The 72,089-nt window shown below is 37.6% G+C and overlaps 2 pseudogenes; both read left to right on the forward strand.

The window, feature by feature from the left end:
• Window positions 1-27,773: 27,773 nt before the first annotated feature.
• LOC125834271 (short-chain dehydrogenase/reductase 2b-like) lies at window positions 27,774-53,621 on the forward strand (annotated as a pseudogene).
• Window positions 53,622-55,400: 1,779 nt separating this feature from the next.
• Window positions 55,401-56,851, forward strand: LOC125834272 (short-chain dehydrogenase/reductase 2b-like; annotated as a pseudogene).
• Window positions 56,852-72,089: the final 15,238 nt, after the last annotated feature.

The following is a 72,089-nucleotide window of genomic DNA, read 5'->3' on the forward strand; positions in this document are numbered from 1 at the left end:
CATATAGAAGTAAATACTGGTTGAACGTTGAGCAGGCACCATATTCACATCCAGCTAGTTGGTCCAGACCCGTTACTTAGTTATCAATGTTTCATAAGTCTGCCTCCGATCAAATACAAGATCTATGTAGTAGACAAGTCCTGGATCATCCATGAGGTGTCTCTCAACACATCCGAAAATGCATTGTAGCCCATTCGTCTTGCCAAGCTGTTTTTGATGAAAACATTCAAGGAAATAGGTATTCATATTGTTACTTAGTTATCAATGTTTCATATATCTGACTTCGTTGTTTATTTTACTAACTCGTTATTTTGCAAATCATTAGTACTGTTGAACTTCTAAAAGTACTCATATTGTATCTATAACAAGTTATAGATGTTGTGATATCGAAAAAAACCTCTCTATCTCATGCATGCCCTTTCAAACTGCACTTGTCGGATCACATTGGGCATGTGATGTTATTTGTTCTAGATCTCGTCATATTGTTTCAGTTATGTGATTGTTCTTAAATTATTTACATATTTTATGAAAAAGTATCACATGCATATGGTGACCATTGCAGGTGCATTATATGACTGGGCTGCATCAATATATTAATGGCCTTGCAAACATGTTAAGTGTAAAAGCATGCTCCAGGGATTCGCACTCTGTTTGAACCTTCCCAATTGCTAAATATTACACTAGGGAGATATAACACTTTGCCCCACTCCTAAAAGGTTGGAATCTATGTGAAGATCAATTTTCCTCTATATGCTCGACACAAACTGGACCTAGGATTGCTCAAAAACTTTCTGGACATAGGATTGCTCGAAAGACTGCTGGACCTGGCACTATTAGACATTGGAATTGCAGGTGCTTTAACTCAAAGAGCTTAGTAGTTGAATAAGCAAACAAGACATCTATATTAATATTATTTGATAAAGGATGTTAGTTTTTTTTTTTCCTGTGAAGTATTTGTGTAAATAATGATATGACGACTCATGTACTATGGTGTATATTTATATATATGAAAGCAGATTATGATAGTTCTATATCAATGCAGTTTGATTATTGCCATAAGTAATTATATTTTAATTTCATAAAATAGGAAATTATAGAGAAGTATATATATATAGGGACCACACTTTGTCAAAATAAGCTTTTTAGGACCGGCAGGCTGGTGGTTAAAAATCTTTTAGCACCAATTGATCTTCTATTTAAGAGCCAGTGAATATAGTCCCTAAAAGTGTTTTTAGGACCAGATTTTTGGTGGCCCTGAGATCTCTCTAGGGACCAGAAATACAGTCCCTAATACAATTTCAAAGACCAGTTTAATGCTGGTCGTAAAAACAATTTAAGGACCAACTAGTCCACCTCGTCCTTAATGTCCTTTAGTGACGGAGGCTATAGGGACGAGCTGGCGACCATATTTTCCGGTTCCTATTGGCTATTAGGGACCAAAATCTTACTTTTAAGGACTAGTTTTCCCTTCGCTATAGAGCATTTTTCTTGTAGTGAGAGCTGAGTAAAACAATATTTTCATCATGAATGATAGATATACCAATGCTTGAACTGGGATCGTACCACAAAAATCTGTGAGAATGAACAAATAATGCAATGCTTACCATCACTAGAAATCAAACAAGACTAGGTTGAACTTTATATTCTGTAGGTTGTGTTTTATTGACCTTGTAGTTGTGATTTCTCCCTTTAGAGCTTGTATTGCATCATTATCCTAAAGGTTGTGATTGTGACCTTGGTGGCTCGTCGTAGCCATGTGTTGGTCCTAACTATGCTTAGTCTCGGACTGGAGTGGCATAATTAGGGTAGGGCATCATCCCTTAAGTTGTTTCCCTTTTATTGATTTGAAATCTCTTCCTTGGTTCCTTTTCTTGTTGTTTATTGGTAAACTTGTTATATTCATATTGAGCTTAATTATATTGTTGGGCTCGAGGTCGCATCTAAGGGCCAATTAGATCCCAAGTTAGTACTCTTCCCCTTGGTAGCATGTTTTGGTTGGTTGTATGGCTATTTAACTTGAGTTCGTCATCTAATTTGACAATCCAGTGGCTTGTTTTCCCTGAAACTCTAAAGTCACTGCCTCACTGTGTCATTCAAGTAACCCATAGACCTTCTCCTATAGGTAACAAATGAGCATTAAATTTTTAACATCACCATGATCCCATTCGCAACACGTTATACCCCATATAAATTTTATCTTCTTCTATGTTAGTATGAGGGAGTTCACCTAACAAATTCAATAGCTCTGTTACCCATGTTATTTCTCAATCATTAAGTAGCCTCCATAAACTAAAATTCAACCCTTGTGGTGACCATATTTCTTGTATGCTACACGTAGGGTTAACACATCCTTTTTTTTTCCATGTATTTTTTCTTTCATTGAAATTGGATGAACTCTTTGAAATAGGCAATATATATTATTGGAAAGACTATACTAAAATTATGTCAATGTGGTTTCATTTTGCTTGTTGATTTTTTTGTAGGCTCTTTTTTGCATTTCATATTTTCTTTTCTGTGAATTGTATTTCATGTTCACATTATTTCTTTCTTTGTTGTTGTAGGTTTTGATTCCAAATCTGTCGGTGGTGGTGCTCGTTATTGTTGTTGAAAGTGTCTCCAAAAGTATTTCTTCGAAGGCTCTCTGTTGATTTCTTTTGTAAGGTACGTTTTTTTTGTTTTTCTGAACCTTTTTTCTTTACTGATGTGTTTTTCAAAATATTCCAAGTATTTGTCTCAATTTTTGTGGTCATTTGTTTTCTGGTGTTTTTCAATCTAGTTTTATTGGCCATTTTTTAAGAGGTACTATTGGTTGCGATCTTTTACTGTGTTCCATCGGTTTTTAACAATGGTATGAGCATGTAAAATGTTGAACTATCACGCACTATCAAAATATTGATTTGTTCAATATAGGTCATAAAAAAGTGCACAACTATAAAACAATTTAAATTCGACAAACAAAAAAATATAAAATATTTCACCTTGTTTCTTTAGTCTTGACATACTCGTCTATAAAGATAATCAGATTAGATTGTAGGACTTCTCTACCTTTGTTTATAATTTTATAAATTTGTTGTGAACCTTCGTTGTATATTCAGTTCATAACTATAAACGTAGAAACAATTTGGTCTTTTACTATTGATGTTTAGAATACACATTCAAACGTTATTATTTTGAAATATTTGGTCTTTTACTATTGATATGTTGGATTTTCTTGAATTGCTAGAGTCTTGTCATGTAATTTAGACTATTCCAATTTGTGTACCTTTTAATACCATCTTGTGAGTATTTATGAGTGTTTATTGTTTAAGTGTAGATTAAGTGTTTGTTTCTTGATTTTTTTTGTTGTAATGCGTATATAACTATATCCATCTATTGTGTATGAATCTACAATTCTAAAAGTAAATATCTAATTGTCACTATTTTTTTGTTATACTAATGTATTATTATATCTATTTTACATGCATGGAGATAACGGTGTCTAACAAGCAATGGATGAAACTTATTAAAGATAGACTTGCTATTGCTTACATAGATGAGGTTGAGACTTTCTTGGATTATTCCTTTACAAAATTAGGAGAACCGCAGTTGATACTTTGTCTATGTATTAAATGTGGTAATGCAACTTCTAGAACACGTATTGTAGTTAGGTCACATTTAATAGTACATGGGATAATAGCAAGTTATACTCTTTGGTATTGCCATGGGGAGATTTTAGGTGAAGAACAATCAAATTATGAATATTTACATGGTAATGACATTGAGGAGGATTATGGTGAGGATGAAATAGATGGTTTGCTGAGAGATTTATACCCCGATTTTAATGGAGATAATATGAATAATAGCGGTGATGATTTTCTGGTGGAGGAAACAAATGATGAAGCAAAAAGATTTTATAGGCTATTGAAAGATCTTTGCATAATATGAAAGTGCAAAGTTTATAAGCTTTCTACTTTGGTTAAATTGCTTCACCTTAAAATTATTGGTCATTGGTGTAATGAGTCATTTACGATGCTTTTGAAGTTTTTGAAAGATGATTTATTGTTGGATGGAACACACTTGCCAGATTAATATTATGAGGCAAATAAGGTAATTCAAGATCTTGGGATTTCTTATAAGAAGATTGATGCATGTAAGAATTATTGCATGTTATATTGGAAGGATGATAATTACCTTCAATCTTGCAAAATTTATGGTGCATCTAGATGGAATGACGGTAAACATAGTGGGGAAACAAACTTGAAAAAAGGAAAAAAGATAACATGCAAGATTTTACGTTATTTTCCTCTAAAGCCAAGACTTCTAAGATTATTTATGTGCTCAAAGACATCTCCTATAATGTCATGGCATCATGACAAAAGAGTTGATGATGAAATAATGAGGCATCCAGGTGATTCACTGGCATGGAAAGTTTTTGATGAGCTTCACACATCTTTTACTACTGAGCCTCATAATGTACGACTTGGACTTGCTAGTGATGGTTTGCAACCATTTGAAATGTGGAAAACTCCGTACAACATTTGGATTGTGGTACTTATTCCCTATAATTTGCCACCTTGGCTTTGCATGAAACAAGAGAATTTTATTTTGGCAATGCTTATACCTGGCCCTGAGAGTCCTTGTGATGCAATTGATGTATATCTTCAACCTTTGACAGAGGAGTTGAATGAATTATGGGAAAGTGGAGTCGAGACATTCGATGCATCAACTAGAAAGAATTTTATGTTGCATGCATCTTTGTTGTGGACCATTAATGACTTTCCAACATATGCTAATTTGTCTAGATGGAGTATAAAACGAAAATGGGTTTGCCCATGTTGCAATAAGAACACACACTCTACAAGGCTAAAAATGGCAAAAAACAATGTTATATGGGTCATATGCTATCTTCTTCTTAATCACAAATGGAGAAATGAGAAAGCATCATTTGATAACACTATTGAGCATAGGTTACTGCCATAAATGTTATCGGGTGATGATATACTTGATCAGGTTGTTGATTTAGATGGGTTGCCATTAGCAAAGGATCCAAATTGGAACAAGAAGAGTATATTCTTTGATCTTCCATATTGGAAAACCTTATTGTTGCGATATGATCTTGACATGATGCAAATTGAAAAGAATCTATGTGACAGTTTTTTGGGGACAATCTTAGATGTCAAAGGAAAAATAAAAGTCACCTTGAGTACTCAGTTAGATTTACAAAAAATGAAAATATGAAAAGAATTGCATCCAATACAAAATGGAGATAAATATTTGTCGCCAACAACATCTTACACATTATCTGTTAAAGACAAGCAAAAGTTTTTCAAATTTATGAAGAATTTAAAGGTCCCAGATGGATTTTCCACAAATATTTCCCAATGTGTCAACCTTAAGGATAAAAAACTATCAGGATTAAAAAGTCATGATTGTCATATAATTTTACAACATTTACTCCCTCTTGCCATGTGTGGTATGCTTTGCAAATCCATGTCTGAACCACTTATTGAGTTTTCTATTTTTTTCAAAGTGCTTGGAGAAAAATGTCTTAGCGTAGAGGACTTGGAACAAATAGAAGCTCAAATACCAAAAACATTGTGCAAGTTAGAAAAGGTGTCCGCTCCTGCATTTTTTGATGTCATGGTACAATTGTCTATTCAGTTACGTGATGAAGCTAGGATTGCCGGACCAATTCAATATCGATGGATGTATACAACATAGAGATACCTACACTTTTTGAAGTGGTTTATTAGTAATATGGCACACCCCGAAGGTGTCACGCCCCGAGCCTACACCCTGGGCGGGACCGGCACCTGGAGACCATTGTTGGCCCCAGGCGAACCCTTGGCCTGGCTTTCTTAACTTAGTGGAAACCTAACTCAACAGAATAACTCAACGTCATGCAAAGACATAAACAACTTAACTAATAAAATATGGCCCAAAGGGAAACTCGAGCCTCAAAATAGAATATTTACATATATATATATATACATATACATGGATGAGAGACTCACAACTAACTGACAGACTGACTGACTGTCTGACTGTCTATTGAAGCCTCTAATATACTGAGATGGATGTGGGGACAGACCCCGCAACATCCTAATAGAACAAAACTAAGTACACAAAATAATTGAGTCCTCCGGAATGCAAGGAGGCTCACCACAGACTCTGGAGTGCTCAGCTGGATCAACGACGTGCAGGATGCTGATCCGGGGTACCTGTATCTGCATCATAAGACGATGCAGGCCAACTGGCATCAGTACATGGAATGTACGAATATGTGAGCTGGAAAAGCTGAACCACAACTTAAGCTTGAAAGGAGAACAAGAGATCACTTACCTTGACTCTGAACGACTCATATACATAACTGGACTCAAAGTAGAGCAATAAGACACGAGCCACACATATAAAGCTTGTAAAAGAATGTAAACAACTTAGATCGTTAAGGATAAAATGACAACAAACTCCACTTTTCTTTTATAAACATAATACAAATTTTGTGGGAGGTTCTTTAACCGACAACCACCACTACGAGCCTTAGTGATGATACAACGTTTTACCTCACGTTGCCAAAGGACCATCCTATACCTTGCCATCGATATAGGACCTTACTTTTGCTTAGTGGATCCACTAGCCTAATCTTACATGATCATCTAAATAGAATGATACGTCAAGTCCCATGTTGGCGCATGGTTCTTATGGAGAGTCGAGTTAATATGAACTCGTGTCCCCAATTCGGTGCTCAATACTACTCCCAAAAATACTTTGGCTCATGCTTTTAAAATAACTTCTTTCTTTGATTGAGACGATTACTCAAAACTTAGCCCAAAGGCTCTTTTGGAAAACATGGCTCCTTTCTTACTTAAATGTAAAAACATTTAGAACTTCTTTGGGAAGTACATAGTTCCCTAATAACTTTGGAGAAATGGACTCGACTCTTTACTCCTTGCTTTACTTAGACTCTTTACTTTTGACTTGACTTGAAACTCTTAACTCAACTTGAGACTTGAAACGGCGTTAAGACGTTCAATAACGACTCTTGAAAAGCTTTAAAGACTTGCTTTGGCTTGCTTAACTTCTAAGCTTGGCTCTAACTCCACTTGACTTCTAACTTCACTTGACTTGATCCTAACTTTCTTGAATTTAATTATGGATTCAAGGACTTGATTGATATTTGGAAGGACCTCGTGGTGTTTAGGAATGATTTGGGACAGCCAAACTAAAGAAAATCTTCGAACATAAATTCTGAAAACAGTGGAGTCCGCGTCCTGTCCGCGACGCGGAGAAGATTTTTGTTCACAGAGGGAACAAGTCCGCGACGCGGACGTGCTCCTCGCAAGCTGCCCGACTTTCTCCTTCACGTCTCCAACTCTAAATCCTCTAACCTCAAGGGTTCCAGCCCCAATCACTTAGAAACATAATATCCCTCAACTTTCAATAGAATACCACTCAAAAACACAATCCAATCATGTTCCACAACCCACAATAATTCCAACAACAACAACAAACAACTTTAACAACATAACCAAACCTTTCTTAATGAATAAAAGGGGCTAGGTGTGTGGGGGAAAGGATCACCCAACACTAAAAGCTCACATACCTTGATAGGGATCACCCCCGACGAAAATCCACGATGATCTCCTTGCTTGATCTCCTCTTCTTCTCTTCTTCTTCTCTCAAAACCCTCACTCTCACTTCTTTTTAAAATGGTAAAACTGATCAAAATGATCAGCCTAACACATTTATATAACCAAAATAAAAGGCTAGGGAAAAGACCAAAATGCCCTTAATGATTCCCGGACGATTTCCTTGTCAACTGCCCAACTTTCAAAGGCCCTAACTCGCTCATACGAACTTGGAATTGAGCAAACTCGGCGGCGTTGGAAAGATCGTTCCGAGGGCTATGCAACCATAACTGGAAATACTTCTAACTCGTCATGAGCTAGAAGTTACGACTGATCAAAGTTGGCCAAAAACTCACCTTTTCCATACTTAGCCAAAATTTTCCAGATTTTCAAATCCTTTCCAAAAAATGAAAATTTCCACTTCTAAGCCTCTTCAATTATTTCACATTGCCGGATGTTACAGAAGGTTTGATTGCAAAGGGATATTTAGTAGTTGAATGTATGACTTTATGTTCAAGATATTTGAATACAATAAAGACAAAGTTTAGTTGTCCGGAGAGAAATTATGATGGTTATGTAATTGAATCTGAGGGTGGTTTGACAATATTTGGTGAACCTGGAAAAAGTTTAAAGGGTAGCACACTAGGCAAGCTTGATTCAAATGATATAGAGGACACACAGAGAAATCGTCTGATTAAGAAAGAAGGGTTCCGCCTCTCGCTAATACAATACAGGGATAACCCTGACATGACTCAATTCCCGTCTTCTCTAGTGGGAATTCTGATCCCGAATAACTAAATAGCGTCAGTGAGGATGCCCAGTAGCTTCTCTTTCAGCTTCTTAACCGCGTGGGGCCTTTCCCTCTCTTCCTCTTTTTTGAAGGTAATTGTCCAGTCTTGGAAGTGAGGGTCTTGCAATCATTCCAATCCCTCTACTCTAGTATTAGCAGTTTCCTGAAGCCATTCTGTTATCATTCTAGTTGTTAGTAAAGTGACTGTCGTTTTTGATGTTCGATCGTTTAACTCGCAACCAAGGAATGTTCCTGATCTGCGAATAGAACCGAAGGAGGTTACCGCGACAACAAACCAACATGCATGATTTAGAGAAGGATGATGATCTATTGTGTACGCAGGGATAACTATTGGATAGAGCCGCGTGAGATGCATTCTTCAATTGCGAGCCAAGGGTTTACCAGGTTGGGCGAGTGGTGGTCGTCCAGGCATTTTCCCCTCTTTCATCACCATTGAAAGCGCTTTGTCCCGCCTATCAGAACCGCTTCCACCTCTGGGACTTCGGAGAGCCGCTAAATAATGAGGTTCGACATCTGCTTGAGAAGGAAGAAGAAGGGTTGGATCCGCTCTTAAAGAAGACGTTTCGGGGGAAGAGTTAGAAGTATGAGTTCCGTTTCTAATATAGCATTAGCCGCACTTGGGCGAAGACGAACTAAAAGCAAGAAGTACTGTGATGAAATTTAACCATATTTCGAGTAAATATTTATTTAATATAATAATTTACTTGTACATTGTACATATGTTTAATTAAAAATAACATGTAAAACTTCAATTCTTTGTTAGAGAATTTTCACAAATTTATAGTGAGACCTCTCAACAAAGTTCAGATGTGGAGTGGAATAGAAAATTCATTTGTTGGTTACAAAAAAAAGTGAGCAGAAATTAATCCATTTTCTTAAATCAAGTATGTAAATATTGTTTTCTAAAAAGCTATTTGATATTGTTAGGTTGCAGGAATATGCAAACATGATAATAGTAAGAGAATGACATATTTGCTATCTTTATCACGTGGTCCTATGCTATGTGTTACAAGATTCAAAGGTCATATTTTTAATGGATATGGTTTCATGTGAAAACAGAAAGAGAATGATCAATATTTGAAAACTCAAAATTTTGGAGTGGTTTAGTAGGTGAGACCGGTGAAGAGCAAAACCATATGAATTACTATGGCAAGTTACGCAAGGTTCTTGAATTACAATTTGTTGGAGGAAGAAGAGTGATTTTATTCCGATATATGTGGTTTGATGTGTATGATCAAAATAGGGGAGTTAAAATGGATGAATATGGTTTTGTAAGTGTTAACCGTTTGTGATATTTGAAATTAAATGAGCCATTTGTATTAGCCAACCAAGCATCACAAGTATTTTATGCTATCGATCATTCCAATAAAGGTTGGCATATAATGCAAAAGGTTCAACCTCGTGATTCTTTTGATTATTTGGAAAAAAATGATGATAACTTAGAAGAGGTAGATAACTATACACAAATGAAAAGAAAACAAACTCATTAAGGATTGGAGCTTTTTCATGCTTGCTTTTACTTTATTAATTTTTTATGGTAATGATTCATTATAGTATTTCTATGAAAATTTGTTTGATGCACTTGGTCTTTAATGTTACCTTGATCTTACTATAGTAGTAATGGTCCATGTAAGGAACCTATGTTACATGTACATGTGTCTCTTTTCTGAATGCGTTTTCAATTCACATTTCTTCATATGAAAAACTTCCTAACCTATTTGATCTTTTGTTTGGAAGAGTTTGCTCTTATTATTATGTTTCTGTATTAGGTGGATACGAATCCCTCAAAAACTCTGAAGTATGAAATGTAACAAGCTTTAAATATTCCCAAGCATTAATTCATTCAGCCTGGTGCCTTAGAAAAGGGACTAGATAAAAGTTTGAAATTTATGAGCACTATAAGAGTTAATGTTGAACAAAGGACTCTGATTGCCAAAAATAGAAGTTACTATACAACAACTTCTAAGTTAAATAAGCTAGCAGATAATACTTTCCATGTGCATCCTTGTTTTGATGAAAAGGAAGACAATGCTCCCCTCTATCAAGAAGCTGAAGCAAATCAATACACTTTGACCAGTGATGCAAGGGGTCGGGGACAAAGCTTAAGGATTAATGCTGAAAAAAGGACTTTGATTGGCGAAAATAGAAATACTACAACAACTTCTAGTCAAAATAAGACAGCAAAGAAAACTATACATGTTCCTCTTGATTTTTATCCAATGGAAGACAATGATACCCTCTTTCTAGAAACGGAAGGGACTCGAGATACTCAAAGAAGTGATCATTTGAAAAAAAGAGTTAATCCAGTTAATCTATTTGATCAAGAATTATGCTTAGCTTTCTCTACTTAATCCCCTTTGTATTCTTTTTGTTACCAATGGGAATGAACTTCTTATTTCGGTTGACTTCCATCAAAATTTGCAGGCCCATTTGAATTTGACAAGTCCAAGAAAAGTGATTGAAGTGCCTTGAGTTGCCGAAAGATCAAAGTGACACTACTATTTTCTTTTATTTGTGCAACTTCTTTTTGTTAGTTGAATGAAGTCTTGATTTTTTTACTTGAACTTAAATTTGCAGGTCTGTTTGACTCTAGAAAAGATAAAAAAGGGGTTGGAGTGGCTCAATGTGATAAGGAAAATCAAACTAGTATGTATTTTCTTCTATGTAATATTTTCTTGTTGTTACTTGTAAAGCAGAAAAACAATGATCTATGACTCACTAGGCAATAGATATGTTAGCATATGACTAGCATTTTCAAGAACAAGGACCTTCGAGATAAGATCAATATTAGTAGCACTTATTTGTCTCAGTAACTCTCCCCTCTGGAAGAATTTCAATCGTGCTTCATCAACATCTTTCTTAGATGTTGTCCATTCCCCTTTCTGTATCACATTTTGTTTTTTGGCAACTTAAGGCTTGATCTCTTGTAATAGGCACTAATATTAAGCTTTGATATCTCTATTAGAGTGAGGATTTAATTTTTTTTTTTCAAACTAAGATGATGTGAGTAAAAAGTTCTCTGGTTGGGAACTGTGGATGGGTACTTGTCGAAAACCTGATAAAATGTTATTTTGCATATTTAGTCTTATAGATCTAAGAAAGATCAGACCATTGTATATAGTAATAGTTTCAGAAGTTGACACCTAAAACATAACTACTGGAGTAGTCTCCAGAGTCGATGGTTAAGCACTAAAGATCAAATTTATATCAAAGAGCATAGTTGACTTACTTTAAATTTTGCAAGTCCATGTGAATATGATATGACAACCAAGGCGAGGGGAACAAATATTTGTAAGAATGTTTTGTGATGAGACCTGGAGAAAAGTTAAAAGTTACTTTCTATCAAAATCCAGTCGTTGGGCAAAATCCCACCTCATTTACTAGAAATTTGGATTTTCTAGTTCATGATCATAATATTTGTCCGTTGTGGGTACATCATGGATGGGTGTCGAAGATAATATGCTTGAGCATATGTGGGCAGCTTATAGTTATAATTACAATATTAGTCTCTCATATTTTCTCTGACTTGATAGCGCTGCTACTGTAACAACAATATTTTTCCCTCTTCTTCTTGCGATTGTTTAGAGTTTACTATGGTATTGCCTTTGTTTAGACCTTATTATGGTCTTTAATTTTAAGTTGAATATAACTTTAGTGAAACAATCTCTTCTCTTCATGCTTCAAGTCAAGTGGGCTTGTATAGCTATTTTAACCTCCATTCTCTTTAAATAACTGTACAAAAGTCGTGTGAGTATGCTACATGTATTAAATAGATTATAGGCCAAGATAAAATATAAAGTTTATTATAGTTGAACAGAAGCATTAGTAGAACATAATATATTACATCAAGAGATACTATTATGTCTAAAGAAAATAAGATAAAACTCCATAGGATATGGAAAATGAACAAACAAAATAAAGGAGTGAAAGAAACCATGCAAGTAGATATTTCATTAACACTGATGGCTGTACATATTTATTTTTTATCCTAAAACATCCAGGCTACTACTCTATTTGGTGATTCATATTTTGATGCCTTGTTTTCACTTATTTAAGAGATTTTGTTGATATTTTTCTCTATTTCAAGAAATGTTTGGCAGTGATAACATGAATGATCAAGGAGATAAGGTTTTGCAACATATGAGAAATCTTTGGAACAATTGGAGAGGATCATTGCACAAGAATATGAAATCTAACTCATTGCACGAGGTTCCAAATGAAGTGCCGATAGGAGTAGACAAGAGTTATTGGGAATGGTTGGTCAATGGACATTTTTTATCTGATATGTTTAAGGTATGATTGCATAGCTATTAGTTAATATCATTTTATTTCCAAGTTACATATGATTACTTTTTTGGAATAATTCTTTTGATAAACAAATGATTTCATTTGTGATATCAAGAGGATGCAAAGTAGTTACAAAAATTTAAGATTAAAAATACAATCATTAAACAATCTTGTCATAATTTCAGTGTTGTGTTGTTAATGCAGGAATCAAGTACAAGAAAAACAATCAACAGGTCTAAGTTGTGTATGCCTCATCTTATGGGTAGCAAGCCTATAAGAGAGATTGTTTACGAACTGGTAAATAAATCATGAAACCCTACAAAGAAACCTCCTTTTTGTATAAAACATCTTATAGTACTTACTCTTTTTTATTGTTAAAGGAGGTAAATATGGTAATCCACCAAACATGACAATTATCTTCTTAGGGACTTGTAAAAAGGGAAATGAACTTGTCGAACCTGAAACCAATGGAAAATATGTATGTTTATCGATAAATTCCATTTAGCATTTTCTCTCTTATTTAGTGCATTGAAATATTCTAAACATTCTTGTATTTTAAAAGCTGAAATTCAAGAGTTTGTACCATCAGAACCGTCTCTTACTAATATTGAGGTAGTGGAACTGTGCTTTGGACCTCAATGCAAAATTCATGTAGTTGGGTTTGGTGATGGGATAAGCACTAAGGATTTTAAAGGTGGTAGTACCTCTAAGGCTGTGTTGTTGGAAGAAATGAAAACAACTCTAAAAGAAAAGGAATCACTACAAAAGTGTAGGGATATTCTAGAGAGTAAATATAATCGCCTTGAAAGTATGGTGGTTCGTCAGCATCCATTACCTCCATCACCTCCACTAGGTTAGCAAACTCTCTATTAGCTATTCCATGATGTGTATTGTTCGATGAATTTAGTGATGTCATTTACAAATGCTCATCTTTGATAAGGGCTTTGCTAATGCAGTGGTCTGTCTTTCTATGATAACTTGATCTTAAAGGGTAGACGGTCTTTAGTTGTACTACTTTCCATGAAGAATGAGACTACATGCTTATAGGATTATGCATATCTCCTGTCACGACCCAGGGGTACCCCCTAAATGTAACATGGCACATAGAACCCCGAAGGACTCCATGTAAGCCACTTAGCATATCACAACAAAAGTACGAAAATTTAAAACATTTTCCAATACAATCAAAGTTTCATAAAACGAAGCGGAATTCTTTAACATTGTCACAAACTATCTAAAACATAAGTAGTTTTGGGTCACAACCCATACAAGAGTTTTAACATAAAAGTAAGACATAAAGAAAAAGGGTGATCACGTCCTCAATGCTACGTGGACTCACCAAAACTTCTCTTCTTGCTCTACTAGGAACCTAGCCACGAGGATGGAAGTCAATATCGCCGGATCCTACATTTGATAAGAATGTAGGCAAAAGTATGCGTTAGTACAATTAAGTACTAAATATGATGGCTAGCATAAATCATCAACATAAGCATAATAGAGGCATTAGTCAACATAAGACATATGCCAAAATCATAAGAGACAATAACATGAGTCATAAGCATAAGAGACATCATCATAAGACATAGACTATAAGCATAAGAGATAACAACATAGTCATAGGCATAATTAATGCATCTAGTTTAACATAACTTAAGAGAAACACTTCATAAGTCACCTCAAGGTAAGCTTGTGCAATGCATGGATAAGACCCCATAATCCCACCCATGCTAAGCAAGTCAATTTAGGCCCTCATTCATATTTATCATCTTTTGATCTCATCCTTAGCTTATTTCTCATAGACAACGGAACATTAACCTTAGTCACACATGTATTGGAAGGGCCTTTCAAGCTACAATACAAACTAAGCGTACATCATACAAGTGAACCTCATATCAAAACATACTTACAATACTTCCTTGAAGTAATCTTCTTTCATCATATACATGCTACTTGGATTAGGGACTTGTCCCTCATATTCATGTTAGTCATGAAAGACTACCTCTATACTAATCCACAACACATCATCACTCATGAATGGTTACGATATACCAATTCAAGGCTATCAAGAAAAAGCACCTTACTTATGCTAGACCAACTTATCATGGAAAGCACTCTATCATGCAAGTCCAAGCTGATCAAGGAAGCGTACTATTGCTCAATCCAAGCTATCATGAAATGTTGCGGCCTCATCAGGTCAAGCTAAGATGTAAGCATTCTATTATGCTAGTTCAAGCTACATTGGAAGGGTACGATTTCTCAATCCAAGGCTATCCATGAGTTCTACTATCTCAGCTAACATGCATGGTTTTGTCTTACCAAGTCAAGCTATTCATGAAAGGATATCATATCACTACTTCAAGCTAAACATAGTTCATACATGTTTTGATTCATTTTAGGTGAGCAAACCTTTCAACCTAGATTCATTCTATGTGAGAAAACCTTTCACATCATGTGTTAATGAGAATAACCTTTCAAGCAACACATCATTTATATCAATTAAGATAGTTCAAAAGATATGGAGATTGTTACTAAAAACCCGGAATCAACTAGTGTTAAAGGTATCCGTCTCATGAGATATATTTGGGAACCCAGACTCAACTAGTGTAAAGGGATCCCACTTGGAAGCCGGACTCAACTAGTGTAAAAGCTTACATCTCATATTCAATATTGTTCTCATAGACACTTTACTCTTAAAGTGTTCATAAAACATTTACATAGGTTCTATAAGACATACATAATCTCATCTAATCATACTATAGGTCATGTGGGTAAAGTCCTTCCACAACAACACCACATACAAATCAACATACCTATAAGCTTCACTCTCAAAGCATTAGCATTCCTAGTTCATGATATTATCTTTTACCCTCAATGCAAGCCTTACTCTCAAAACAATACTTCTCATGATCATCATATATGCCTAATTCTCAAGACATTCTAACCACATACTTCATTCTTAAGCAATTTTAATCATATAGCATCATATAGACTCAATCTTTACATTACTAATCATGATTCATCGTATAAGTCCTAATCTAATCAATTCATGTCTACAAGCTTTAATTTTAAGCAATTCATGTCTAGGTGCTGTAATCTCAAGCAAATTCATAAAGTAATTCATCAATCTTAGAAGATCACTTCTAAGCCCTCAATTTCCCCTTTCATGGCATAAAATCAAACTATATCAATTTCACCTTAGAATCTTAGGTTAATCAAGAATACATGTATTATCATACTAAAAACATGCAATTCCATCATAAACAATAATAAACGATCATAAACAATCATAATCCACTCTATTGGATCATAACCCATAACATTAGAAGATACCCTAGATTGACTTGGGAAATTCTTCTTCTAAATTGGGGAAAACATGGGTGCTTCATGGATGAAAGGAATCCATGAATGAATAAGCCATCATACCTTGATTACAAAGCCTAAAAATCTTGAACCAATGGAGTCTTGTCTTGACCTAGATTGACCTTCTAGTTCTTCTAGAGAGGAATTTTGAGAGGGAATTGGGTATTCTTTTGGGGGTTTAGAAATACTGATTTGAAATGACTTAATTAAGGGTCTAAAATCTTTATATAGGTGGTCTAAACTAAGTTAAAATGACACCACTTAATCCTTAATTAATTCCGGAAAGACCCCTTAGTCCCCAACTTAACCGCTTAAAACCAACTCATTGCCTCACCCACGAGACCCCGACCACGGGGCGTGGTTTGACCCACTGCCCGTGCTGGTTGGGTGTGTTTTGGTTCTGAGGGTTGGCCAGGCAAGCTTGGACCCATAGACCCCATCCAGGAGGTGTGGAACCATCCATGAGGCGTGGGTCCTGCCTGTGGACATAGCCTTAGGCAGATTCAAGGAAGAGCTCACCTACGTTGCCCACCTATGGGGCGTGATTCCATCCACGGGGCGTGGATGGCCTCGTGGGTGGCACATGGACTCCTAAATAATGCTAAACATCACACTCAAGGATACAGGGTGTTACAATATCTTCCTCTTGGGACCATTCGTCCTCGAATGACGTTCTAGGAAATTCTTAAGATTACGACTCTAGACTAGCAACCCATTATGCATGCAACACTTCTAAATACACACTACCAAAGATGAATAATCAACTCTAAGCTAAACATGCTCAATACATCACATGGATGGTAGGAACTACATCTAACAACCCAAAATTCATGAAATTCTAGCATTTCTTTTGTTGAAGGAGGAACTACCATCTCCAAGCTAAAAGCATGCTTAATACAATCTCATAGAGCCATTATACAATCTATACACATAACATACATCCAAGAAGGAATCTCTCAACTCCAAGATAAGACATGTTCACCAATTCATCTCATGATGTCTATAGGCAACTCATACTAAATGCACTACAACATGAGGAAATCAAGCATACAAACTCATTTTTCTTTCTAAGAACAAGTATTCATGAACATGCACAACATAAGGAAGTCATGAAAACATCTAGAACACACATGACTTCACATAAGGTATAAACCATGAGGAACTCATCATCTCAATGCTAAAGGAGTAATACAAGGGAAAAGCGATGAGGATATCAGGACATCTCATTGGCCCTTGGCCTCCTAAATAGCACCCTCAACTAAAACCCTCACTAAAAGATCGCTCATTAACACTTTCATGGAAGCAACTTCCTTGCTCTTCTATTTCTTAACTTGCCGGTCTAAGATCTCATAGGGGCTTTACAAAACGGGGACTAAACTTTCCCAAGCCTAAATCATGATCATTAAGAATACTCAACGACCTTACTATCTAGGCACACCATCTCCCCCTTGGGAGTAAGCCTATACGAACTTTCTAAGCGCCATTTCTCTTAATTCTAAGGTCAGAACAAGTCATCACTAAGTTTTCACATCCATCACACGTGATGATTCTAAACCATGGTGAACTATACTACTACCCTTAAGAGGAGTTTATTCACCCAACACATTTAGGCATTACTTAAACACCATTTTCATCAAATCTATCAACATGCTCCAAACTCATCATGACTAAGTCGGGTTCTACCATCAATACACATAGCAATAATGCATCCTATTCATACTAAAGACAACATCAAATTTTATCATATCAAGTCTATCAAGTCATAAAAGACAAGCAACACCGGAATCTAAATAAAGCATGAAGAACATACCGAAATCAACATTTGGAGGACACTCTTGTTTACCTCTAGGTTGAAGAGCTAGAGCCTATTATTCTTTGGAGCATTCCCATCTGAACCACTAGAGACAACTTGATTACCCTTAAGACTTTATCTTTGGACAATTTCTCATAGTATGGCCATTCTCACCACAACTAAAGCAACCCTCACTACCAGCCAAACACCTACCCTCATGTCTCTTTCCACACCTAGCACAAGTAGGCCATAAGGACTCATTATTAATTCCTTGAGTTCTAGGGTTAGAAACCCTATCCTCATTATACTTAGAAGCATTGGAGTAATCTTGTCCTGAAAACCTTTGTCGATTCGTAGAACGACCATGTCCACCGGACCTTGCATGAGAGAAGTCAACATCATCATTTCTAGACCTCTTTTTATCCTTAGCTCTCCCTTTTAGTTTCACCTCCTCAATTTGTTGAGCATGAGTCATAAGACGAGCAATATAAATGTCACCAATAAGCATGACGGTATGACACTCTTTCTCTACTAGATCGGATACTCCCGACACAAACTTACTCATCCTTGACCTAGAGTTGGCCACTAGAGATGGAGCATGCTTAGATAATTGGATGAACCTCAATGCATATTCCTTAACATTCATTTTACCTTGCCTAAGGTTAATGAACTCAAGCACCAAAGCCTCTCTTATCTCTAGAGGGAACAACCTATCTAAAAGGGCACTCTTGAACCTCTGCCACTCTATGGGACCCATTCCTTGCGGCCTAGCCTCTTTCCATTGATTAAACCAAACATGTGCAACCCCTTTGAGTTGGTAAGCGGCCAATTCCGTTTTCTCAGCCGAAGTAACTCCCATAATGTCTAACACCTTATAAATCTCATCTATAAACTCTTGAGGGTCTTCCTCGAGTTTAGAGCCATGAAATTCCGAAGGGTTCATTCTCATAAAATCCCTCATCTTGACGCCGTCGTACCCACATTTGGGTTCACGGGGGCTACCACCTCTCTATTGGCTTGTGCCGTCACGGCTTGAGCCATCACTTGGAAAGCCGTCCTACGCTCCGCATTAGTTATGTTCTCATTCAATGGGTCAATCGGAGCTTGAGGAGGAGCTTGGGGAGAAACCTCTTGATCCACATTGTCTTCCTTATTCCTTCTAGCATTAGCCATTGTAGTAGTCATATCCTGAAAAACCAACGAGCACGAATTAGGAGAAAGACCTAATAGAGTTTAACTTTATGGCACTACTCAGAGAATGAATAAGTGAAGTTTCCTAAACATCTAATAGCCTTTCATTATAAATGTGGTGCACTTCACACTTATGAACAAGACTCTACTAGACGTGGTTTGAGACATCCTAGAACCATTCTAAACTTTTTGCTCTGATACCAAGTTTTTCATGACCCAGGGGTACCCCCTAGATGTAACATGGCACAAAGAACCCCGAAGGACTCCATGTAAGCCACTTAACATATCACAACATAAGATAATAGAAAACTACATAAAATTATAACATTTTCCAATACAATCAAAGTCTCATAAGACAAAGAAAAAGTCTTTAACATTGTCTCAAACCATCTAAAACATGAGTAGTCTTGGGACACAGCCCATACAAGAGTTCTAACATAAAAGAAGGCATAAATAAAAGGGGTGATCAAGTCCTTGATGCTATGAGAACTCACCAAAACTTCTCTTCTTGCTCTACGAGGAACCTAGCCACGAGGATGGAAGTCAATATTGCCGGATTCTACAATTGATAAGAATGTTAGCAAAAATATGTGTTAGTACAATAAAGTACTAAATATGATGACTAGAATAAATCATAAACATAAGTGTAATAGAGGCATTAGTCAATATAAGACATATACACAAATCATAAGAGACAATAACATGAGTCATAAGCATAAAAGACATCATCATAAGACATATGCTATAAGCATAAAAGATAACAACATAGTCATAGGCATAATTAATTCATCTAGTTTAACATAATATAAGAGAAACAGTTTATAAGTCACCTTGAGGCAATCTCGTGCAATGCATAGATAAGACCCCATAATCCCACCCACGCTAAGCTAGTCACTTTAGGCCCTCATTCATATTTATCATCTTTTGATCTCATCCTTAGCTTATTTTTCATAGACAAGGAACATTCACCTTTAGTCACATATATATTGGAAGGGCCTTTTGATTTCACGTATCAGGACACTTCTTCCAATTCTAAGTGCCAACGATCGTTAGTCAGTAATATAACCCAACTAAGTGAGTTGGGGTCGAATTTCACAGGGAGTGGTCCGTGCTTAAAAATCAAGAGTCAAGTATGAATATGTTCAAGTCAATCAGAGGTAAATCCATTTATGAATAGAAGCATAGTTCAAATTTAGGGTGACACAAGTGTCAACTATGGGGGTTTTGGTTTCAACTATCAGCTACACAACAACAAATAACACGAATTAGCAAGTAATAAGACGGGCTCTTGGGATGTGATTGGATTATAGGATAAGGTAGACAAATGGGTGATTGCAATTAATAGTAAATAGCTGTAAATTAGTGAATAAGCTAGACTTTAGTGGGGATAAACTTTCTCTCGAACAATTTATCCCGAATCAAATTGGTTTCTCTCGAACACCAATAAGCAGCAATTAAGAACATCCTACGCTTTAGTCCATTCACTCTCTCGAGCTGAATGTGTGGAAAAGGGTTTAGGATCCACTCTTTCGAGCTGAACCCATGACAACCCAATACCCACAGACCTTCAATTTAGTAATCTTGGTTTTGAAACCTCTCTCTCGCGCAAGCCAAAAACACGAAGGTAGATTTGCATTTACAACTATAACCCTTTAAATTAGACCACAATTTCTGATTGCAATCACTTTTAAACAACATTTAAACTATCAATTAGAAATACCCAACAGCTAAATCAATTCATAATCACATAATCACACCCTAAGAATTGGGGTTTTAGCTAGACATCATAAAAAGATAGAAATCATTACCAAATTGTGTTTCCATCAACCGGTTAAGATTAATTTCGTCTTTACAAAGGTCAAGGTTGAAGAATCTCAAAGACTCACTTCCAATTTCTCAAAAATGGAAATCTTCAAATCTTCAAATCTAAGGAAAGTATTGTCTCAATACACTCTGTTCTAAACTCAAAACTTCAAAACTGATAATGAAAAATTAGATACTATGAAAACTGATGCTAAATTAAGAATTTAAAAATGTATTTATAGTCGCCAAAAATATACTGCGATGAACCATTCGACGCAATAAGTCAGGATCGCCGATCCACTCGGTGATCCGCCCTTTGGTCAATTCCATCGCCTTTTTTCTTTGGCCTTCAACATCTTTAAGTACTGTAACTTTGGGCAATCTAGCACTGCATCGTGAAACCATTCGGTGACTTGCCAACTGCTCCTTTCTATCGCCGACTTGATTTTATCCTCAGGGCTTGGCACACTGGATCTTTAGGCAAGGTCATAGCCATTTGGTGACTCGCCCAATGGGTTAGGCGATCACTAGACCTTCTTTTCTTCATTTTTTCAGCTGCCTTGTTCCTTTTTGCTTATTAGTGTCCATGCTTTGCTCTTCAGTCCAAATACCTGGGAATTAAGGATTTACATCAGTTATTGGCACAAAATAAGCATTTGAGAACACTAAATATGTTAAAATAAAGCTCTAAATGAGTCTAATTCGTGGACTCATCAACTTTCAATCAACAATCCAAACTAAGCATACATCATACAAGTGAACGTCCTATCAAAACATACTTACAATACTTCCTTAAAGTAATCTTGTTTCGTCATATACATGCTACTTGGAGTAGGGACTTGTCCCTCATATTCATGTTAGTCATGGAAGACTACCTCTATACTAGTCCACAACACATCATTACTCATGAATGGTTACAATTTACCAATTCAACGCTATCAAGGAAAAACACCTTACTTATGCTAGACCAAGCTATCATGGAAAAAACTCTATCATGAAAGTCCAAGCTGATCAAGGAAGTGTACTATTGCTCAATCCAAGCTATAATGAAATTTTGTTGCCTCATCAAGTCAATCTATCATGCAAGCATTCTATTATTCTAGTTCAAGCTACATTGGAAGGGTACAATTTCTCAATCCAAAGCTATCCATGAGTTCTATTATATGAAGCTAACAAGCATGGTTTTGTCTTACCAAGTCAAGCTAATCATGAACGGATATCATATCACTACTTCAAGTTAACATAGTTCATACATGTTTTGATTCATTTTAGGTGAGCAAACCGTTCAACCTAGAATCATTTTATATGACAAAATCTTTCACATCATGTTTATAATGTATTCATGAGAATAACCTTTCAAGCAACACAACATTCATATCAATTAATCTAGTTCCTAAGGTATGGAGATTGTTACTAGAAACCCAGACTCAACTAGTTTAGAAGGTGTCCATCTCACTTGGAAGCCGGACTCAACTAGTGAAAAATCTTTCATCTCATATTCAATATCATAATCATACACACTTTATTCTCAAAGTGTTCATAAAACATTTACATAGGTTCTATAAGACATACATAATCTCATCTAATCATAATATAGGTCATGTGGGTAAGGTCCTTCCACAACACCACCACATATAAATCAACATACCTATAAGCTTCTCTCTCAAAGACTTAGCATTCCTAGTTCATCAAATTAGCTTTTACCCTCAAACCCCTAGAAGTCACATTCATACTACAAGCCTTACTCTCGAAGCAATACTTCTCATGATCATCATATATGCCTAATTCTCAAGACATTCTAACCACATGCTTCATTCTTAAGCAATTTTAATCATATATAATTATATAGACTCAATCTTTACGCTACTAAACATGATTCATCATATAAGCCCTAATCTAATCAATTCATGTCTACAAGCTTTACTTTTAAGCAATTCATGTCCAGGTGCTCTAATTTAAAGAAAATTCATAAAGTAATTCATCAATCTTAGAAGATCACATCTAAGCCCTAAATTTCCCCTTTCATGGCATAAAATCAAACAATATCAATTTCACTTTAGAATCTTAGGTTAATTAATAATACATGTATAATCATATTAAAAACATGCAATTCCATCGTATACAATCATGAAAGATCATAAACAATCATAATCCACTCTATTGGATTATAATCCATAACATTAGAAGAAACCCTAGATTGACTTGGGAAATTTTTCTTCTAAATTTGGGAAAACATGGGGGTTTCATGGATGAAAGGAATCCATGAATGAATAAGCCATCATACCTTGATTACAAAGCCTACCAAGCTTGAAACAATGGAGTCTTTTCTTGACCTAGCTTGACCCTCTTCTTCTTTTTTCTAGAGAGAGGAATTTTGCGAGGGAATTGGGTTTTTCTTTTGGGGGTTTAGAAATAATGATTTGGAATGACTTAATTAAGTGTCTAAATTCTTTATATAGGTGCTCTTAACTATGGTAAAATGACACCACTTAATCCTTAATTAATTCCGGAAAGACCCGTTAGTCCCCAACTTAACCGTTTAAAACCAACTCACTGCCTCACCCACAAGACCCCGACCATGGGGCATAGTTTGACCCACAGCCTGTGTTGGTTGGGCGTTGTTTGGTTTTGAGGGTTGGTAAGGAAGGCTTGGATCCACAGACCCAATCCACGAGCGTGAACCTATCCAAGAGGCATGTGTCCTGCCCGTGGACACTGCCTTAGTCTAATGGCTCGATCAATGATCTTAGGCCTGTCTGTCTCAACCCGGACAATTGTAACATTTGCCGACTGAGCAAGGCTTACCATATGATAAATCATCGCATGTGTCAATGGGGGACGTGCGATATGAGTCTGGGAAGGTCTCACAACAAAAGTAGTAGAAACACTAGTACTATCAGGAACAAAAGAATCACTAGCAATAATAAGAGGATAAGGCATAGTAGAAGAAATGCATTCCTTCTCCACAGAAGGAGCGAGTGTGATAGCCTTAGCTTCTAGTGTGGTGGGATCTACCGGGCATCATGTCTTGTGGTGAAAGCTTCCTCCTTGCCACATTACCCTGTAAGCACCCATTCTTAATCCTCTTAATGTCACTGGAAGAAACTAGGGTAGCCCTCACATCTATGGTTGCTCTATCAGGGACTCTTTCCCTCTCACAGAACTGCGTAATATCACAGAACTGCATAATCAGCACCAGAAATGGGAGAGAAGTCTTCTCCTACCTTGCTCTCATCAGAATCTCATGAGATGTAATCGCATCCACATGTATGTGCTCTTTGTCTTTGATTTTGCCTACTAAGAATGACTTGTCATGGTGAAGGAAATACTCATGTTGCTAAGAGATTATGTTACTACTGATGGAGCCAAATATGTATCTCACCACCATATTCAAGTCTTTCTTCTCAATCTAAGCACCATCAGCCATCCAGGAGGGAGAATAATAAAAAATTAAGGGGGCCAACCACCCTTTCAAGAAATCCAAGTCATGTCTCACCTAGAGCGAAATAGATTTGCTTAGAATGTTGGTATCACAGTGTAGTGGTAATAGCTCTGGCATCAATCGTACTTTCTTTCAACGCACATCCACTTCTTCAAGCAGTTTCCAAACTGTACCTTTCCTCCTCTTTGGAAGGACATGAGTATAATCATTGTAGAACTGTTGCACCATAGAAAGAATATTGGATTCCTTGGATTAGTAAACCCCTCAAACTTGTGGATCTGGATAGTGCCCCAGATAGTTAGGAGGTCACTCATGACTTTGTAAGTGGAGAGCCGTCTCTCATAAAGGATAGTTCTCTCTCCATAAACTTTGATACTATTGAGGGATCTTGGAGTGATCACTTAATTCAATGAGTAGGTGCTTCCATATAAGAGGGTTGCATTAATTTGGACCTAATCTTAGTCCTTCTCCTCACCACCCCCTTTTTAGGTTGTACCCTTTCTTGGAAATATGTAGCGTGGTGTATATTTTACGACGAAGAGCCTTCAAAGGCTAGTTAATGGATAGACACGTATGTTTCTTTGGTGGAGGATGAGGAGGATCTCTGTATGATTCAGTATTAAATGTAACAACTTGCTTTCCTTTAGTTCTTGTCATTACCTACAAAGAACACATTTTCAAACATAGGATTTTGAAGGTTAGTTGAAATCAAACACACATTGAATCAACCTTCAAAAACATACTTGTGGCTAGCCTATCAGGAAGGAGGATCACCAAATAGGATCACTGAGCTCGTCGAACTAGACAATTGAAAATATCTCATGATCAAGCACAAAAATGGAGTTAATGCCAACTCGGTGATTTGCCAAGTCAGTTTTGGTGAGATAAGAAAAGTCCATAAAAAATGATAGTGAAAATTGAAAAGACACAAACATCAAAGGCGGTACTCACTCCCATTTAGTGATTCACCAAATGGGTTCGGTGGACTACGACAAGACTAACGAATGATATAGTACCAAGTTAATATATATGCTAAAGAAGACGACTGGGCCTCATGCGGTGAATCCTCTTAACCTACTTGGCAAGCTAAGACAAGCCGCTGAACAAGAAGTGTTCAGACCAGTTCCTAATTTTTACAGCTAACCCATTATATACAACAAATATGAGTTTGTTCTCATCATTACAATCCATCTATATGCTTATCTACCCATGGGTACTCAAACTTCCCCTACATATTGTGAAGTATTCCACGAATTGATGATCTTCCCTTAAGAAAGTATTCACCCTGTCTATCATTGGGAAAAGTAATGCAATTGGTCAGCACTAGGCTAATCAAATTTCACCCACATTAAATTGGACTCAAGCCCAACATAATTATTAGTTCAATTAAAAACTTCAACCAACACAAATAAGACTGACATTCTACAGGCACACACATTAAAATATCTCATGGGTACAGTTCAAATCACACAATATAACTCAACCCAATAAAATCTAACAAAAAATAACACTTAATGGCTTTAAGCCTACACTCTTTATCAAATTTAAAGCTCAAAAATCTCAATAAAAATTGAAAACCAACATAAGTAGGAGCACAAGTCTTGAAAATCAAGGAAATGGGGTTGGGTTGATGGGAAATCCAAGCAAACACACACTAAAGACTCACAATCACACAAAAGAAGCAATGCAAGATGAAGGAGAGAAAAAGACTTCAATATATCACAAGGTTTGATACCAGGCCCATTCGACGAATCGCCAATTCAAGCTTAAGCTAGCTAAACATGCCTGGATGAACACTAAACCTGAAAGATGTGTCGGCGGACCCGATGGAGTCCGCATAATGCACTTCAGCATATTGCAAATGTAGATCTAATCACCAATTATGACAATACGCTTTTCCACCTATTCCGACTCAGAAGGGCGGACATGAATGAGTAAACTCAACACCTTGGATGCATCGTCGTTTAGGTATTGAGATCATCTTTGCCTCTCTTTTCAATATTTAAACTTCTTCTCAAGCTGCACTGATAACGTACATTATTGAAAGTAATAAAAATAAAATTAAGGACGTAGGTTGCCTCCCAAGAAACACTTTATTTAATGTTGTGGCATGACATAATTTTCAATCTCAAGAATCGTTCTTGGGGTTTGGGATGGTGTCACTAGGCAAGGGTTCCCTTTTACCTTGGATTTAGATGAGTGGATATTTGTCACAATTGAGTCTCTAGGTGCTTGATAAATACTGAATGAGAAAACACCTCAAATTCTAAAAGAGGCAAATGCAGAATTCCAGAAGTTGCAGGTGCGACCTACGGACTGTAGGTGGGGTCTGTGGTTGGCCACCTGCAACCCACTCCCCAGATAGCCTAGAAAATTAAGCTAAGGGTCGACCCATGGCCGGACCTATGGCTCGTAGGTCAAACCATGGGCCGTGGATCGTGACCCTCAACAGTCCCTCTCTGAAGCCAATCGACAACTGACTAGGACGAACCTTAGGTCAATCAATGTTCTGTCGGTCAGGTCCGTCAATGGCCCCGACAACTTCTATGTCAGGGATCATTTGGTCTTTTATCTAACCAATTCATTCTCAAATAAATCGATCACACCTAGAAAGAAAAGAACAAGTAGTCGACCGAACCTTCTCCAAGAATGCACCAAGTTTTCATCAGTTCAAGCCCCGAAATCAAAAGATTTCTCCGTGAAATTCATCAGCAAGTATGTGGGATTTAACTATTGGATTCCTTTAACCCATTAGGTCCCTAGTCAGATTCTTGATTCCCTTCATATCGATAGTCCTAGGGTTTCTTCAACTTTAGAGAAATGTTGTGATTTAGTTGTAAGAATATTCCTAATCAGATTTTCATGTTGTTGTCACATCGTTGCTTAGTTCCTTGCATAAAATTCAGAACCCTAGTGGTGTGGATTCGTTTAGTTCATGAATTACATTTTCTAGGTCAGTTTATACATATACATATGCATCATTTTTCAAATGTTTCATTATCAGTACTTAATGTTGCATTTTCAGTTAGCATGTCACAATCTCTAGCTATCCAGTTTATTTCAGTTGTGTTCTATTGTACACATTCTAGTTGGGAGTAGGCTTAATACCGAGTTAGACTAGGGTTAGTCGCCCTTATAGTCCCAGAACTATGTGCCCCCATAGGTTAAGTCCCCTCTGTCGGCATCATATTTAGTGATCACGCTAGTCATGCCTTTATACCCCTGGCAAGGTATATTTGGGTCCTCTCGATGAGGCGTATACATCGGACTCCATGTTTAGCTCAATGGTTTTATATAGGTTATTAGTAGCTCCCATAATCATATTCTAGTGCATTGACCAGGTTACCAGTTATATTTCAGTATTCAGTTTCACCATGTTATGTGCTTGGTCATTTCATTCAGTTCAGTTCATTTTTTAGTATATTTTAGTATCTTTATCATGTTCATATTATATCATTGCTCCATATGTTTTATTCAGTTATGTATGTTAGTTCAACATTATCCTATCTTGCATGCTCAGTACCTTTCAAGTACTGACGCATACTCTGCGCTACATCTTCTCGTGTTGTAGGTTCAGGTCCTCAACATTCAGATCGCGTGTAGATCAGTTCCTGATTCGTATTCAGAAATGTCAGTGGTGAGTCCTCATTCTTCGAGGACGATTGACATGTTTTCTATTCATTCTTTCTTTTTTAATTTCAGTTTTTCTAGAGTTAGCTGGGGGAATGTCCCAGCATCTCTAGTCAGTTAAAGGTTTATTTTAGTCATAGTTAGATTCAGTTTTGAGTTTGACCTTCCAGTTTTGTTAAACTCTCAGTATGTTTATATTCAGACAGTATTGGGTATTCCCTATCATTTCAGTTTAACGCATGTTTTAGCTTCCATGCAGTAATTCTCATTTCAGTTATCTTAGTATGCTATGATATGCCAACTCAAGGTTAACTTAGGGTCACTCGTGATCCTAGGTCTCTTGTTTACGTCAAGAGGGTAGCCTCGAGGCATGACAAACTTGGTATCAGAGCATTAAGTTTAAGAGTCCTAGGATGTCTGAAAAGTGGCTCTAAGTAGAGTCCCTTTCATGAGTGTGATGCACGCCACACCTATGAAGGGTAGGCTACAATTTTTTTAGGAAAAACTTCACTTTCTTGTTATTCCTATAGTGGGTGGGTATGATCTCCTATCTAACTCGACGTTATGTATTTCAGATTATGCCTCATTGTAGAGCTTATGCAAGGAATGCTAATGCCCGTAATGCTGATGCAATTCCTCCTGTCTTAGATCATGAGGTTTCGAATGCAGAGTTTTGGAGTGCTATCCAACTTTTGGCTTAGAGTGTAGCCAACCAGAACAATCAGCAGGTTCCAGTTCCGACAAATGAAAATGGTAGATCAGTGGTAGCTAGGGTCCGTGATTTCATTAGGATGAATCTGCCTGAGGTTCTAGCGTTGCAAGTTGGTGAAGACCCCAGAACTTCATTGATGAGGTCAAGAAAATCTTTGGAGTGATGCAAGTGACTAGAAATGATAGGTAGAGTTGGCATCCTACCAACTCAAGGATGTAGCTCACATTTGGTTCACTCAATGGAAGGAAAACAAGGCTGAGAATGCAACTCCTGTGACTTGGGAGTGTTTTACTAGAGCTTTTCTGGATAGGTTCTTTCCAAGAGAGTTGAGAGAGGCAAAACCTCAGGAGTTCATGAATCTGAGACAACGTTCTATGTTAGTCCAAGAGTACAGACTTAAGTTCACCCAGCTCTCCATGTATGCTCCGCATATGGTTGCCGATCCAAGGGCACAAATGAGTTAGTCCCTATTTGGGGTATCTGAGTTAGTGAAGACAAGTGCAGAAATGCTATGTTGTTGGAAGATATGAACATCTCTAGGCTCATGACTTATGCTCAGTAGGTTGAGGGAGATAAGCTTAGAGAATAAATTAGTACTCTCATCAGAAATCGGATGGTGGAAATCGTTAACAGTTTCAACAGACACCTTCATCAGCTCCAACACCTTCATCAGCTGGTGCTCCATCTCCCAAGCATCGATAGGATTAGAAAGGTAGGGCATAACGCTCTAAGTCCTAGGGGAGTGTTTCAGGTAGCAGGACCTACCCAACTAGTCCACAGTGTGGTAAGAACCATCCAGGCGACTGTCTTACAGGCAAGGACAAATGTTTTGGTTGTGTTCAGACAGGTCATAGGTTGAGAGATTACCCTTCTTCTAAACAAGGACAATGAGGTAGCAATAATAGGGCTTAGTTTATAATTTCAGCAGCACCAGCAGGTTGCCCAACTCGGTAGGGTACTTTTTCTGGTGCAGGTGACAGTTAGCGCTAGAATAGGTTGTATGCTCTCAAGGCTTGCCAAGATCAAGAAGATTCTCCCGATGTGGTCACTGGTACGTTGTGAGTCTTTCATCTAGTTTATGCTTTCTTAGATCCAGGGGCTACTCTTTCCTTTGTAACTACCTATATATAGCAGTGAACTTCGGTGTCAGTCCAGAAACTCTTTCAAAACCCTTCTGAGTCTCTACTCCAGTTAGTGACCCAGTTATAGCTAGACGGGTATACAAAAATCACCCTATCACAGTCTCTCAAAAAGTCACCTCAACAGATCTTGTAGAGTAAGAAATAGTACACTTTGATGTCATTCTAGGTATGGATTGGTTACATTCAGGTTATGCCTCAGTCGATTGTAGGACTAGGATCGTTCATTTCCAGTTTCCAGATGAGCCAATCCTAGAATGGAAGGGTAGTAACTCAGTTCTGGTAGGTTGATTCATTTCTTACCTTAAGGCCAGAAAGATGATCTCTAAAGGGTATCTCTATCACCTAGTTTGGGTTAAGGATTCAAGCTCCGAAACCCCAACTTTTGAGTCAGTTCCAGTAGTAAATGAGTTCCCAAAAGTGTTTCCAGAAGATCTTCCCGAGAATTGATCTCCTTCCAGATACCCAGCCTATTTCTACTCCTCCTTACAGAATGGCTCCAACACATATTAAGGAAATAAAAGAGCAGTTGAAAAGACCTTCTAGATAAGGGCTTCATCAGACCCAATATTTCCCTATGGGGTGCACTAGTGTTATTTATGAAAAAGAAAGATGGTTCTCTCAGGATATGTATTGACTATCTTCAATTGAAAAAATTCACAATCAAGAATAAGTACCCTATCCCCAGGATTGATGACTTGTTCGACTAACTTCTGAGTGCTAGTCATTTTTCAAAGATAGACCTTAGATTCAGTTATTATCACCTCAGAGTCAAAGATAGTGACATTCCAAAAACAACCTTCAGAACTCGGTATGGTCATTATGAATTTGTAGTTATGTCATTTGGACTAACCAATGCTCCTGCAACTTTCATGGATTTAATGAACAGGGTGTTCAAGCAGTACTTGGACTTCTTCATTATCATCTTTATTGATGATACCCTCATCTACTCTAGGAGTGAGGAAGAACATGCGACTCATCTGATGGTTTTTTCTGTTGACTCTCAAAGATCGCCAGTTATTCGCGAAGTTTAGCAAATATGATTTTTGGTTACAACCCTTCACTTTCCTTGGGCATATAGTTTCTAGTGAAGGTATCCGAGTGGATTCTCAGAAAATAGAGGCAGTGAAGCAATGGCCCAGACCCACCTCTCAACATATATCAAAAGTTTCTAGGGTTTAGCCAGTTATTACAGAAGGTTCGTGGAAGGATTTTCGCCCATAACTTCTCCATTGACTAAGTTGACTCAGAAAAAGGTCAAGTTTCAGTGGTCAGATGAGTGTGAGAAGAGCTTCTCATAATTGAAAATCGGGTTGACTACATCTCCTATTTTGACTATACTAGAGGGTTCAGACAGTTATGTGATTTATTGTGATGCATCCAGAGTCGGCCTAGGTTGTGTGTTGATGCAACAAGGTAAGGTTATTGCTTATTCTTCTAGACAACTTAAGGTGCATGAGAAGAACTATCTCACTTATGACCTCGAGCTTACCGTTGTGGTATTTGCCCTAAATATTTGGAGACATTACTTGTATGGTGTTCATGTAGATGTGTTCACATACCATAAGATCCTTCCGTATGTGTTCACCTAGAAAGAGTTGAATCTTCGCAAGAGGAGATGGCTTAAATTCCTCAAGGATTATGATATGAATGTGCTTTACTACCCTGGTAAGGCTAATGTAGTAGTTGATGCTCTTAGAAGGCTATCTATGAGTAGTGTTGTGCATGTTGAGGAAGAAAAGAAGGAATTAGCAAAGGATGTTCACCGGCTTGCTCGCTTAGGAGTTTGCCTTATGAACATATCAGATGATTGTGTGACAGTTCATAATGGGTCAGAATCTTCATTGGTTGCTGAGGTTAAGAAAAAACAAGTCAGTGATCCTATATTGCTTCAATTAAAGGGTGCAGTTCATAAACAGAAAGTTGAGGTTTTCTCCCAAAGGGGAGATGGTGTCCTTAGCTACCAGGGTCGTTTATGTGTTCCTAGGGTGGGTAAGTTGAGACAACAGATCCTTACAGAAGCCCATAACTCCATGTATTCTATTCATCCAAGTGTTACTAAGATGTACCTTGATCTGCGGGAAGTCTTTTGGTGGAATGGCATGAAGAGGGATATAGCAGATTTTGTGGCTAAGTGCCCTATACTCCCATTTGCAGAGTTGTTTTGTCTGTCCATTTGCAGGTAAGTGTAATATTCTTATCTGTTCAGATCTAGAGAAAAATGAACTGATTTTCATTTTTTGGTCTTGACTCTTGATTGCTTAGATTCAGGTGATTCTATCTGTTTGTCGATAGAGTTAATTATACCTTTTGCTAGTGGGAGGTAGCATATACCTTTTGGAATTAGTTGAGGTCTCACCTTTGATTATACTAAGCTGATAGTATTGCTCCTGTAGTTTCTTGTCCTTCGATTACTGTTACTATTGTTGTTTCTTTATATATCTTATTGTTTTGTTGTAGTTTATGTTGTGTTACTAACTGTTGTTTCTTGAACTTTCATTACTTTTTTCTCAAAACTGCTTTGGACTATTTTTCCTTGAGTTGAGGATCTGTCAGAATAAATCTCTCTATTTATGAGGTCGGGTTAAGGTCTGCATACACTCTACCTTCCCTATACCACACTTTATGGAACTACACTGGGTATGTTGTTGTAAAAATACGAAGAGCATGGCATTCTATATACATGAAAACAAAATTAAAAATTTGGTCTTGAATAGTATACACAATGTAATTTTTAAGGGAGGGGGTGGCCTTGTATAGTATACACAATGTTTCTTGTACTTTCATTACTTTTTTCTCAAAACTGCTTTGGACTATTTTTCCTTGAGTCGAGGATCTTTTAGAAATAGCCTCTCTATCTAGAAGGTCGGGTTAAGGTCTGCATATATTCTACTTTCCTTATACCCCGCACTTTATGGAACTACATTGGGTATGTTATTTGTAATACATGAAGAGCAGGGGATTCAACAATACTATGTACTATGTATACATGAAAACAGAATTTAAAATTTGGCCTTGTATACACAATGCAATTTTTCGGGGATGGGGTGGTTTGGAAGAATCCCTTTGCGGCCTCTAGCTTTGCCCCTGACTCGTAGTATGGTGAGAGTTGGGTTTAATAACAGTAGTGTCTAGGTTAGTAGTTGAAGAGACCACACCTAATCAACTTTATACAGGTAATCTGGTCAATTAAAGCTTAGGTAGATGAAAAGAATTCTTCGTTTCGTCTGTGTTGATTTTTCGATTGATGGTTCACAAGGTTTTTATTTCAACTATTGGACAATTAGTCTATACCTAAATCTTTCTTCCTATCGCATCAGTTCATTTCAAATAGTGTTCTTTTTTCTTCTCTCTGTAGGAAAAAGTTAGAAACTTTAGAATTAAGTGATGGGAGATGTTTGCAGGTATGCACTTGTTACATGAGAAAACAAGGGAATTGGCTTCGAGACTGTCAAGCAGCTCGAGAAATCAGGTTTAACCATTGTCTTAACACCTAGAAATGAAAAGAGGAAAATGGAAGCAACATCCTTGCTAAATGAACAAGGACTTTTGAACATTCTGTTTCATCAGCTTGATGTTCAAGATGCTCAGAGCATTGAGTCCTTAGCAAAGTTCATACAAACACAATATGAGAGGCTTGATATCCTGGTAAGAGCATGAACGGATCAATTTCTCGTGCGATCTTGAAGTAAATATAGGGAAGTTGATGACAAGTTTATGCAGGTAAATAATGCTGGAGCTTCTGGAGTTGTAGTTGATGAAGATGTCCTAAGGGCCTTGAATGTAGATCCAAACGACTAGGTAAGATAATTTTCTCAATGCTTAGTTACATCTTGTTTTATTACCGATTTCACATGGCAATGAAGCGATATGTGATTCAATACAGCAACATATGCACTGTAATTCCGTAAATGAGGTCTGGAGAGGGTAAGATGTATGCATACTTTTTTCCTACCTTTGTGGGGGTAGAGAAGTTGTTTTCGATAGACCCTTGGCTAGCTATTGAAAATTTTGGTCCACAATCTTTGAGGGAAGTGATAGTCACCTCCTGTGGTCTCTGGTCTTGCTCTGAACTAGTCTTAGAGGGACTGTTTTATGTTGTAACTCATAAGGAAGAGATACAACAAACCTACTTGAGGGCAGTGGAAAGAGCCATGATTTTCACTAAGGGGAGTCGAAGTATAAAAAAATGAACATATAGAAAAATCAAAGGGATTCAACATATAGTTTATATGCATAATTTTTTTAATCTATCTATCTATCATTCTATACTAGGTAATTTTCGAATAGAGACAAGAGTATTGGATCCGTCATTGCATGAAGGTAATCCCATCCCTAGTCGCTACACCACCCTAGCCTCTCTTTTTTATACCTAGGAAAATACAATTTCTTATTTCGTAGTGATTTCCTTAAAGAGAGAAAAAGAAAAGATTCATGATTGGGAAAGTTAGAGTAGCCAAAGCCATTGGAATTTTTTATTTAATACATTAAAGATATCTGTATTGGTGCCAAAAGTTCATCATGAATGAAAGGACCACTAAGTCGGGATCACCAACTAATATAGTAATATGAACTAATATAATAGGAAAAAACTATCTTTTTCGTATACTTTCCCTAGTTATGTTGCTACTACATGCTTTACACAATCGGAATCATTATATTGGTGTAAATGTGATTTGTCAATGTGATTCAAGTTTATTGTTAGAAACAGTTAGTAGGGAAAGCTGGCAACGTTTTTCAAGTTGCAATGAAGACAACTTATGAGAGTGCCAAATTATGCTTGGACACTAATTACTATGGTGTTAAGAATGTTACTGAAGCTCTTCTTCCATTGCTGCAAAATTCTCCTTCAACAAGAATTGTTAATGTCTCCTCCCTTAGAAGTGAATTAAAGGTAATTAAACCAAACTCCATTTCCTCTATACTGATCTTTACTAACAACTCTCTTAAGCACCTTCGATCTTCCATTAGACAATATAGTCACACTGCTAGCTTATTCAAAATATAGGGATTATAGGTGAAGTCTTTCCATTTGTTTAAGTATTGGGGAGCAAAGTTACCTAGTTAATGCGATGATTTAAGGTAACAGGTTGTTTGGATCCACCGTCATTATATGAAAAAGAAGAAAGAAAATAAGCTAGATTTTCTCTTACTGGTAGCTTGTTATATTTCAAGGGATTGTATGGTAACTTTCAAAGGACAAGATCTTCATAGTTCTCGAGTCATTTTCAGTCCGAAAATTAAATCCTACAAATACTTTCTTGATAACCATGATGTCCGGACCAACTTGTTTGCACCTGGACCAATTCCCCGAGATACCTGTTATCTCCCGCTAACGTACAAGTACCGGGTAACTCTGATATATAAAAATGATTTCTTATTGATTTTGTATCATTCTAATGTACCGAGTACCAAATGAGGATAGGAGAAAGGAGCTAGGAGATGTTGAAAACCTGACAGAAGATAAAATCGACAAAATTGTGTAGAACGTTTTGCATGATCTGAAACAAGATACTCTCGAGGTGAATGGTTGGCAGATGATGCTATAAGCATATTTATGAGTCCTCAATTTGGACTCATTTAGGGCTTTATTTTTAGTGAATTTAGTGTCCTCAAATGCATATTTTGTCTCAATAACTAATGTAAATCCTTAAGTTTCAGTCATTTGAGTTGAGAGACAATGCATGAACGCTATCAAGCAAAAGAGGAGCAAGGCAGCAGAAAGAATGAAGAAATGAAGGCCTAAGGATCGCCTAATGCATTAGGCGAGTCGCCAATTGGCCGTTACATCGCCCAAACTTCCAGTGTGCTAAGCCTTGAAGGAAAAGATCAAGTTGGAGACGAAACGGAGCAGTTGGCGCATCGCCGAACAGTTCCGTGAAGCAACACCATGTCGCCCAATGATTCAAAACACGAAGATGCTGAAGGTAAAAGCTGAAAGGCGATGTACCAGACCAAAGGGAGGATCACCAAGTGCATCGGCGATCCCGACTAACTACGTCGAGTGGTCCTTCGCAGCACAAATTTTTGAAAACTATAAATACCCATTTAATTTTGTAGCTTAGTATTAAGTTGTAACAAATTATTGCTGATTTTTAGAATATTTTCAGTTTGAGTTCTTAGAGTTTTTGGGAGACATTGTTCTTGAGCTTTGAAGGTTTTCATCTCCAAGATATTGGAAGTGGGCATCAAGTAATCTTCATCCTTGACGTGTTTAAAGACATTTTCTATTGTACCAATTTGATGGAAACACTCTTTGGTATTGATTTTTATCTCTTTTTCATGTCTAGCTAAAACCCCAATTCTTGGGGTGCGATTATGTGAATATGGGTTAAATTTACTGTTGGGTATTGCTCATTGTTAGTCTATTTGTTGTTTAAATGTGATTTCGTTTAGTAGTTGTGTTTGAACTTAATGGAATTGTAGTTGCAAGTACGATTTCATCTTAGTGTTTTTGGGTTCCTTGAGAGAGAGGTTTTAAAACCAAAACTACTAAATTGATAGCATGTGGTTATTGGGTCGTCGTGGGTTCAGCTCAAGAGAGTGAATCCTAGACCTTCTCCCACACATTCAGCTCGAGATAGTGAATGGGCTAAGGAGAAGGCTGTGCTTAATTTCTACAACTAGGTGTTTGAGAGAAACCGAGTTGATTCGGGGTAAGTTGTTAGATAGAAAATTTACCCCCACTAAAGTCTAGCTTAGTTACAATTGTTCAACAATGTACTATCAATAGCATTTACCCGGTTATGTATTTTATCCCATATTCCTATCACATCCCAAGAATCCCGTTTCCCTATCTCATATCTTTATATTTTTGTTATTTTTGTGTATTAGTTGAATACAAAGCCCTCATTGATAATTGACATTCGTGTCAGTGTTTGATTTAATATGTTTGTTTTCGTTAATGTTTATAGCTATGATTGATTAGAACATAATTTTACTTTTATATATAATTCTCGATTACTAACCTCTCCCTTGGGACTCGACCCCAACCCATTTGGTTGGGTTATATTACTACACGCGATCGTTGACACTTGAATTGAAAGTTGTGTCTTTGATTACACCAAACATTAAAATGGCGCCGCTTCCGGGGAGTGGTGTTAATTGAGAATTTTTAGTTAAGTGAGATTTTGTTCCTGTTAATTATAGTTCTACTTAATCTTTAGCATTGTATTTTTCTTGTTTGAGCTTTGAAACAGAGGAGGTGAGTATGTTGAGCAGTACTCGTGAGCACAATGAGTTTCCTCCATTAGAAGTAATGATGTTTAGGGATCACATTCTAACCTTCAAACAATTGGAAGGTGAACGGATTCATGAGGCGTGGGCAAGGTTTAAAGAACTGCTAGTTCAATGCCCAACTCATGAAATTCCCGATATAGTCCTCCTGAATTGCTTTTACAGAAGTCTTGGTCCCGGAAACAAGGTATTGGCTGACCAACTCATTTCGGGTGGTATTACACAACAACCATATGTGATAGCAACCCACTTGCTTGATAACATGGTTGAAACAAACCAAGAAGTAGAGAAAGACTTCATGTTTGCCGCACTGATGACTCAGATGGATGAGTTGGCCAAAACGATAGCGGAGATTGAAGTCCAATGCAAAAGGAAGGAAAAATACATCCCTCTTCATGAGAGAAAAAGGGCTAAGGACAATGAGGGTAAACGTGTCGAAGGAATGCTCTCGATCATTCTCCACAGGGTGAATGAGCATGATAGAGTGCTGGAAGAGATGAAGGAAAACATCGAAGTGATGAAACAAATAATTGGTTCTCTCATTCCAAATCGATCCAGCTGCTCGAGAATCTTATGGGTCATGTGATGCCTCAGCTCTACCCACAGCAAAATAAGAGGTTGCCAAGCGATACTGTGGCTAACCCCAAGAGTGGAGTTTAGGTGTTGACTCACGTCGTGCCACGACGTTAACTAAGGCACCATTTGGGAGGCAACCCAAAACCCTTTATTACCTTATTTTTGTTTTAGAAATAATGGTGTGTTGATTTTGCAGGTTAAACTGTGGAGAGTTTGAAAATTGTAGGTTGGCAAGTTACAAGGCCAGTCGGCGCATCGCCGAATAGGTCGGCATGCCCCACTAAACAGCCGTTTGGCTCAAGATATCTTCAAAATAGAGTCTCTAAAACATGGTGAGCCCAATTAATTACTGGTGAGTCACCGACCAGGTTGGCAAATCCGACATAGACCACTGTTTGGACCCCCACATTAACTGGAGGGCTTGTAAAACTTGGCGAGGTAAGTGAACACTCAGCATGTCACCGAGAGAGTCGGTGAGCGCGACTAACGTCGCTGAATGGACGAAGAACTGGACGGTTTATTAAAGGCCAATGGTTTCAAAGTTTCAAAATCTTCATTTTCCCTCGCTTTAAAACTTCCCAAACTCGCACCTAGTTAGTATTTTCAATATTTCTGCACTCTATAAGTATTTTAGTTGATTGGTTGGTGCTTGGATTTGGATTACATTGCAGCCGAGCTTTTCAGTCCTTATTAATCGGTAACTAAGGTTCGTTTTCTAAACCCCGAGTTTAGTTTATTTGAATTTGTACTCATTTGCAATGATCTTATCTTAGTGATGTGTTCTTGGCCTCTCTGATAGGGTTAGAGTGTTTAAATTACTAAATTGAATCATTAATCCTCCCCGTAATGCTTATAGTGTCGATTTCTTGTGCTCTTATATGTTGAATTTGGTAAAATCTTGTGGGGTTATGCTTGCGTGTTGGTTAGATTGGTTGTGTCAAGTTTGAGTAACCCATATTTGTGCTACATAGCGTACATTGCACAATGATAGAGTGGGTGACACCATTCTCAAGGGATGAAATCGTCAAATGGCCAAATTTGGCAAAACCGGGAGAAGTCTGAGTATCTCGGGGTGATGGGTGTTATGGGTCTGAGTTTAATTTAATTAGTGCATGCTTTGATTTTGTTTTCGGGGGTTGCGATGTTGGATTCGAGAAGTTGGGTTGAAAGTAAGCACGTTGGGTCGACCCAGCTCGCCGAACCACTCGGCGGTTTGCGAAATACCCCATTTTGCCTTTAATTTCATGCTAAATGAGTACTTGAATTCCGTAACTTTCGATGAGAAGCATGAGGTTGCCGAAAGCACTTGGTGACTCACCGAAGGTTTTCTTAATTCGCCCCTCTATCTGTACCCCTAAATTCTTGCTGCACTGTAACTTTCAGCGACCTATCCTTTACTCGCCGAATGATATTAACGATTCTCCAAAAGGCCTTTCCCATCGTTGACTTACCATAATATCTGAGCCAATTCCTTCGGCGAGCTCGATTCAAATTACCATGGCGATTCGGCGGCTCACCCAGTAACTCGGCGAGTCTCTCTGCAACTGTTACTCTATGAATGTGCTTAAGTTATTTTTAACTTTCTTTTGACATTTTGCAGATATGGCTAGACCTAAGGTAGCAGGAAGAGACATGCCGCCCCGAAACAAGGCTAAAAGGAATAAACTCAATGAAGGTGCAGTCGTATCCAAGAGCAAAGCTAATAAACTTTCCATAACTGGTGGGGAAGGCAAGGTTAAAGGCAAAGAACATGCGTCACCAGTGGCAAGCTCTGACAATGATGGCATCTATGACGCTTACCTTACCACATCTAAGAGTGAGGGTAAGCATCAGGGTCCTCAAACTTTAGCGTCTGATGATGATGAGCTTGTAGCAACACAGAGGGCGGAGTTACGATCTAAAAAGATGAATGATCCATCTAGGATCAGGAATCCTCAGCCTACAATTCCTACTCCTCCAGTCCCAGAACAAGCAATGGTGGTGGCACCCCAGTACAGGGTCATCTGCCCAAGTCGATGAATAGATTAAAGATTGAGGCGATGAGGATGATCCTTGAAGAAAAGTGTCTATCCACAGATGGGGTTATCGACAGGTACCCAGATATAATGGATTGCTTGAAATATCACAAGTTCCAAATCTTCACCCAACCCCGGGGCCCGTTTATTACAAATTGGGTCCGGGAGTTGTATGCCTTTTATGGAATCCTAATTCCACAAAGAAAGAAGCAAGCAGTTGAATTCAAAATAGTCGATTACATGGTAGTCCGGGGCAAGAAAGTGTTGTGTGACAGCACTACGATAAATGCAGTCTTCGAGTGCACCAATAATATTGCCGACCATCACCAATATAGGATGAAGACTAAGTCATTCGAGGGAATAAAAAATGTAACACCCCGTAAACAAAATAGACAAAAAATGCTGATTTTGAAAAGTTGCAGGTGCAACCCACTGTTGCTATCCACGTATAGTAGGTCAAACCACGGCCCGTGCTGGTGGTCCGTGGTTCACCATTGCAACCCCTCCCCAACCCAGCTAAAAAAATTGGCTAAGACTCGACCTACGGACAGACCCATGGTCTGTGGTCTGTGTAAGTGGATCGAGGCCCCTTTTACCCAACCTCTGATGCAAACGACGGCTGACCAACACGGACCATCGTTCAATCTACGGTCCATAGGTCTGACCGTAGGTGAGGGTCAACAACCAATTAGAGGAAAATTGTTGAGTGGGTTAACTTCAGATTGTCATAACTCTTAGTACAAAATTAATTATGTGTCCCATGACCTATGATATGATAGATAATAGAATCCTCTTTCCAACGCCACCGAGTTTGCTAAAGTCTGACCTTTGAGTAAAAAATTATGCTCATTTTAGTGAGGCTCTGCCGGGCAGACTTGACATACGACTACAATCTACGAGCTGTAGATTGACCTACGGCCCGTAGGTCCTGTCCGTCGATCACTCCGACAGCAGTTAAGTCAGGGGTCTTTTGGTTTTTTCCTATTTCGTTGGACCCCTAAGCTACGTCATGTAGACCCTAAATTATGAGGTTTTAGTCAGTTTAAGCCTAGAAACATAACTTAAACTTACCTAAGTCAAATCATTAATCAAAACATAGAAAATTAGAAGCAAGAGATGAGAAAAAGGTCAAGAACCCTAGTTCAAGAACGCAACAAGTTTTCTTCAGTTTCAGCTCAGAAATCAAAGGATTTCTCCGTTAAATTCGTCGCCAGATATGTGAGATTTCACTAGTGGGTTCCTTTCGCCCATTAGGTCTCTAGAATTCAGTCAGATTCTTGATTCCATGATTATGAACATATCAAGGGTTTCTATAATTTCAACAGATCATCATGAATTCGTTATTTAAATGTTCCAAATTAGATTATCATGTTATTGCTCAGTTTATTGCATGAATTTCAGAACCCTAGCTATGTATTTCTTTAGTTCTTGAATTACACATGCAAGGTCAGATATTTCAGTATTCAGTTATACATGCCTCAATTTATGAATGCATCATTATCAGATTAATTGTTGCACTCTCAGTTTGCATGTTCAGTTCGAGCTATCCAATACCTTACATAAATTCAACCATAATGTGTTAATTACTTAATCCATTGAGAGTAGCATAATACCGAGTTGGACTAGGGTTCAACGTACCCAAATAGTTGCTGAACTACTAGCCACGTAGGTTGTAAGTCCCCTCTATGGGCATCATTTCAGTGATCACGCCCGCATGCCTCTATACCTTTAGCCGGGTATATTGGGTCCTCTCGATGGGGCGTATACATCCGATTCCACATTTAACTCATGTGGTTTTTTTATCGGTTATTAGTAGCTCCCACAGTTTTGTCAGATTCTATTGCATTGACCATTTATCAGTACATCCAGTATTCAGTTTCAACATGTTATAAATTGGTCACTGCATTCAGTTATCTCATTATTCAGTATCTATATCATGTTCAGATTATGTCATTGCTTATTTTCTTTGTTCAGTTATATGTTATTTCAGCTGTATTCTATCCTTCATGCTCAATACCTTTCAAGTACTGACGCATACTGTGCGTTGCATCTTCTCATGATGTTGGTTTGAGTTCTCAGCAACCAGATCACGCTTAGATCGGTTCCCAATCTCCAGTTCAGCAGAAGCAGTGGTAAGTCCTCATTCTCCGAGGACAATAGTCAGGACAATAGTCATGAGTTTCTTTTCAGTATTTTTAGTCCTTTTGTTCCAGTTTTGCTAGACTTAGCTTGGGCCTGTCCTAGCATTTCTAGTCAGTTAAAGGCTATTTTTAGACATAGTTAGATTCAGCTTAGTATTGAGTTAATATCTTCTTTATATTAAACTCATCAGGTTTCATATATCTCAATTATAGTATATGGGTACTCCCCATCTTTTCATTTTATTTATGATTTAGCTTCCGCATCAATTTATTATCTTTAGTATGCTCATGATCATGCCAGCAGGGTTAGCTTGGGATCACTTGTGGTCCTAGGTCCCGTGTCCGCGTCCAGGGGGTAGCCTCAGGGCGTGAAAAACTTTGTATCATAGCCAGGTTTAGGTGTCCTAGGATGTCTGAAAAGCCGCACTAAGTATAGTCCTCTTCATGTGTGTGAAGTGCACCACATATAATGAGTGGGAGGCCACAACGTGTTTTAGGAAATCTTCATTTTCTTGTTACTATTATCGTGCGTAAGGTATGATCTAAATTCCATTCTAAATCGACGTTTACATTTCAGTGATCATGCCTCCTCGTAGAGCTAACGCCAGGAATGCAAATGTGAGGAACGCAAACGCAGCTCCTCCAGTCCCTGATCAAGAAGTTTCGAATGCAAAGTTCAGGAACGCCATTCAAATGTTAGCTCAGAGTGTGGCCAACCAGAACAATCAACGGGATCCAGATCCGCTAAATGCCAATGTTGGGTCAGCTCCAGCCAGGGTGCGAGACTTTGTTAGGATGAATCCGCCAGAGTTCTTAGGATCACAAGTTGAAGAAGATCCCCAAAACATCATTGATGATGTCAAGAAGATTTTGAAGTGATGCAGGTAACTGGGAATGATCGGGTTGAGTTAGCATCTTAACAACTTAAGGATGTGGCTCATATCTGGTATACTCAGTGGAGGGAGAACAGGGGTACAAATGTAGATCCTATTACTTGGGATTATTTCAGTGAAACCTTTCTGGACAGGTTTTTCCCCATAGAGTTGAGAGAAGCAAGGGCCTAGGAATTTATGATCTTAAGGCAGGGTAACATGACAGTCCAAGAGTATAGGCTCAAGTTTAACCAACTCTCCAAGTATGCTCCTCACATGGTTGCTAACTCCAGGGCTTAGATGAATAAGTTTCTTTATGGGGTGTCAGACTTAGTGAAACTAGATTGCAGGAATGTTATGTTGTTGGGAGACATGAACATCTGTAGGCTCATGACTCATGCTCAGTAGGTTGATGGTGATAATCTTAGGGAACAGGCTAAGGAGACTAAGAAAGTAAGAATAGGTAACTACGAGTAATCCTAACAGAAATTGGGTGGTGGAAATCGCTCACAGTTTCAGCAGAAGTCTTCTACTCTAGCCCCTTCATCAGCTAGTGTTCCATCCCCCAGGTTCTGTAACGATCAGAAAGGTAGGGCGTTAGGCTCTAAGTCTCAAGGTAGTGTTTCAAGCATCAAAACTTACCCAACTTGCCCAAAATGTAGTAAGAACCATCCAAGCGAGTGCCTTGCAGGTAAGGAAGGATGTTTTGGGTGTGGTCAATCTGGTCATAGATTGAAGGATTGTTCTTCTAGACAGGGTCAATGAGGAAATAATAGTACAGCTCACTCTACAACTTTAACAGCACCAGCAGGTCACCTGACTCAGCAGGGTAACTCATTTGGTACAAGTGGAAGACAACGCCAAAACAGGCTCTATGCTCTTCAGGCTCGTCAAGATCAAGAAGATTCTCCTGATGTAGTCACTGGTATGTTACGAGTCTTTGATCTTGATGTTTATGTATTGTTAGATCCAGGGGCTACTTTGTCTTTTGTGACTCCTTACATAGCAGTCCAATTCAGTGTTAGCCCAGAAACTCTTTCAGAACCCTTCTCAGTCTTTACTCCAGTCGGTGACCCAGTTATAGCTAGACGGGATACATAAATTTCCCTGTCATAGTCTCTCAGAAAGTCACCTCAACAAATTTGGTAGAGTTAGAAATGGTAGACTTCGATGTCATTCTAGGCATGGATTGGTTACATTCATGTTATGCCTCAGTCGATTGTAGAACTATGATTGTTCGTTTTCAGTTTCCAGACGAACCAATCTTAGAATGGAAGGGTAGTAGCTTATCACCTATGGGTCGATTCATTTCTTAGCTTAAGGCCAGAAAGATGATCTCTAAGGGTTATCTCTATCATCTAGTTTGGGTTAAAGATTCTAGTTCTGAATCTCCAACTCTTGAGTTAGTTCTGTGGTTAATGAGTTTCCAGAAGATCTTCCCGGAGTCTCTCCCGATAGGGAAATCAACTTTGGAATTGATCTCATTCCAGATACCCAGCCTATCTCTATTACTCCTTACATAATGGCTCCAGCTGAACTTAAGGAATTGAAAGAGCAGTTGAAAGACCTTCTAGATAAGGGCTTCATCAGACCTAGTATTTTGCCATGGGGTGCACCAGTGTTGTTCGTAAAAAAGAAAGATAGTTCTCTCAGAATGTGCATTGACTATAGGCAGTTGAACAAGGTCACAATCAAGAATAAGTATCCTATCCCCAGGATTGATGACTAGTTTGACCAACTTCAGAGTGCTAGTCATTTCTCAAAGATAGATCTCAGATCAGATTATCATCAGCTTAAAGTAAGAGATAGTGACATTCCGAAGACAGCCTTCAGAACTCGGTATGGTCATTATGAATTTGTAGACATGTCATTTGGACTAACCAATGCTCCTAAAGTTTTCATGGATTTGATGAACAAAGTGTTCAAGCAGTACTTGGACTTGTTCGATATCGTCTTTATTGATGATATCCTCATTTACACTAGGAATGAGGAAGAACATGCGAGTCATTTGAGAGTTGTTCTGCAAGCTCTCAAAGATCGCCATTTATTTGCAAAATTTAACAAATGCGAGTTTTGGTTACAATCAGTTGCCTTCCTTGGGCATATTATGTCTAGTGAAAGAATTCGAGTAGATTCATAGAAGATAGAAGTAGTGAAACAATGGCCCAGACCTACCTTTGCTACAGATATCAGAAGTTTCTTGGGTCTAGCGGGCTATTACAGATGGTTCGTGGAAGGATTTTCATCCATAGCCTCACCATTGACTAGGTTGACTCAAAAGATGGTCAAGTTTCGATGGTCAGATGATTGTGAGAAAAGCTTCACAGAACTGAAAACTAGGTTAACTACAACTCCTGTCTTGACTCTACCAGAGGCTTCAGATGGTTATGTGATCTATTGTGATGCATTAAGGGTCGGCCTAAGTTGTGTGTTGATGCAGCGAGGTAAGGTTATAGCTTATGCTTCTAGACAGCTTAAGGTGCATGAGAAGAATTATCCGACTCATGACATCGAGCCTGCAGCAGTGGTGTTTGCACTCAAGATTTGGAGACACTACTTGTATGGTGTTCATGTAGATGTGTTCACATACCATAAGAGCCTCCAGTATGTATTCACCCAAAAATAGTTAAATCTTCGCCAGAGAAGGTGGCTTGAGTTCCTCAAATATTATGATATGAGAGTGCATTACCATCCAGGTAAGGCAGATGTCACCTTATGAGCATATCAGATGGTGGTGTAATGGTTCAGAATGGGGCAGAATCTTCTTTGGTAGTGGAAGTTAAGGAAAAGCAAGATAATGATCCGATATTACTTGAACTCAAGGGTGCAGTCCATCAACAGAGAGTTGAGGTATTCTCCCAAGGGGGAAATGGTGTGCCTCGCTATCAGGGTTGATTATGTGCTCTTAATGTGGGCGAGTTGAGACAATATATTCTTGCAGAAGCCCATAATTCCAGATATTCTATTCATCCAGGTGCCACTAAGATGTACCGCGATCTGTGGGAAGTCTATTAGTAGAATGGTATGAAAAGAGATATAGAAGACTTTATGGCAGAGTGCCCCAATTGCCAGCAATTCAAGGTAGAACATCAGTAACCAGGAGGCATGACTCAAGAGATTGACATTCCAACTTGGAAGTGGGAAGTGATCAACATGGACTTCATCACAGGTTTACCTCGTACTCGCAGTCATCATGACTCCATTTGGGTGATTGTTGATAGGGTTACTAAGTCTTCTCGCTTTTTGGCGGTCAGGACTACAGATTCAGCGAAGGATTACGCCAAGCTTTACATTAATGAGATTGTGAGGTTGCATAGGGTTCCTCTGTATATCATCTCAGATAGAGGTCCTCAATTTACCTCTCATTTCTGGAAGTCATTTCAGAATGGTCTTGGTACTCAGGTTAATCTTAACACACCATTTCATCCATAGACGGATGGTCAGGTAGAGAGTACTATTCAGACCTTAGAGGACATGTTGAGAGCTTGTGTGATTGACTTCAATGGTAGTTGGGACGATCACCTTCCTCTTATTGAGTTCGCCTACAACAATAGTTACCATTCTATCATTAAAATGACCCTTTATGAGGCATTGTGTGGGCGTAGATGTAGATCTCCAGTTGATTGGTTTGAAGTAGGTGAAGCAACCTTGATAGGACCAGATTTAGTCTATGATGCTATGGAGAAAGTGCAACTCATTAGAGATAGACTTAAGACTGCCCATAGTCGCCAGAAGTCTTATGCAGATGTAAGGAGAAGGGAACTAGTGTTCCAAGTTGATGATTTGGTTTTTCTGAAAGTGTCACCTATGAAGGGGGTGATGAGATTTGGAAAGAAAGGGAAGTTCAGTCCCAGATATGTAGGCCCTTACCGAATCTTAAAAAGGATTGGTAAAGTGGCTTATGAGTTAGAGTTGCCAGCAAATTTAGCAGCAGTGCATCCAGTCTTTCATATTTAACTTTTGAAGATGTGTGTGGGTGATCTAACATCCGTAGTGCTATTAGAGACTGTGGTTGTAAAAGATAGACTTTCTTATGAGGATGTACCAGTTGAGATTCTTGATCGTCAAGTTAGAAGGTTGAGAAACAAAGAAGTCGCTTCAGTCAAGGTTTGGTGGAGGAGTCAGTCCGTAGAGGGAGCTACTTGGGAAGCAGAAGCGGCCATGAAAATCAAGTATCCTCACCTCTTTCCTTTCGATTCCACTCCATCTTGAGGTAATAGCTCCTCTTCAGTTTTTTAGTCATTCATGCGTAAGTTCAGTCTTAGAATCATGTTCCTTCAGTTTGTACTTGCATTTTCAGCGTATTTGTATGCTCTTGGAACTAAGTTCAGTCAAAAATTCAATTCTCAGTGTTTAGTGGTAGGGATTGCATCCCTTTCCCTCTATTTCAGCTAGTTTAGTCTTCATTCGAGGACGAATGGTCCCAAGGGGGAGATAATGTAGCAGCCCATATACGAAACAAACCAAAATGCAGATTTTGAAAAGTTGTAGGTGCAACCCACGGTTGCCATCCACGGATCGTAGGTCAGACCATGGCCCGTGCTGGTGGTCTGTGGTTCACCACTACAACCCCTCCCCAACCCAGCTCAGACAATCGTCTAAGTCTCGACCCACGGATTGACCCATGGACCGTAGATCAGACCACGATCCGTGATCTGGTCTCTGGATCGAGGCCTCTTTTACCCAGCCTCTGACACAAACGATGACCGACCAGCACGGACCGTAGTTCAATCTACGGTCCGTAGGTCTGACCGTAGGTGAGGGTCAGCAACCAGTTAGAGGAAAATTGTTGAGTGGGTCAACTTCAGATGGTCATAACTCTTAGCACAAAAGGAATTATGTGTCTTATGACCTATGCTATGATAGATAATTGAATCCTCTTTCCAACGCCACCGACTTTGCTAAAATCCGACCTCCGAGTAAAAATGTTATGCTCATTTTAGTGAAGCCCTGTTGGGCAGACTTGACCTATGACTCCAATCTACGGACCATAGATTGACCTACGTCCAGTAGGTCCTATCCATTGATCACTTTGACAGCAGTTAAGTCAGGGTACTTTGGTCTTTTCCTATTTTGTTGGACCACTAAGCTATGTTGTTTATACCTAAATGATGATGTTTTAGTCAGTTTAAGCCTAGAAACATAACTAGAACTTACCTAAGTCAAATCATTAATCAGCACATAGAAAATTAGAAGCAAGAGAGGATAAAAAGGTCAAGAACCCTAGTTCAAGAACCCATCAAGTTTTCTTTAGTTCCAGCCTTGAAATCAAAGGATTTCTCGATGAAATTCGTCACCATGTATCTGGGATTTCACTAGTGGGTTCCTTTCGCCCATTAGGTCCCTAGAATTCAGTCAGATTCTTGATTCCATGATTATGAACAGACCTAGGGTTTCTAGTATTTCAACAGATCATCATGAATTAGTTATTTAAATGTTCCAAATTAGATTATCATTTTATTGCTCAGTTTATTGCATGAATTTCAGAACCCTAGCTATGTAATTCTTTAGTTCTTGAATTACACATGCTAGGTCAGATATTTCAGTATTAAGTTATATATGCCTCAGTTTATCAATGCATCATTATCAGATTAATTGTTGCATTCTCAGTTTGCATGTTTAGTTCAAGCTATCCAGTAACTTACAGAAATTCAGTCATAATATGTTAATTACTTAATCCATTGGGAGTAGCATAATACCGAGTTGGACTAGGGTTCAGCTTACCTAAATAGTCCCAGAACTACTAGCCACGTAGGTTGTAAGTCCCATCTGTGGGCATCATTTTAGTGATCATGCTAGCTGCTTCTATACCTTTGGCCGGGTATATTGGGTCCTCTCGATGGGGCGTATACACTGGACTCCACATTTAGCTCATGTGGTTTTATTATCGATTATTAGTAGCTCCCACAGTTCAGTCAGATTCTATTGCATTGACCATTTATCAGTACATCCAACATTCAGTTTCAGCATGTTATAAATTGGTCACTGCATTCAGTTATCTTAGCATTCAGTAGCTATAACATGTTCATATTATGTCATTGCTTATTTGCTTTGTTCAGTTATATGTTATTTCATTTGTATTATATCCTGTATGCTCAGTACCTTTCAAGTACTGACGCATACTCTGGTCTACATCTTCTCATGATGTAGGTTTAGGTTCTCAGCATCTAGATCACGCTTAGATCGGTTCCCGATCTCCAATTTAGTAGAATCAGTAGTGAGTCCTCATTCTCCGAGGACAATAGTCATGAGTTTCTTTTCAGTATTTTTAGTCCTTTAGTTTCAGTTTTGGTAGACTTAGCTAGGGCCTGTCCCATCATTTCTAGTCAGTTAGAGGCCTTTTTCAGACATAGTTAGATTTAGCTTAGTATTGAGTTAGTATCTTCTTTGTATTAAACTCATCAGTTTTCATATATCTCAGTTATAGTATATGGGTATTCCCAATATTTTCATTTTATTTATGAGTTAGCTTCCGCATCAGCTTATTATCTTTAGTATGCTCATGATCATGCCAACAAGGTTAGCTTGGGATCACTTGTTGTCCTAGGTCCCGTGTCCGCGTCCAGGGGGCAGCCTCAGGGAGTGACAAAAAAATGGCTGGCTCCTATTATCTGTGATGGCACTCCAAAGTGGTTAGAGGTAGGGGTCCCGATAATGAAAATGGACCTGCATGTAGCTGGAAGGTACTGGTTTGACTTTATCAGCAGTACTGTAATGCCATCCCAGAATGAGTCTGTTCTTCGCCACTCTAAGGCGGCTTGTCTTGGCGCAATCATTACATAGGAGCGAATTAATCTGGGGATGATCATTGCTTCAGAGATTCTCATGGGTGCCAAGCAGCGCCAGACCTCTCTTCCCTTCCCGTTATTGATGATCGAGCTGTGCAAATGGGCTCGGGTACCTAGAGATGCCAAGAAAGATGTGGAAGTGATTCCCACATCCTCTACCGATATCCAGAGGATCGAGGTAGAATATTTAAAGGACCAAGCAAAAGAGAAGAAGAAGGGAGCCCCGGTGGACTCCTCCCCAGTTTTAGACACATACCCATCACCTGTAGAGGCATCTTTGCCTACTACGACCCCTAGGCCTTTAGGTACTCCTTGTGTTGTATTTTCTGATGTAACTAGTTCTTCTGTTACTGCACTACCTCCCAGACCTACTGCTATTGCTGTCCCCCTACTCCGATCACTCAGGCGTCATTACTTCGGATGCCACAACTTGCCTATTCTGCGGATATTCGGGCAGCCAGACTTGAGACATCCTTTCTTGGCATGATTCAGGCTGCCTTGACTGAAGCTGTGACACCATTGAGCACTGCCATTGATACCCTTGCGGCAAGGATATCGGTGTGTTAGCGTGGCCAATGGGCCACTGAGGAGGTAACAACTTTAAAAGGTTCCATTGCTGAGCTGAGGAAATATGTGGACTACCTAAAATCCACCGATATGTCTCCGACTACCACCGGACATGAGGATATAATGGAGCAGACAGTTGATCCTGAGTCAGAGGTAGAGACCGATGAGGAGATGCCTGAGGAGACTGAGGGAGCTATATATGAGGACCTGACTGAGACTGAAGCAGTCATGGTAGATGCGGTTGTGCAGGCTTCCCTGGCAAATACACCTTTTGCTGTCTCTAGTGGAGCTGGCACTTCTGAGATGACTGTCGGCACTGATACCCAAATAGATGGAGCGACTGCTTAGACAGGATCCTTTCTTTACCTCCCTTTCTGTCTTTCTTTGTTTTAAATTCTGGATATTATTTTGTTTTCATTCGAGGACAAATGCGTTTATTTGTGGTGGGGTGAGGCTCGCCTTTATGTGCTATTCGTGATTCTAGTCTTGATTATATATTGGGCTTTGAGCTAAAATTGTCTTAGATACTACTTTTTGTGGAAGGTTTGAGCTTGTGGCTCCTTGCTTTTAATTGCAAATGATTTTTTACCCTTCCGAAAAATTGTTGCCACCTCTTGTATGCACTTGAATGTGGCTGCTCTTTGGCTAATTTAAGTCTCGGTTTTGATCAATACCGATGACTTGAATAGTGCTCACAATCGAACGAACATGAATGTGCGGCTATGATGAGACCAAATGAAGTTACATATACAATATGTGAACTTTTTGCATCTTGTTATAATTAGCCAAGTATCAAATTGATTCTCTGATGATGAATATTGCACACTAGCAAAAGTGTGGAGTCTTGTTTGACTTTGGTGTCAATGTCGTGTGGGATGAGCTTACCGTGACCCATGCATGGTGACACCTAGAATTTGCCCCGTTGGTCCGATTGACGAAGTGATGTGATCTCATGATATGATCTTAGGCAAATTTGAAGAGTGTGAGCCAATTTGGCATTATACCTCTTTTGTGGCCCACCCAGTGAGTGTGTGTGAACCTCTTTTGAAAATCCTCTGAGCCTTACCCTTCTTTGGAAAAAACTTGATGAAAACATGAGCTTTCTTCATCCACTAGCTATAATCCTCATGAATTGTGGTTGATTGAATTGCCAACTTAGGCCAAAGCCTAAGTTAGAGGAGTGGTGAAAAAGAGAAGGCAAGTCAAGAAGTGCAAAGAAGTCCCTTATGCTCATGTTTTGAGAAAAATGGAACCCTCCATATAAAAAAGAGATTGAAAAAGAAAAAGTTGTGGAAATACAAAGAAAATGGGGTTCCCAATGACTTATGGAAGATGAATAAGAGGTGACTTTTGAGCTTGAATGAAATTGATAAAAAGAAGGAAAGAAAGTGTTGTTCACATCACATTTCATCAGGATTTTTTGCCTATAAGCCTAAATGATCATACCATTACACTCAACCCCATTACAAGCGTTGAAAAAACCTTTGTGATCTTGAGTGAGCTGGAGCAATTGTCAATTGGAAAATACAGACAAACCTATGGGTGAAAGCATGCATTATGTTCATTTTTTTTAGTGTGAGTGTTGATCTTGATTCCAGAACTTTAAATTATTGAACCATTGTGTGTGAATATGGAATCATTCTTTGTGCGAGGGCATTTGAGTAGTTTTTTTAAGCTTGAACTTGCATTTGAAGTAAGTATTGTGAATTTGAGAATCTTTGATAATGGTGTGTCACAACTTGAGTCTCTGAGTACATAATTGATCCTTGCATGGGTAAGTTGAGTTTTATGTGTACATTCATGATTTAGTCTTTTGTTGCACTATTTGAGATATCTTTTTTGAAATGCTGAACTTGAGTTTAACTTGAGGACAAGCAAAAGTTTAAGTTGGGGGTGTTGATGAGTCCTCAATTTGGACTCATTTAGGGCTTTATTTTAATGAATTTAGTGTCCTCAAATGCATATTTTGTCTCAATAACTGATGTAATCCTTAAGTTTCAGGTATTTGAGTTGAGAGAGAATGTATGGACGCTATTAAGCAAAAAAGGAACAAGGTGGCTGAAAGAACGAAGAAATGAAGGCATGAGGATTGCCTAATACATTAGGCGAGTCGCCAAATGGCTGTAACCTCGCCCAAAGTTCCAGTGTGCTAAGCCCTGAAGGAAAAGATCAAGTTGGCGATGAAAGGGAGCAGTCGGCACGTCGCCGAACAATTCCGTGAAGAAACACCATATCGCCCAATGATTCAAAGTGCGAAGATGCTGAAGGCAAAAGCTAAAAAGCGATGAACAAGACCAAAAGGCGGATCACCGAATAGATCAGCGATCCTGACTAACTACGTTGAGTGGTCTTTCGCAACACAACTTTTTGAAAACTATAAATACCCATTTAATTATGTATCTTAGTATCAAGTTGTAGCGAATTATTGCTGATTTTTAGAATATTTTTGAGGTTGAGTTATTAGAGTTTTTGGGAGACATTGTTCTTGAGCTTTGAATGTTTTCATCTCCAAGAGATTGGAAGTGGGCCTCAAAGAATCTTCATCCTTGACGTGTTTAAAAACATTTTCTATCTTACCCATTTGATGGAAACACTTTTTGGTATCAATTTCTATCTCTTTTTCATGTCTAGCTAAACCCCCAATTCTTGGGTTGTGATTATGTGAATATGGGTTAAATTTACTGCTGGGTATTGCTCATTGTTAGTCTATTTGTTGTTTAAATGTGATTTAGTTAAGTTGTTGTGTTTGAACTTAATAGAATTGTAGTTGCAAATACGATTTCATCTTAGTGTTTTTGGCTTGCTCAAGAGAAAGGTTTTAAAACAAAAACTACTAAATCGATAGCCTGTGGTTATTGGGTCATCGTGGGTTCAGCTCGAGAGAGTGAATCCTAGACCTTCTCCCGCACATTTAGCTCGAGAGAGTGAATGTGCTAAGGCAAAGTTAAGCTTAATTGCTGCAACTCGATGTTCAAGAGAAACCGAGTTGATTCGGGGTAAGTTGTTCGAGAGAAAATTTACCCCCACTAAAGTCTAGCTTAGTTACAAATGTTCAGCAATTTACTATCAGTAGCATTTACCCAGTTGTGTATTTTATCCCATATTCCTATCACATCCCAAGAATCCCATCTCCCTATCTCATATCTTTATACTTTTGCTATTTTGGTGTATTAGTTGAATACAAACCCCCCATTGATAATTGACATTCGTGTCACTTTTTGATTTAATATGTTTGTTTTCGTTAATGCTTATAGCTATGATTGATTAGAATATAATTTTACTTTTCTATTTAATTCTTGATTACTAACCCCTCCGTTGGGACTCGACCCCAACCTATTCGGTTGGGGTATATTACTACACGCGATCGTTGTCACTTGAATTGGAAGTTGTGTCTTTGATTACATCAAACATCATATATAACATATCAAAAGTTTCACTCAATGCTTACACTCGAATTCTCGCAAGAAAGTACCCAAAAATGTGTATCAATTGTGTCCATCCTAGATACGTCAACACATATATAAACTGGCATATAGGAACAATGCCTCTCGAAGAAGGAGCTGAAGGATCTGTCATGCTTGATCTTTTGCCTGATGGAGGACCTACTTGTTGCTACTTTGATCGTACAGTAGTCGACGAGTTTTATACATAACAATAGCTACGCCTCAGTCCCAAACAAGTTGGGGTCAGTCGCGATTTTTTAGATCAAGTCGTTAAATAAGACTATCTCTTTCAGTGTATCTTGGCATTTGGTTGAATTTTTTATCTTGGTTGGTGTTCTATTGGTTGAATTAGTAATTGAAACAATGAGGGAAGCAAAGGATAAAATAATCAAGTAATGTTATGTATTATATCGTAATGTTTTAATGAGTACAACATTTGGATAGATTGTATCGTTCTCCATCGTTACAGACTGTCACACATCAACAATATGAATGATAAATCTACAAGAAAAAGTAGGATACATAATAAAGCTACTATTAAAAGATAGGTAATTAAAGGATAAAATAAGAAGAAAATATTAAGGTAACAATGCGATCACACCATATTGTTCATTACACAAAATGAGGGTTTTTTGTCGTTACCTAACAATGGATTTAAATGATATGATACAGTGAAATTTAAGTAACAATCAAAACAAAAATTATATCTAAACTATCAATACAATACAACATGTACCAACCATTCAAACAAGGTGTTAATGGGAGTATCAAATCCAAATGTGATAAAGTAAGAGTGAACAGACGGGAAATTACCATCATTAATAGCAAATACCTGTAATTCCTAACCTTTAATAAGTGAAAAATGACAACATAGCCAAGAAATGCATTCAAACATCACATTGAGTGTAAATGTTACTCTTATGGCAAACTGAAATTAATAATGATACTATATAAAGGAGTTACCAGTTAGAGGATCACATGGGTTTGCCTACCATAAAAAAGGTAGTTAAAAGTGTTACACAATATTACTCATAAAAAAACACATTTCTTTACCAAAGTTTTACTTATTAAATAGTAGTAGATTGTAGAAAAAAGATTACTTGTAGCACTAGCACTAGCCCTATACTCTCCATTTACACGTAAGTCAATAATTTTTATCTTTGGAATGGGGTTTTGATTTTTGTTCTTGATTTTTTACTTTAATGTTGTTGCTTAACAATGTTTAGATTCAAGTGATTATTTTAATCTGTTTAAGCCTCGGTAGATAGAGTTAGTTGATATCTACGTTAGTGGGAGGTTGCACATATCTGTTCGAATTAGTTGAGGTCTCACCTTTGACCCAAATATAAAACCATGCTTTATTCGATCACTTTTAATGTCTATTATTTCTTGTACCTAGCTCGAATATTATATTATTTTGTTATAGTTTATGTTCTGTTACTCTATGCAATTTTTTTTTATTATCTGTCGTTTCTTGTACTTTGTTACTTCTCTTTTTCCGGAACTACTTTGGATTGTTTTCCTTTGAGCTAAGTGTCTATAAAAAATAACCTCTACCTGTGAGGTAGGGGTAGGTATGCATACACTCTACTCTTCCTAGCCTACATTGCATATGTTGTTATTGTTGTAAAAACACGAAGAGCTTTAGATTTTGTCAAGGGGATTCAAAATTACTATGCACACATAAAATTAGTAATTTTGGTTATGTATACATGGTGCAATTTTTTGGGGAGGGGGTGGTTTGGATAAACTCCTTTGTGTCCCACTAGATCTGCCCCTGAGCCGTAGTATGGTGAGAAAGAGGTTGTTTGGGTTTAATAACATTAGTGTCCAGGTTAGCAGTAGAGAACACCTCAATTAAGGCTTAGGTAGATGGAAAGAATTCGTCATTTCATTCCTATCGCGTTAGTTTGTTTGAAATAGTGTTTTGTTTTCTTCTCCCAATAGGATTCTAAAGGAGAAAAGGTTAGAAACATTGGACTTAAGTGATGGGAGATGCTTGTAAGTATGCAGTGGTTACAGGAGCAAACAAGGGAATTGGCTTCGAAACTGTTAAGCAGCTCACAAATTCAGGTGTAACGGTTGTCTTAACAACCAGGGACGAAAAGAGAGGAACTGAAGCAACATCCCTGCTGAATGAACAAGGATTTTCGAATGTTGTGTTTCATCAGCTTGATGTTCAAGATTCTCAAGGCATTGAGTCCTTAGCAAAGTTCATACAAACACAATATGGGAGGCCTGATATTCTGGTAAGAGCATGAATCTATGTATTGCTCCTCATTCGATCTTGAGGCAAATATTGGATAGTTTCTGAATAAATTTCTGCAAGTAAATAATGCTGGAGCTTCTGGAGTGGTACCTGATGAAGATGTCCAAAGGGCCATTAACATGGATCTTGTAGACTGGGTAAGATAATTTGATCAATGCTTAGGTCTTGTTTTATTATGCGATTCAATCTAATATCTAATAGTGACACTACACTAGATATGTTGTTGTTGATCTCATATCTAATTGATAATTTCCGTCCCCAAGCTTTGAGGTAGGCGATAGTCCCCGTGTCTGGTCTGATTTTTTCTTTGACAGACACTTAAACTCGGCCTCAACCAGCAAGTATGCACTCCCACTTTGAGTATGCACATCTAGACACATCCAAAATTTATGTGGTACGTCAGCATCTAGTGTCCACAAGACATAGTGGGATGCGTTGAAGTGCTTACTTGTAAATTGATGCCAAATTTTTGAGTTTGTTTATATGGCCGACCCTAACTTATTTGAGACTGAGGTGTAATTGTTGTTATTGTAAACAATTACCAGGGAAAACTTTTGATGACATTCGAGTTGTGATGAAAACAATGTATGAGAGTGCCAAATTATGCTTGGACACTAATTACTTTGGTGTAAAGAATGTTACTGAAGTTCTTCTTCCAATGCTGCAATATTCCCCTTCACCAAGGATTGTTAATGTCTCCTCCCGTAGAGGAGATTTAAATGTAAGTAAGACGATCATTCTCGTTGTTTTTGAACATTTCATATTTCTTGTTGATTTTTTGTTTTCACATAGTGAATGCCAAACGAGGAGAGGAGAAAGGAGCTCGGTGGTATTGAAAACCTGACTGAAGATAGAATCGATGAGATTCTGCATAATTTTTTGTATTATCTGAAACAAGACTCTCTCGAGGTGAACGGTTGGCAGATGATGCTACCAACATATAGCGTATCAAAAGTATCACTCAATGCTCACACTCAAATACTTGCAAGAAGGTACCCGAAAATATGCATCAATTGTGTCCATCCTGGATTCGTCAACACGGATATAACCTGGCATACAGGAACAATGCCTGTTGAGGAAGGACCTGAAGGACCTGTCATGCTAGCTCTTTTTCCTAATGGAGGACCTACTGGTTGCTACTTTGATAGTACTGTACTCACCAAGTTCTAGATATAACAATAACTACGCCCTAGTCTCAAACAAGTTTTTGATCAAGTCATGAAATAAGACTATTTTTTTCAGTTTCTCTTGGTATTTGGTTGAATTTCTGAGCTTAGTTGGTGTTCTAGTGGTTGTATTAGATAATTGAAACAAAGGATAAAATTAATCCGTTTACTTGTCCATATCAATGGACTCTTGGTTTAAAATGAAACAGGGGTAACATGGTACGGTAGATATAGAATTATCATATCGAAGTTTTTGATATTATGACATTTGGTATGCATTTTTAAATGTTTCGGTATTCAATAGGCGAGAGTCCCCGTGTGTGGTCTGATTTTGCTCTGAATTAGTTTTAGAGGGATTGTTTTTATGTTGTAAGCCATAAGGACGAGGTAGAACAAACTTACATGAGGGCAATGGCTGAGCCATAATTTTTCTAAAGGGGAGTCAAAATATAAAAAAGATAACATACAGAAAAACCAAAGGGATTGACCTTGGTGTATAAAGAAGCGACCCTTTAGATCCTTGTGACACGTTTTAAAGTTGTGTGTGCCTAGTCCAAAGTGAACCATACAATCTATTACCTCCATAGTCATGATGCTCAATCCAAACATGAGAATAAATACCACTTAAAGATTCAACAACTTTCCCTTCTCGACTTGAGAAGAGAGACCTTCAAAACTTTTCACATCCCAAATAATTGTTGAGCCTCGTCAAAATTCTAACAATGAAAAAGTAATACATTTCCTTATAATCTATGACCATAATGTACAATATGTTTCTTATGTGTTACATTAAACAACATTTTTCTCATGTACCTTTGGGTTTCATTAGAGCTGGCTGTTCCATTTGCAGCAAGTCATGCTTCATCTCAAAATAGCCAAAGTATATGGCTGTACGACTTGGAAATCACAACCCCCTTACTAAAAGCAATTAAAAAGACATTGTTGGAATACTGACCACCAGATTTGCCTAAGGAACATGTATATTCTATATGTTTCTTTGGAGATCACATCAGTTACGTTATGTAAAACAAATAAAGTAATGATACAATATTTTATCGCGGAAAACCCCGGCTCATAAAGGGTAAAAAACCATGACCTACACCTCTATAGGATTTAACTCCACCTTATTAAACTTTGAGCCTGAACAAAAGATTACAAACTAACCTATGTAACCTAAGGAATTATAAACTCTAATTCCTAGACGTCAACAACCAACTAGATCGTCGACCCCACTTCAAGTTATAAATTTAGATTACAACTCTTGCAATCCTAGAAACTAACTCTAATATCTAAACTACAACACAAACCCTCCAAGGTTTATGTTCCCAAGTCTTTAAGTCTCCTCAACTTGAAGACTTTAGTCCTACTCTAGTTTATACTTCACTAGATCTAGAAAGAATTAAAGATCAACTCGATAAAAACTCAATACACGCAAACTTGACTCAAGAACTATAAAACATAAGCCTATAAATCAGTTCTTCAATTCTTGTTTCCTTGTGTTGGCTGCACTTCGTAATCAGAAATCACTCAAATATGAACTCCTTCTATTTGATTGTATTCTTCTTGTAACTCTCTGTTTAAGTGCGCAAGTTTCTTCAAAGAAAATACTGCCCTATTTATAGATAACAAATTCTCAAAGTCTTGTTCTACTCGAACTAGACTTTACCGCATCCTCAAAACCTTGTTAGACTCGGACTCTATTGCACAACTTCTTTGGTGTAGTTTCCTTACTTCACTCGGCTTTGATTTATTTCCTTCTTGAATCTTTATTCACGCCATTCTAATTCCTTCTTTGCTTATGTTTCCTACTTTGTTTATGCTTCCTACTTCGCTTAGGATTTCTTTAAGGAAATCTTTTTGCACTAGTTTCTTGTCGAAAAAGTAACCCTTCCACCGCTTTATAACTTGTAATTCGCGTGGTTGACGTTCTCCTTATCCCAGTCGGATTCAGTGTGAAAGGAACATGTCGACGAAACCGGTTCCTTTCCTCTGTTCCTCTATTTTTCAATTATCAAAATCTTTCTCGAATTGCCCCTTTTTGATGATGACAAATCATTGCTTCTTGTGTGAATAGATCAATCTGTGTTATGTTAGTTTCTTAAAACTTAATACACAAAGCAAACACATTAGAGGATCAAGTTAGACCAATTGGGTTATAAGTATTACACAAGCATGCACTTCCCCCTTTTGACATCATAAAACACTGTGAAGACATACACTACAAAAAGAGAAGCAAATTCGATACTCATGGTCACTGGGGCTATCACCTACACAAACACTTAAAAATCAAGAACTCAATTAGCTATAGCAAAGCATTTGCACAAACATAAGAGATAGACATGAACCTGAAACTCAAACCCAACATTAACATTAATCAAAAAACATATACACCACAAATGTAATCAAAATTAAAGATATAATCAATCACTTGCGATGAGAAAAAATAATTGGGAAGTCAAAGGCTAGAGTGGCTAGGTAATAGCAAAAGATCGAGCATGAGAGGGTAAATAAAAGTCCTTTTTCAGCAGCACAACAAACATCTTTTAAATTAACAAAATTAGTAGTCTTCTCAATTTCAAAGGTAGTCTTGGTCTATGCAAGCTCAGCCTTGAGATTTGTGTTTATTTTTCTTTAGCAGGCCTACATGTTCAAGATAATAGTTTATATGCAGTTCGTCCATGGCATTCTGGTGAGTGACACATATGACTTCAATTTCAGCTTATTTTTTTTGTATCGCCTTTAAGGAACTGGTTCAATCAATCGTGTGCCCTCAGGAGAAACAATAGTGGTACTGCGTTTCTTAACCCTCCGACTTAGGATTTAGGATTAGTTAGTTTTCTATTTCTTGATGTGGCAGGCCATTTTCCACCCTCCTTTGATTTTTCCCTTGCCATGTAGGTAAAGCTAGAAGAGAGCATCATTGGCCAAGAATTGGTTGGTTAATTGATCACATCTTATTCATGAAACGCCATGGATTGATATTAGTCTGCATCCTTCGAGCAGATGTGAAGGGTGGTGATTTTTTAGTTTTGTTGCAATAGAAAAACTACCACCTATGGTCTATCGGAAACAATCTTTCTGCCTTACTTAAGGTATAGGGGTAAGGTTTGCGTACACATAACCCTCCCTAGACTCCACTTGTGGATTACATCGGATATGTTGTTGATTTAGAAGGCATATTGATTCTTTTTGTTAATATAGCAGTAGCCAGAGGACCTGAAGCGGCTAGCTAGTACTTGAATTTTTACCTGACAAGGTAGGGGGTAATGTCAGTGTTAACTCTATCCTCCCTAGATTACACTTGTGGGACTAGTATACGGTGTATGTTGTTATTATTATTCGATTAAATTCTAATGCTTCTTCATTACCAGGAACTTAAACAAGGATATTCGGCTCAAAAACATGCTCTAGTAGCCGTGAAGAACTTGAAACTTTTGATGAGTGGAGGAAAAGAAAGCAAACTTGCAATATACGAGCCTCAATCATCACCTAAGATCATCGTTTCATTAGGAAGGCAAGATGCAGTGGCTCAATATTCGTTCACGACGATCATTGGATTAGTCCCTGGGATGATCAAGTCTAAGGATTTATACATTGGGAAAACAAGAAAGAAAATGGGGCTTCAACCTAAGTAATATATATTGTTTCGTTCATTAAACTTAAGATCATTTTGAGTGTGAGAAAATGGTGTCATTTCATAGCCAAAATTTGAAGTTTTTCTACCTACATTTTGCTGTAGAATGTACATATGAGTTCAATATTTTGAATAGGTGTGAAATATTTTTTAGTTAATGAGTGTAGGATTTAGTGTCATGCCCCGAGCCGACACCCTGGGCGGGATCGGCACCCGGAGACCATTTTGGCCCCAAGCGAACCCTTGGCCTGGCTTTCTTAACTCAGTGGAAACCTAACCCAACATAATAACTCAATGCAATGCAATATTACAAAACAACTTAACTTATAAAATATGGCCATAAAGGTAACTCGAATCTCAAAATAGAATATTTACATATATATATATAGATGAGAGACTCAAAACTAACTGACTGACTGTCTGTCTATGAAGCCTCTAAAATACTGAGATGGATGCTGGGACAGACCTCGCAACATCCTAATAAAACAAAAACTAAGAACACAAAATAATTGAGTCCTCCGGAATGCAAGGAGGCTCACCACTGACTCTGGAGTGCTCAGTTGGATCAACGATGTGCAGGATGCTGATCCGGGGTACCTGTATCTGCATCATAAGACGATGCAGGCCAACTGGCATCAGTACATGGAATGTAAGAGTATGCGAGCTGGAAAACTAAGCAACATAGGCTAGAAGGAAATTTGGAAGAAACTGAAAAGTTTACCTTGCTCAACTTAACTCAACCCGACTGACTTCTTTTAATATAAGGCAATTTAAAACAAGTGCGATATAAAGAAAGACTGTTTAAAACATGCTATAAACTCTGTGTGTATACAAGGATACAATAAGCCTGAGATGTATATAGAAATACAATTGAACTAATGTATATAAAATACAATAATTTCTGTGTATAAAAATACAATAACTGTTGTGGGAGTTTCTCTAACCGACAACTATCACATAAGAGCTATAGTGATGATACAGCGATCGTCCTCACGCTGCCAGAGCATCTTATACCCGGCCAAAGGTATAAGACCTGAACTGCCTAATGGATCCACTAGTCTAATCTGAAAAGGATTCATCTAAAAAGTATGATCCTTTTCTACCCATGGTGGCTAACATGGTTCTGTGGGGGCTGTGGGTTCTTTGAACGCTTCCCCAATTCGGTGCTCGATACTACTCCCAAAAATGTACTGGCTCTTATGTTTTTAAAACATATTTATTCCTGCTGATATGAGATAATTACTCAAAAACTAGCCCGAAGGTTCTTTTGGAAATCTCAGTTTCCAACCTTGTTTAAATGTAAAAACATTTCTTTAAAACTTCTTTGGGAATACATAGTTCCGTAATAACTTTGAGAAATGAACCCAACTTTAAACTCTTTACTTTACTTGAACTCTTGGCTTGATGTGAAACTCTTAACTTAACATGAAACTCTTAACTTAACATGAAACTATTAACTTTTGACTTGACTTGAAACTCAATACTTTTGACTTGACTTGAAACTCGAGTCTAAAAAATGAAGCTAAAACATTCACTAAAGACTCTTGAACAACTTTAAAAACTTACTTCACTTCTAAGCTTAACTCTTAACATCACTTGACTTCTAACTTTACTTGACTTGGAACTAACTCTCCTTGAATTTGATTATGAACTCAAGGGTAATGATTTGTGTTTGGAAGGACTCCATGATGATTAGGAATAATTTAGGACAGCTAGACTGAAGAAAAATTTTGAAATTTAATTCTGAAAACAGAACAGATTCTGTTCACAGAGGGAACACAGCTGCAACGCAGACTTGTTTCCTGGAAGCAGCCTGACTTTTCTCCTTCATGTTGCCAATTCTAAACCCTCTTAACTTCAAAGGTTCTTTTCCCAAACACTTGGGGTCATAAACCCCTCAACATACAGTGGATTCCACTCAAAAACACAACCAAATCTTGTCCCAAATCAGCAAGAACTTCAACAACCAAAATAGATCTTTTCTTGGAATTAAAAACGAGTTGGTGTGTGAGGGTATGAACCAACCAACACTAACGATCATAAAATCCCTCAATATACAATAGATTTCAGCTCAAGAACACAACCAAATCATGTCCCACAACCAACAATAACTTCCACAACACAACTAACAACATCAACAACAACTAACAACTTCAACAACAAATCCAATCTTTTCTCAAATCATAAAATGAGCTTGGTGTGTGGGGGAAAGGATCAACCCACACTAAAGAACTCACATACCTTGATAGGGATCACCCCCGACGAAATTCCACGACGGAAACTTGTTGATCTCCTCTTTCTCCTCTTCTTCTCCTCTTCTTCTCTTCTTCTTCTCTTCTTCACTCTCAAGAACCCTAACTTTCTCTCTTTTAAAATGGGACAAAAAATGATTCAAAATCAGCCTAACACACAAAATAATCCCAAAAGAAATGGCTAGGGAAAAGACCAAAATGCCCTTAAAATTTCCGGACGGACTCCCTGCCAACTGCCCAACTTTCAAAGGGCATAACTCGCTCATACGAACTCGGAATCGAGCAAACTCTGTGGCGTTGGAAAGATCGTTCCACAAGCTTCACAACCATAACTGGAAATACTCCGAACTCATCCTGAGCTAGGAGTTACGACTACTCAAAGTTGGCCAAAAACTCACTGATTTCCACACTTAGCCAAATTTTCCAGATTCTGAATTTTTCCAAAAAAATGACTACTTCCAATTTCAAGCTTCTTCATATTCATTTTAAATTGTCGGATGTTACATTTAGTTATTTGGGTTTTTTCAAAATTATTTGCACTTGTATATCCAGTATAACTCATATGAGTTGTGGTGAGATAGTTTAGATTTTTCTACCCTTAATTAGAATTTAAGCATAAGCCGTGGAATGGAAAAAATCATGTCAACAGCGGCATCCCTTGAAATGTGCAAATCCGGATTTAGTCGGACTCCAATGTGGATACCGAACACCTAATGAGAAAACAATATATCCACTATAAAAATATACAACATGTTTCTAACTACGAAAGTAATATACATATCCATCTTCAGTTGCAATTGTTGTTCAAAATCATCTAGTCAGATCTCCATCAAATGTCTTCAAATTTAATAGAGACAATCTCTTTAGACTATTCCAATAAATCTAAACAACACTTCAAATTTCTAACACAGACACAAGATGCTTAGCTTATATCAATCATTGCCTTGAGTAGTCGTCTGGGAGCTATACGAAAGGAAAAAGATGTTTAGCTTTTTGTCTACCTCCTTTTACCTATCAAGGTTTCTACTAACATTGCATATAGAACTTTCTTACCTCTTTCACACTGTGGGTCTATGTCTTCATCCCAAATTATTCATGATAGATTCCGGTCTATGTCTTCACCCTCCCTCCTCTCTAGTTGACCCGTCATTTCAACTTTTTGCTTCTACTAAAATAATAATGAGCTCAGTTCCAGATAGAACATCCTTTAAAAGCTAGCTTCATGATAGATTCCAGTCTATGTCTTCACCCTCCCTCCACTCTAGTTCACCCGTCATATCAGCTTCTGGCTTCTACTAACAAAAAAATAATAATGAGCTCAGTTCCAGATAGAACATCCTTTAAAAGCTAGGAAGTAAGTAGTAAAATATATTGTTTTGCCTAGCTTTTTTAGAACATGTTGATCACTCTAATAGCTGTAAAAGGAAAACGAAAAATCCAGAAGCACAAATAAACTATTGCATGAAGCAGGGAAGCAAGATAGTGAGAGAACTCAATATATTGTTATTTTATTGATCGTATATATATATATATATATATATATATATATATATATATATATTTAGCTTTGTGAAACTTAAGTAGAAGAAGAGACATACATGTCAAGCTGAAATGAGTGGTCAATTGCATATTTTCATGAGAGTTATTGATAGCTAAAAGAAAATAAACCTGTAGAAATCAAAGACTACCATGAACATGCAACAAATTGTTCCAGGAGTTTCCACAATCAAGAGAATACATTAAGATAAGCGGAAGAGTTCATTTCTTACTACTCAATATGAGATACCTACATATCAGTAGATCAAGTCGTTCCTTTGAAGTCCGTGCTCATTTATCCCTTTGAAGTGATAAATGCCTTTGAAGTGATCTACAAAATCAATTCTTTCTCAATAAACAAATTGATCCGATGAATAATAGTTTTAAATTGAATATAATATGATTATGTTGGCCCATCAACTAAGCAACTTAGTAAAAACTTCATAAACGCGTCATCAACTTAGCAAACATTTCATAAAGGCATTTTACAATTTCTCATCTTGTATAGAAGCGAGACATAACTCAATCAGAAAAATGAAAATTTTGGATCAACAGATGCCAATCATATGTTAAACAACTTTCGAACAATGAAAACGATCTTTTCAAAATCAATTTCCCAATTTAAGAATCTACATGCCAGTAGAAAAACAATATACTACGACATCATTGAGATGAAAAGCGGGGCAAAACCAATATAAGTGTCATGGTGAGGAAGAAAGAAGAAAAAATATTTGTACTTTTGTAACTTTCTCACCCATAAACTTCTTCTCATCAGGTGAAGTAGGAATCAAAAACTTGGGTTGAAATGGGTGTTTGATTGAATTCTTCTACTCTATTGATGTCTTTTGTGTCTTGGGTGTCATCAAAATTGAAGGCGTGAAGCTCGAAATGGGTTCCAGAGCATTTTGAAATAGTAGATTTCTCTGTTTTGCTGATTGATTACTGATGAGGGTGCCAATGAAGGAAATCTATTTGGCTGATTTATGAGAGTGCAAACTATTACTACAAAATAAGCATCTTAGTAACTGAAATACGAGTAAATCATTGTTTTGTTATCTAAGATTGACTTCATCCCGAGCAGGATATACTTTCTTGACTTTCCGATAGCTCTGAGCTGTCACTCGAGATTGAGTAATGGACATAATTTGAAGGGAACTTCATAATCCTCAAAGTTCTCTGCATATTTAAACCAAGAAACTGATGTAATATTCTGGATCTTTGAATATGAAAACAAAAAAAAAACGGATGAAATAATGCAGTAGCATCAAACTTGAAATCAACGTGGTGCAACATGGCGTAAACTAATGGAAATAGATATTCAAAGTCATTTTCAATATCTTTACATTTGAAACTTGATGTAACTCTTATCAAGGTGTTGGCTACCTGATTAAGAGAGTGAGGTTGCATTTCTTGGACCCTTTATCTCCAAAGGTGATAACATCCTGCTAACATATATTAAGCAATCAACTTTCTTGAGCAAATTATCTCAATCAAATTATACTAAGGAAATAGAATATGCAGCGAATATTAGTTACATTTAAGGAAATAGAATAACTTAAATCTATCGGAGCAGCACTTGTTTTAATCATTACAGGTTCTCCCAATCAACATTTATGATTTGAGCAATAGACATTCCACACTGCTCAACAAGGTTTTAGAAAGAAAAAGAATCAACAAAAAGGCAAAGTGAAGTAAACAAAAATAAAAACTTCTAATGGAAAGAATAACTAACATCAGTTGGAGAGCCATTCATTTTAATCATCAGAGGTATTCCCAATCGATGTCTATAATGGGGCTGAATGATTAATAAAAACCTGAATAGTGCTGATGCTTTTAGGTGTTAAATTTTTGGGAGGCAAACATTTGTATCTTTAATATGTAGGAAACAAACCTTGTGTATCATACACCTTTGAATTCTATTAGAGCTTTGAATTTGACAGTGGACATGTGCCTCACTGTTAATTGACTGAAAAGGGAAATAACAAGAATACATGAATTGCTATTGCGATGAAATTTCAAGCTATAAAAATCTTCGAGTAAAACATGTAAGGTTAATTGCTATTGAGATCTAAAATTAAAATCATTCTAATCTGAAGATGATTTTTCAGTTTCAGAGTGGCAATAGACAATCCATACTGCGCAACAAGAATGTAATAAAGAAAAAGAATTAACATAAAAGCAAAGGTAGTTAAAGAACTTGAGTACACGAGAATTCTTTCCTAAACAGCTTGTAACTATCCGAGCGTCCATACCTCTCATATAGGTAGTCCAAAGAAACCCAATTATTTTCGAAGCACCGAAGTTTCTTTTCATTTTTCAACCCTAAGTAGCGAAGGAATTTCTTCCCTGATTGACTGTGTGGAATAATTTGACCCATTCTTTGATACTTTAAACTGGTGAAATAGAGGATTTCCTCCAATGTAGGTGTTAGTTCAAAGTCTTTGAAGGCGAACACAACACGATCTGGATCCCAAAACTGAATTAGTGCTCTAATCACATGTTTGTCGGGGGTGATTTTGAATAGCAGAGGAAGGCACCCTAACCTTTTTGTAATCGCTAATTTCTCAGTTGGAGTGAAATTTTCCCACCATGTCCTCAATTTGTGCGGGAAACCCTCAACCATCCTAACTTTAGGCACTTGGGGGACTGAACTCATCCTACATTACAAATCAAAATAAAATGAACACATAATTTCCAAACTCGCTATGTCAAAATTAGGCTTGGATCTGTCTATCATTATCACGTTGCACAAAACATGCTTGTTGGTCATTGGGTCGTGAAACCCTTCGACAATAAAGGTGGATTTCTTAAATGTGGACCCGGGATCGATCCACCTAAGGTGAATGCATGCATGACTTAAATTAAAGGGTGGTTTAGCTCTATCTTATGTTTTCTAAGATCTGGCTTACTAGACACAAGGTTCCCGAGTGGACAACTCGAGTGAGAAGGCTACGCGGTCACACGGAAAAAGATCCGGACACCCCGCGCATATGCCAACTCTCCTAAATTTGGGATTTTGAAAAAAATTTGCGGGTGCGCAAAACACACCTCGTGTGTACGTGTGATAGTGTGAGTTTTCCAAAATTGGAGGAATTATGATCGGAATGACAGTTTATATGAAGAGTAGCAAATAAACAATTTATATAAAACAGTAACAAATAAGCAGTTTATATCATATAAGCATGATAAGTAAAGCATTTAGGCATTTAAAATAAAACAAACAACAAAAACGAAACCAACAAATGTTAAAAAAATTAATTATTAACCTAAGTCTGTTATGGTTTAGAACCTAAAGTCCCCAGTGAAGTCGCCAAGCTGTTATACCCCATTTTAACTCGAGGTCAAAACGTGTACAACGTATTGGTGATTTCCAAATTAATTAACTTGAGAAGTCGCCACCTAATTATTTTTAAGGCAAATTAGGATACCTAAATTTTTAACTATGTAATGCTAAAATTGACTTCAATTAAGGTCTACTAAACATGAAATTCTAGGTAAGGGTTCTAGTTATTCTAAAGGGAAGGGGTTAAGCATCCTCTAAGATCCATTAAAGACGGTTACCGACCAAACTTAGGTTAAATAGAGAGAAAATAAAATAACCATTACAAGCTAAAAAAAACAAACTAGTATTAATTAAATCATGGCAAATTAACCTTAAAAAAGATAAAGTATAAAAACCTTAAAATATACTAACTTTATATATAAAGATCTAAAAAATGAAATAAAACAACCATCTAACTTTAGAAGTTTTAAATTAGTTTAAACTTGATTTTTTAACGGGAAAAAGGAGTTTGAATGAAATATGCATAATTTGTTATCTTCAAAATAGTTGACCAAGTCAAATGCTTTTTGTTTAAGAAAGAAAATCTTTTTATGAAATTGAATTAACAAGGAAATCTTAAAGCTAAAGATAACGAAAATATATTTCGCCTTGATAAAAAGTAAAATTTTTTATCCAATTGAAAGCCTTTTATCTTCAAATTCGCCTACTCAAAATTCAAAAAGGAGTTGTGTTTTAAAGCTTTAGACATATCAACATTTTATAGAGTTAACATCTTTAAAGTATAAACAAAGACATACAAATCGCCCCTTTTAAATTCTCAAAATAACTCACTTTAGAGTTCAAATATTTATACTTTTTTGGGGCAGTGAACGTTAGAGGCAGGTCTCGAATCTTAAATCCGATGGGCTTTGAACTCGAACTCTAACAACAAGGAGAGTAATAGAGCAAACAACAATGTATTTGTTGTGGTCTGAAACCAAACAGAAACCAAAATGCTAGAGCAAGAAAAAAGTGATTTTCAAAGGTAAAAAGAATGGTCGCTTCAAAAGGACGACAGCGGCTGCTCAAACTTCTCCAAAACAGACACTTTCTCCTAATACTTATAGGATGGAATTAGGGTTCTTGATTTGGGCGGGATTTTTTTTAAATCGAGTCAAAAGAGCCATTTTGAATTCAAAACTGTACATGTGATTCTTCATCAGAGATGTCAAAAGTATTTTGGCTTTTTGTTGACCGAATTAAAGAAAAAAAAAGAGTGAATCAGAAAGAGGAAGAGGGTGCTGGCTTTTTGCAGAAGAGAGAGGTGAAGCTCTTGCACGAAAATGGAGACACTAAGATCTGCATAATGTTAAAGGTCTCTGAAACTTTCTCAAAGAGGAAGAACGATGCTGCTCCTTTGGACTAGGCCCAGCTGTATGCACAAATTGGAATTAGGGCTCACATTTGGGCCGAATATTTGAGTGGATTTGGGCTGAGTTCTTGGGATAAATGTTGGGTTACATTCTAGCTTGGGCTGAATTTTGTTTGGATCTTTTCTTCTTTTGAATTGTTTTGGACTTCTAACTTAATAACCAATACTTAAAATGTTATAAGATGACAACTAATAATTTACGTAAATAAAAATATCGATATTACGACTTTATGCTAGTATTAAATATAGATACAAGATATCGACGTATAATTAATTTAACAAAATATGAAACTTGAAATAAAATGATGACAAATGATTATTTAAGATAAGAGGTATAAAAAATAATATTAGTAATTTTGATAATAAAACTAATAATTTTAGAAGATATATAGTTGTAGTAATAAAAATAGTTGTGAAAGGGATAATTTTATACGTTATTAAATTAGAAGCTCAAAAACAATAAATTAGAAGGAAGGAGGGTCAAAATTGGGTGTCAACAAAAGTATAACTAAAAATTGTGCTAAATGCAATGATCAAGTACTATTCCTGAAGATGATATGTTAAACTGAATACTGAATTAAATGTTGACAACGTGGTCTATGCAATAAGTGCATGCCTGTGGGAGCTACTATTAACCGACATAAAACACGTGATCTAAATGTGGAGTCCGATGTATACTCCCCATCGAGAGGACCCAATATACTTTGCCAGGGGTATAAAGGCATGACTGTGGCGTGATTACTAAAAGCTTATGCCTAAAAGAGGGAACTTTTGAACCTACATTGGTACGTAGTTTTGAGACTTCGAAAGTACGCTGAACCCTAGTCCCACTTGATTCTAAGTCAACTCCCAACTGAATGTAAAGCTAAAATGAAACTAAAATACTGAGTAGCTCAAAATACTGACATATTAACTGGGAATACTGTAACACCCCAAAAAGTTTTTGAACTAAGACCCAAACTATCCTTCGTTGTAAGTAGGATTTTACCAAGGAATTTGAAATTTCTTGAGTGTTAAGGTCACAAGATGTAGCTCCTTGAGTTTCGAGTTCATTCAAGCCATTCCTAAGTTCCTTTAAGTTTTGGGTCAACTTCAAACGACCATAACCTTCAGTAAATGATGAGTTAGGTGATCTACAAGATATCAAATGAAAGGACTTGGAATCCTCTTTCCAACTACACCAATTTTGCTAAATTTTGAGCTCGTATGAGGGAGATATGCTCGTTTGAAGTCGGGATGTCTATTTAAGGAAAGTTACCTGGATTTAAGAGGGATATTTTGGTCTTTTCCTTATCCTATCAGATTTATTTCATTTTTAGTAATTAAATTGGGGTCTAAACTGATTTTGTTCAGTTTACACAAATCCTAATTCATGCTTTGGTTTTAGAAAAGAGTTCAAGAAGATAAAAGAGGAGAAAAGAGGAAAGGATCGAGGCCTTCGTCGAGGTTCTTGAGTTTTGTTACGGATTTTACCATGGGTTTGACCCCTAAGAGGTATGTAACTTTCCATAGTGTTGGGTTCGTTCACCCACACTCCTAACATGATTTTCATATTCGAATTTGTCCGTAAAGATAACAAGATTTAAGTTCTTGATAAGTGTTCTTGAAGTTTCATTCTAAATCTTTTTTTTTTGGGTTTTGATGAATTCTTGAGATGAAAGTGAGTGTTTTGAGGGATGTATAGACTAGATTAGAGTGTAATTATGTTGAGTAATTGAATCCAAGTGATTGAGTAGGTTCACCGTCAATCAAATGGTGCGGTGCCATCCCAGCCTGCGCCAAGATTTATTGCCAAGCAAATTTTACATAACACTCTTGAAATGATCCTCAACTTTATTGATGCTACATCTAAGGTGGGGACTTAGACTGGTACTTCGACTAGTCCCCATATTAGAGACGAGGCTCAGACTTCAGCGTAGCAGTGGCACTAGGTGCATATGTTTCAGTGGTGAAGTCTTTTACTATGGCTCCCTGCTTAGTGATTGAGTCGATTTTGACAATTGCACTACCCAAGGCAACTAGATCTGTCATGTCTTCTGAAGAGCAAAAGATGTTAGGACAGATCATCAGATTGGGTCTTCCAAGGTTCTCAGGTTCTATATGCGAGGATGTCCAGAAGTTTCTAGTGAATTTCTAAGAGAGGGTGCATAACCTTGATGTAGTTGAATCACACATGGTTGATAACACTTTTTTCCTTATGGATGGGCCATCGAATAGTGGTGGAGGGCTTCTCTGGAGTGTAGAGCAGTTGGGACCACTCACCTCATATGTTACTAGCTCAATTCTCTGAGGCTTTGTTGGAGAAATATGTACCTCGTAGCTTCAAGGATAGGTTGTTGGATGACTTCATAGATCTGTTGTAGGAAATATGTCAATTTCATAGTATGATACACAACTTCATGAGCTAGCCAATCATACAACTACGCTTATGGTAATAAAGCATAAGTGAGTGTGTAAGTTGGTCAGAAGGTTGGCATTTCCCCTTTGGCTTGCTACAGAGTAGATGGTAGTGTTGGGATGTTAATTTAATAGATAGTATATCATGTGCACAATATCGAGGGGATATGTCGTGAGGTCTGTGGAGGTAACAACAAGAGGCCTTATCGTGAGGGTGGTTTAACCTGGTCTCAGTCATGTGGCAGGGTTTTCCAGGTAAAGTTTACCCACAATAGTTTCGGCCTAGTAGGCATATAATGGCTTCTTCACAAATTAAAGATGATGGTTCCATGGTGTCATTGGTCATGGCAACCATGTTTTGGCCACACTTCTCGAGTTTCACATTAGGGGTACCTGGGTTGTAAAGGTTAGTCGGGTCCAATATGGTCCTCTTAACAGATTTCTTCTAGTAGGGGATGTTATATGTGTGGTGTGTTGGGCTACTATGCTAGATATTGTTCTATCAGTCATCACCGCATGAGACATGTTTAGTAGTTTCAATCCCATAGGGCTCTAATATCGTTAACTAAAACTGGCACACAAGGTAGCAAGGGTGGTCCCTAGGGTGATCGAGGTGTTTCTCAATCAGTTAGGTGAGGTTGTCAAAGTGGACGCGACAATATAAATGCATCTTACATAGGCCAGAGGTGGAGGTTTCATATGTTGTCATCATAAGTAGGATCTTTGTCT

Source organism: Solanum verrucosum, unplaced genomic scaffold (genome assembly GCF_900185275.1).
Source record: "Solanum verrucosum unplaced genomic scaffold, falcon-dt-bn FXZP01000026.1, whole genome shotgun sequence".
Taxonomy (NCBI): domain Eukaryota; kingdom Viridiplantae; phylum Streptophyta; class Magnoliopsida; order Solanales; family Solanaceae; genus Solanum; species Solanum verrucosum.